The 63,524-nt window shown below is 41.8% G+C and overlaps 1 protein-coding gene across 1 annotated transcript; it reads left to right on the top strand.

Moving 5' to 3' along the window:
- Positions 1 to 4,307: 4,307 nt before the first annotated feature.
- On the top strand, positions 4,308 to 31,520 carry TFCP2L1 (transcription factor CP2-like 1; the record flags this gene model as incomplete). Its single annotated transcript, XM_009076215.1, has 14 exons — positions 4,308 to 4,459; positions 18,066 to 18,142; positions 19,749 to 19,854; positions 20,118 to 20,224; positions 20,888 to 21,040; positions 21,926 to 22,036; positions 23,736 to 23,827; positions 25,217 to 25,265; positions 25,362 to 25,455; positions 26,302 to 26,392; positions 27,065 to 27,165; positions 28,132 to 28,274; positions 30,674 to 30,725; positions 31,173 to 31,520. Coding segments are annotated over 14 exons (1,366 nt in total), but the record flags the coding sequence as incomplete, so codon positions are not given.
- Between the last annotated feature and the right edge of the window lie 32,004 nt (positions 31,521 to 63,524).

Here is a 63,524-nt window from a genome sequence, read left to right as displayed (position 1 = left end):
CGGGGCTGTGGGTCGGTACCCGCGTCCCGCTCGCTGGGTTGTCCCACAGCATCCCGCGGTGCCGCCCGGGGTTAACGCCGGAGCTCTGCGCTGCGCCACCGGCGGGGGCCTTTCTCCTCCGCGCTCGCTCTGATCTTTTTGTTATTTTTGTTAATTAGTGCCTCGTTAGGCACCTCTCTTTTGTCTTTGCTTTGTTGCTCGCGCCGGGTTCCCTCCTGTCCAGGCTGAGGTGGCTGTGCGCGCAGGGAGGAGGTGCGGCGGTCCGGAGCGCTGTCAGAAGTCTGCGGAAAACGTCTGTTGGCAAACTAAGAAGACACTCGGTTTTCTGGGGATGGGATTTCTTTCTCTGCTCTTTGGGACGATGTGTGAAAAGCTCAGAATTTCACTTTATGAACTTGTCTAAACCAGCTTTTTCCTGCCTCTGCACAGTTGCGTTTAATTAAATGTGCCTAATTTAAGTACAAGGGCAGCTAAACAATAGTCTCTAACATGTGTAGCACAAACCCGCGTTTCCTCCCTCGAAACGCTGTCAAAGCAGGCAACGTTGGGAGTTTGTTTTTTGTTCTGGGTGCTTCTGAAGTATTTGTTTTCTGAAGGTGTAAAGCTGAGATCTCAGCTGGTGTCGGTTGCTGCTGCTTCTTGGTGATTTTGCTGAATTGTGGCAGTGCAGAACCTCTCTGTGGCTCAAGAGCTTGGCTTTCAAAGGTACCCCCAAATAACCACTCTAGAGAGAGCATTGAGTTCATCTGGGGAAGTATTTCAAACACAGAAATACTTCCTTTTCAAGGACACAATCTGGTCTATTCCTGCTTCCTAAAGGTGAAATTGTAAAGGAACTTTTTTTTTTTTTGACTAAATAATAATCTCCCATTATCAAATGATACAATAATGTGAGATTTTTGCTTTCTGGTAGCTTCTCCAATTCTTCATACAAGATTTTTCATCTCCTCCCCCATCTCAGTCTATTTCACAACATGTGTGTAGCAAAAGTCTTGTTCTCTCTTGCTTTGTGCTTGCAAATCTGATTAGTTTAGAATGGGGAATGTTAGTAGCAGAGAAGCATCAGCGTTGGTAGTTGTGTGCATTAGAGTGTTTATGGTGCTCAGGCTGCTTCAATAACTCCATGTATTTGTAACATGAGTGCTACAAGATCAAGTCTGGGTCAGGCTTGAGTTCACAATTTAAATTCTGTTTAATTGGCCAGGAAACACATTAGGTTATTTTTGCTGGCTTGATGCTAGCTGGGGGATAAAGGATACCTATTCAGTCAGGAAGGCTGCTCATGTGAAGGTGACCTGTTGGTGTTTTTAGGAACAAACTTCAGCTTCAGTGTCTGCCATTGTGACCATGGTGTTTTTGATCAGGGACTAAAAGTCCTAAAACAAGTTTTATGGCAATAATGTCCTTGGGTGTTTCAGGGAAGGTTGGTTGAACAAAAAACTGTGTAGCTTTTTTTTTTTTTTGGCTTATTTTTTTGGTTTTAAGAGATCTCTAATTCTGAGTACTTCACTTTCCATGGGAATGTGTCAAGACATGCATTTTTTAGAGGGGCATTTTTATGGTGAGCTATGCCTTTCTGAAGGCTTTCCTTGTTCCTTGTAGTTACTCTGCACATGAAATAGAAATAGTACAGTCTTGAAGTTGCTGTGAGAAAAGTTTGTATCAATTATATGTTGCAGAGATCAAAGGCTTTCTGTGTATCTGAGGCATCCGTCTAAGTTCTGTTATATCTCGATGCCACTTGTAGTTAGAGCAAGATGATACTACATAAAAATCCTCATAAATCTTCATTTCTATGAAAACCTGGGGTGTGTTTTACTCTCTGTTCTGCCACCTGACTGAACTCTCAGATAACTTTCTCTCTTCCCAGGTAAGCGAACTAACTGTTGGTTAAGACCAGAACCTGTACATCATTAGCATAAAGGAGAAACTTGGGAGAGTTTTAAGGAGTTCACTTTCTATGTTTTGTTTTGGGTTTTTTTTTTAAATGGGATGGGAACTGTTGCAAAAGCCTGTTTTTCCCCAACTAGATTTTCAACTCTTGAATGAAGAAAGTTGAACAAATATTGTGATGACTTATACACTTAAAAATTCTTTTAACCCTTGACCTCCTTGTAAGTGCCAAACACTTTTAATAAGGGGAAATGTTTTAGAAGGTCTTAACCCAAAGCCACAGATACCATGGACCATTAGTTCAAATGCTCTAGGAATAAAAATGGGACTAAATTGTGTGGATTCATTGGGGCTTCAATATGGTGAAACCAAATCATGGACTCCTCCATGCTTACAGTATTCAGTGTTCTGGCAGGTGTAGGGGTGCTAAGAGCATCACATGAATTTTTCTCAACTATTTCAGGTGAGTAGGTGTACAAATTCCTCACCTCTAACATTAGTTCAAATGCTCTAGGAATAAAAATGGGACTAAATTGTGTGGATTCATTGGGGCTTCAATATGGTGAAACCAAATCATGGACTCCTCCATGCTTACAGTATTCAGTGTTCTGGCAGGTGTAGGGGTGCTAAGAGCATCACATGAATTTTTCTCAACTATTTCAGGTGAGTAGGTGTACAAATTCCTCACCTCTAACTGTTAAACCTGGATTTTGCATATTTTCTGAACCACAGAAGTTTTTATGCTTCAGAGGTTTTGACCTGTTCTTGTCTGTGAAGCTGCACACATTCCGATAGCATTGTGCACATGAGGCTGTTAAGATCAAATGTTGGCATCCAGGGTGAGCCAGACGACTTTGGAGCAGTATCAGACCCTGCATGTGTGTGGAGCAATGCTATCTATTTCAGAAATCTACTGCAGGCATTTCTGTCACTTCATTACTGTAGTAAATCATCATCACTAAGGAAAAAAACCCTCTCTATGGCAGCAGTTAGGCAAGAGCTGTGATTATGTCGGTAATGCCAGTAAGCAAATGGGGCTGGATGCCTTTGAGTGGGTGATAATATGGAGGGCGTGGGGTTGGAAGAGAGAATGGAAACAGAGATGGGTGTTTATTTTCTCCTGTCTGTCTGAAACAGCACAATTTGCTCTCTGGCTTTATTTTGCCATAAATAAGAGTACCTGTGTTTGAATCAGGCACTTCAGCAGTTTGCTCTAAACTGCTGCACTCATGACCTGGGTAACCTTCAAGGTTGTGGGTACTACAAGTGGATCATTAACTGAACAGGCAAGGAAAATATTCTTAATGCCCTTTCCATAGTGTGCATGCCTGTACATGTTGACATGTTCCTGGGTGGTTTTTCTTAAAGCTTTTTGCATATGGGATTCTGAAAAGGAGCAGAACCACAGCATCTGTAATGGGGCTCTTGAGTCTTCACACATCTGGAGGAAATGGAGAAGAAAAAGAATCACTTCTTATTCTGAATTGTCTTTGTGTTCAACATAATCCTCCTAATTTGGAAGGATTTTAATGTCTTAAGTAGGTGGACACAATGATCAGAAGTGTTAGTGACATAGGAAAGGCTAATGTGGTTCTTCAGTATCAGACTGAGATAAGGATGCTTATTCCTGACATCTCATTTTGTACTAATCAACTAATCATTTGTTGAGCTCTCAGCCTTGCTAATACCAGTTCTGCTTGGGGATTAGTGTGGGTTGGGATCAGCCTGACACTAAATCAGCAGGTAGATCAGCATCAACATCTTGTAAAGAAGTGAGAACAAGGACTATGTGCAGATCCTAGCAAAGCTGCTCCTGAGCACCTGTGTGTCTATGAAGGTAGCCTAGTGCTGACTTAAGAGCTATGTGATTCCTTGGGCCCATGTTTATTAGGGTGCAAGATGTTATGAGTCAATTAATACAGAAGTTCATCCTGGATTCATCATATATCTGAATGTCTCCTTTTTGCACCAGCGTTGTCTGCTCCTCACCTTTGGCTGCTACTTGTAGACATCTTACTATTCTGACATTGAGCAGTCAAGGTGCCCTTTCGCCCTTTTCTTTTCTTCCTGAGAGACTTCCATCCAACAACCCAAGAACTCTTAAATGCACTTCTGCTAGGATGAAGTATCTAGTTTTGCTATTTTTTTCTTTGTCAAGCAGACTGCTTAACTGAAAAGTAAATCTAATTTATGTTTTAAAACCATAAATTAATTCTGTGTTCTTATGTGTGCAGTGCTGTTATCCTAGAGCACTGGTTACATTATATAGGCCAAATTCTTTCTATTTTACCCATTTTAACTCTGTTTCTCCAGAGACCATCTCCAGTATCTCAGATGGTAAAACTCAAGTGCAGATTGATGCTATGATATTCTGTAAACTCTCTAACTAAATGAGTGTGAACTGTATGTTGCAGAGATGTCCTTGCGCTGCCAATTTTCAAGCAGGAAGAGCCACAGCTGTCTCCTGAGAATGATGCCAAGCTGCCACCCTTTCAGTATGTCCTCTGCACAGCCACGTCACCTGCCGTGAAATTGCACGAAGAAACCCTGACCTATCTCAACCAAGGTAGGGCTTGCACTACACTGGAGAGCATATTTCCTGGGAACAATTCATGAGAGATTAAATCCTATACTTATGCCTTACTGGGAGGGCAGCAGGATGGGAAGAGAGGCATAGAGATGGGGAGGGAAGTGGAGGAAAGGAGGAATATTTAATTTTTTACATTTAGATACCTGATCATCAACGGTTATAAAATAATGGAGTACTACTGACGTAACTATTGACTTATTGCAATGTTAGAGCATGCATAGTTCCCTGTGGCCAAGTACTGGCTTGATCTCAGACAACTTAAACTACAATCTCCTGCCTTCATCTCAAGAGGCCAAATTGATTAAGCAAGTGGGCAAACTTTGAGTAGGGGAGGATTCTTAATACTCCAAGTCCCCTGGCACTGTAAGAGGGCATTGCCAGAGGATGAGCTAGCAAGTATCCAAGGGCTGCTCTGTGGTCTGGGCAGTGTGTGACATTGTTCCCACTGGCTGGGTGATGTCTTTGCTACGTGCTTAACTTGGCAAGTTGCCAGGGTTCAGTGCAGCAAAGTCCTCTACAGCTGACCTTACAGGGTAATTCTCACTCCTGGATAAACAAACACTGTTACTCTATGCTTTTTTTTTCTTTTTTTCCTTTGGCAGAATTTGTGCAGGCACATCTGTGGTTGGCATTTGGTTATCGCCTTGCAGCACCTCCTGCACGTGGTCCTGGGGGGGATCAGACCCTTCCAGGCACAGATGATGCTAAAACATAGTACGCTTATTTTCTGCCACACTGTAAACAAGGATATTAGCCTAACATCAAGCTGAAGGTTGTCTGCACTGTTACTGTGGTCCTCTCCTGCTTCAGGACACTGCCCAGCTCTTTAAGCTTTGTGCACTGAGCAGGATGCTCACTTGGTGCCTCCCTGGATAGGTTTCTCTCAATGCTGGTAGAAATCAGAGCCCTGACCTCCCTTGGACTCTGACCTCAGGTGCAGCTGGCTGCTGGGTCTGTGTTGTTAGCTGGTAGACCCATGAAGCCCCCACAGAAATCACCCAAGTGCTGCAGGCTCTACCCAAGGAGCCAGGTGTTTTCTATCACATAAGCTGGCACTGTTTTGTCTCCCACAATCAAAAGATGCTTGGGATGTGTGTCTGCCCGGTTTATCCATCTAAACACAGCAAACCCCAGGAGGTGATATGGGCCATATCAAGGGTGAGATTGAGATTAATCTTCTTGTGAAACACAGTCCTTTGCTGTTTTGGTATAAATGACTTTTTTGTTGTGAAAAGCAGCCAATGGCCAAATATTATAGCATACATGAGGCAGTGCCTGCTTTCTTACTTTGGAAGGGAAAAAGTTAGACAACTCTTTACACAATACCATGAGTTTTAAAAAACTGCGACTGGAGCAGTTGATGTTTTCCTATGCAAAGTGAGACTGTTACTGCCTTTCAGACAGACCATGTGTTAGGCTTTAACCTGCTTACTATTGCAGGGAGTTGTCTCCTGCTCCATCTTGACATTGTACTGATCTGTTTCATTGGCATTTCTTGAATGTCATCTGTCTTTCATCCCTCAAGGGATGTGTCCTTGCAGGATATGTTCTGGAGAGCATGAGGCTGGACAGGCCTGGAGGAGCAAAGCAGGGATGAGGCTGGAAGGAGCTGTGCCGTGGAGCAGAGTTGGGAAGCTGGTGGGGGAACAAGTGGGCACTCCATAATTCTAAATTTGTCTGACATGTAGTCTATCTTGATACTAAATCCATTAGACCAAAATCACTTGCTTGTGCTAGTTAGTAAAAAGAGGCTGGAGTCTGGTCCCATGTGGATATGAGGTTTCAGGAGCCAATACACATGGCATGACAGAAGAACTGACACACTCCAAGACACTGTGACTCAGCTGCAATACCACAGCCATCTATTCTAAATTTGTCTGACATGTAGTCTATCTTGATACTAAATCCATTAGACCAAAATCACTTGCTTGTGCTAGTTAGTAAAAAGAGGCTGGAGTCTGGTCCCATGTGGATATGAGGTTTCAGGAGCCAATACACATGGCATGACAGAAGAACTGACACACTCCAAGACACTGTGACTCAGCTGCAATACCACAGCCATCTCATGAAGCAATTTGTTCCCTACATCACCTTATTGCCTTATGCTGACTGTAAGCAAGGGGACACCTCTTGCACCTTACCCTCTCTCTGTGTTTATCATGGTTTGGCCAAACACTGTTACATAAAACTTCCCTTCTTCCCTGTACACTTGAGTTTTGTGATGGATTACTTTAGCAAATGGGTAACTTCGTTAATGAATGTCCCTCCACCCTGCCTGTGCATCAGTCATAGCTGGCTCCTAGTAAGGCAGATACACAGTGGCTGTCTCAGCACTGATAAAGCAATTCACATCCAGTGTGGTTACTTTCCCAAACTCTCAGTAAAAGCTTTGGGGTTTTCTGCTTGCTGGGTGACTCGCCACTTGTTCAAATGTTGCTTCCCAGCTTGAGCTCTTTACTGCCCTGTAACTGACCTTTTTGCCATGAAACAGCTCTGCTCCCTGCCTTGAAACACTTTCTTCACATGTGACTGGTTCAATGGTGGTTGGCAAGTGGACCAACTCAGGAGGTAGTTCCATGTGCAGAACTGGGTGGAGAAAGGTCAGGTCTGATGAAGCTATGGAGTGGGGAAAGCTGGAAGAACTGGGTAGTGAGTTGAAGGCCAAGTTGCATAGCAGAGATAGAAGAGGAACCAGTGGAGAGTTTCAGGTGAGATCTGAAAGGGATTCATATGGGCTAGGAAGAAGGGCTGTCCAGTGGCTGTGTTTGTGTACCAACAGGAGATAAGAGAGGGCTCCAGGCTTGTGGAACATAATGACTTCTCATAAGCCTTGCTTCTTGCTGGGTAGACCCAGAGAGATGATCAGTAGTGCAGAGGAGGAAGAGGTCTTTGGCCTGGGCTCTCTGCAGGGCTGGAGGTTGAGAGGTCTCCTGCACTGGAAGACCAGTGCTGTCAGCAAAAGGGCAGAGGAAGCATTTGTGAGGGAGCACAAGGGAATGAGCTTAGCTGTAGTGTTAAGTTGACTTGGGGACATTCAGCAGTGGCACAGTCCCAAGCTTGTCTACTCCAGTTTGAAACCATGAGTGCTTGCTGGCCACAACTCTAGAACCAGCCTATAAACGAGTAAGTAGAGTCAAATCCTTAGCTTGGTTTCCAAACACTGACTCATTACACTTGTCTTTCCCGGTCTCTTTCCCCTCTGCCTTCCCACATTCCTTGGGAAACTGGAGCCAAATTGAACACAATCTTAGTTTGCTAATCCTTAGGGCTGTTCCTTCATTAAGAGGTCTTTACTAGATCTCAGGAGGATTTCTCATCTGATGGGACAAAGTATGGGTTTAGTATGGTGTCTCAACACCACTCTACCTTCTGTCCATGAAACTGGTAAAGATGCTGTCCTTGCATTAGAAGCTGCTGCTGGCATTGCTCCTTTGGTCAGGGATCACATCTGTCAACAGAGCTACACTGTCCAGAAGTTTGCAGCACAAACATCGCCTAACATTTCTGGAACTAGCCTGCCTTTTAGCACTATTTCAGTGTCTCTTGTGGATAGGGATTTTCAGACAAACAATCAACCAGCAACCATATTACAAACCACTGCTTTAGCAAGATGGCTTGATGCAGTGCATATTCCATGGTCTGCAGTCATATGGGGTGTGGTTTGACCATGGCTGGTTGAAACCAGTTTCAGACATGGACAGACATGGGAGCAATGAAAGGTGGTTCCAGAAATTGCAGCAGGAGGAATGTGGAAGAAACAAGCACTGTGTACAGTAGATCTGAATGCCAATAAATGTGAGGAAATAAAATCATTCCTGTAAAAAACAAAATGCCAAAAGTCACAAAAACCTGAAAGTCATTGCCCAAGGGAATCAGTTTGTAGTGCCAGAACCACATGTGGACTGTGAGCTATTCAAGTTAAGACTTTCTTTCAGGACCAGCATTGGGCTGGCTCAGAGCCTCAGGTCTGAATTACTTCAAATAGTGGGTGGTTAAGGTTGATGGCAAGGGTCACTGAGAGCAGGCTGTTTGACAAATCCAGCCAGTACTCCAGTGGTACTTCAGAGTAACTGGCTGTCACCTGCCTGTAAGGCTTTCCTGGGCTGTGTTCAGTTCTGCAGATCTGCTGTGTGTGACTTGTGGTTCTTGGCCATGTGAGGATTTTAGTATACAGCTGGTTAGGGTTTGGAAGGCTGATCATCTTTGCTTTACAGTGTCTTCCTGGAGTCAGCCTTATTGCCAGTCCTAGACTGTTCAGAAAACAAACAAGTCAAAAAGCTAAACCATGAGAGAAACCCACTAACATCTGAGAAAACCTGTGATGTTGGGAGCATTGCTATAGAGGTGCATAAGTAACAGATGCCTCATGAAGATGGACTTAGTTTGAATCTGGGTCACACATAAACAAAACCCCCAAATTTCAACCCCAGGCATCTATCCAGGTTCAAGCACATGTGCATAAACTGGTACACTTTAAATGATGCTGCATTTAAAATAATGAGTGTTGTCCTGCCTCAGGTCACTGCAGATGTGTTCTGATTTCTTCTCCAAAGAAAGGTGTAGAAAGCACTGGGCAAGCAGCAGCTGAAGAGGAAGCTTTGGAGTTGATTGCTAATTGTTTGGGTTTGAGATGAAATTGCTTACAACTGAAGGCAGAAGAGAACCTTTGCCTCCCTTAAAAAGTCTAAAGTTCAAATTTGGTTGTCTAATCTTCTACAGCCAGAGAACCCAGTTTTAAACACTAAGATTTACAGTAAATGAAAAAAGCTGTTTTGTATTGACGTTCCCTCCTACGTAATTGAGTTTTTATGGGGTCACAACTGCCTGGATGTTTGTAGTTTTCCTGGAACAATTCTTTATTTGCCTAAATGAAGTGTAGAGAAGGCTGAGTGACCAGCTCTGGCTGGGTGTGCTTTTGGTTTAATTATAGCTCTGTTTGTGGGGTTATTTTTGCCTTGTCCTGTGCTAGGAGCTGCCCCTTCTCCTAACAGTCACTGCCATCATTGACTAGGCCCTGGGCATTTCAAGGAGATCTGCTGCTCGTAGCTTCTTCCATCCACCCTTGCCTGAGATCACAGGCACAACAATGGCTTTGTGTCATGAGACTGGGACTACCAGGTGCACTCTGGTGGCTGCCCACTGATGCATCCTTGTTCCCTGATTGTTCTGGAGTGCCATACTGCTCCTTGACCCCTCTCCACTTTCTTCCTGGGTTTGGATGGCTTAAGAAAAGGCTAACAAAGCTGGTTTGTCTTTACCATTTCTGAGACTGGCTACTTAGTGGTTTTGGTTCTTGTGGTGCACCTCTTCATCTTTGGAGAAGGAATTTGTATTCTGCTTGACTTTGAAGACAGCTCTGAGTAGGTTCTGGTGTCTCAGCTGAAGCCATTAACTGTGCTAGCAGCAATTTCCCCATATGTTTGGCAGCTCTGTCTTCACTTGGCAGCCCAGGATAAACAACCCTGTCTCCAAACCACACCACCCCTAAGCTCACTATGAATCTTGCTTCAGTTGACAGGGCACCTCTGCACAAGTAGAGCATCTGACTTCTGTTGTCCCTAGGAAGCTAGAATCTCAGTTGCCTTTTAACCAAGGGGCTGTTTTCTATTCTTTCTATAATCCTTTCTTCTGTTGCTAACATCTGGATGAAATTCAAATGGGTTTGTGGACTTGCTGGATTGCAGCCTGTGCACAACTCCTACTGGAAGCCCCTAGACTGCATTTAATTCTCCCACTTCCATAAATCTTCAGGATCTGTGAAGGAAGGGAGTGCTCAGAAGTTCCTCTGGGTGGAGTAAGAAGTATGAGAATATTGGGAAGTTTTTTTCTTATATTCTATGTCACTTTTTTATTTTAGCCCATTATCCATATCTACTTTGAGATTCCTTTAATTATGATAGTGAAATTTTTGCCTGTGATTTTACAGGATTTGATGTTTGTATCAATGTACCTATCAATCTGAGAAGATATGGAAATTTTTTATTTACTTTTCTTTAATTTGCAGTGTCCTAAGAGATCACATTTTACGTAGCAGTAAGAAGCTCGACAAATACTGTAGGTTTGGTGTGACTTGCTGGTTTTATAGGAGTAATATACTTTTTTATTAGAGAATATACTTTGTTTTTTTCCTAAAGAGGTAGGAAAAATAAACAGTTTTTCTCCCCTTTCCTTTCTCCAAGCATTTATTATGTATTCCTGAAACTAAACAGCAAAGACTGGAGCAGTGAGATTCTTCTTGTCCTAGCTCAGTGCCTCGTTTGTGACCAGAGTGGAAGGTACAGTCTGATTTTATAGGATGGTTGCCAATCACATCTCCTTTCCTGTCATGTGGTAGGCACTGAGTGAGCAGCCACATGTGGGAGTGAGACTTGCTTTTTCCCAGTTTCCTACTGCAGAAGAAGGAAGAGTGGTGAAGGAAGCAATTTACCTGAGGGCATCTGAGGGAGCTGCCAGGTAGGGTCAGGAGTTGCACGCAGATCTTCTGCATCTCTCTTCAGCACCCTCACCTGGGACCATTCTTTTTAGTTATCTGAAACTCAAGTAAATATTACACACACAGCTACTCTTACAGAGCTATAAAACCTGCTGTCCAAATTGACTTAGAACAGGTTGAAACCAGAAAAAGCCTGTATTTTTTACTTGCACAGAGGGGGCTGAGGTTTTCTGAGCTGGACAGATGTGACTAAGATAATCCTGAGTGTTTCACATACATGCAAAAGAAGTGGAATTACAGGAAGATATTATTTGCACAGCATAGATATTTTTTCAGCTTTCCTTTGGAAGTCCATAGTTTCTTCATTGATTAATTTCTATTAAAGATCAAAGTTTATAACATGGCTTAGATTAGGCAGGATCCAACAAAGTGGATGAGGTCTTTGCAAGAGAAGCCCAAGTGGATGCAGTGAACGTAGCAACTAGGAGTGTTTCTGTGTCAGCTGGGTAGTGTTGTGTCCTTTGATTCAATGTTAGACTGTAGTCTTTGGGGATTTATATGTATCTTTCTCTCTTTTGAGTGGAAACCACTATAAATGAAGAGTATTTCTGTTAGTGCCTGTTAGCTATGAAGTGTCATAACTGTAGAATAGACCATCTTCAAAAGTCTAGAGAGAGTAGGGCTCAACTGAATGTTCATATAGTAAGTGAGCAGTGAAATTTTCCTGCAGCAATCTCAGCTCCAAGGCATGTGTTTGGCTTTCCCACATGGGAAAGAGAAAGAAGGGGACAAAGAAACCCCCTCAAGTTGGGAGCAGATTGTAAAAGGAGGGAAAACACAGACATGATGACCATGAAAGTCTATGGTGTGGTAGTAGAATTAGTAGCTGAATTGGTCTGCTGTGTTCTTGTAGTCTTGATGCCCTGGTGATAGTGACAAGTAGGGCAGGTATCCTTGGTGTTGAACTCGGATGGGTATCAAAACGTGATAGAGCTAAGGTAGCTTTGCTGCAAGGGGAAACAGGCTGGGGGCAGGTGAAGGGCAAATCTGTGAACAGTAAAGCAAGGCATGTGTAAATTGTGGTTCCGATTGCCACAATATAAGGAAAGAAACCACACAAAAGAATTAATGAGCATTGGGCAGCTTGATATGGATGCAATGTGGACAATGAATACCAGAAACTGGGCAGATATGTTAAGGAAAGGGGTGGCTGTATTCACCCTGCTCCATCTCTGGGTGCTGTGTTGAAGATGGGATGTGGCCTCAGATGCGCCTGCGGTGTTAGGGTGACTTTCGTGTTCCTTTTGGATTTCCTGGCCCACAGTTTGTCCTCCTTTGCAGGATTTCCATGTTACTAGCATAGTGGGAACTTTCAGGGTGGCCTATTGTGTAGCTGGTGAATTCATAATATCCTCTGGATAAACATCCACAGCATCTTTGTGGAATGAGGCTGCAGTAAGCAACTGCAGAATATCCACTGCCAATTGTGGCCTAGAGATGGAGGGTTCTGCCTTTACTTCTTGTCCTGCAGACACTTGAGCAAGCCTTATGCTAATTTTAAATTTTGCTTGTGACTGGCTAAAGAGGTATGGGTAATCAAGCATGCAAGTTCAGATGCCAGCTTTGTTGCTCTTGCCTGTTTACCCTGGGGGTTCATTAATCTTTCTCATCAGAAAAATATTCGAGTGTGCCTGATGCCCAGAATAGTTGTGTTTGGCTGTTTCAAAGGTGATCCTCCTGCCTGCTGCATGTGCTTCGGTTTGGGATGATAAATGCTAGCTGGTTTTTTTTCCCTCCCCCTCCTTCTGCGTGGTGCATTTGACTGTCAGCATTCCTTTGCCTTTATCTGTGTGCTCTTTAGGATGTCCATATAAAGTTGCTAAATGGAATTTTTATTGGCCAGCTTGGCTTAATAATCAAACAGTTTCCAGGCTGGTTCTGTCTAGTGCTGTGTGGATCCATTCTGAGAAAGAAGATTCTCTGTTGGTGTTTTTTTTTTTCCCCTTTCCACAGACTTTTGTTGGGGATATTGCTTGGTTGAAGGTTAGGGCTCAGTTAATTGCTGGAAAGGCAAGCAGACTGCTTGGCTAGGTGAAGTAAGTCCTGAGTCATATCGGCCTGGAACATCAGCATCCTAATTGGAAATTAGCGTATCGTGTCGGTGTATTGTGCAGAAAACCACAAAAGGCATAGTGCAAGTGGCCCTTGAAATGTAACACTGAAACAAAGAAAAGCAAGCAGGATATTGTGGTGGTGTAGCAAACAGTTTTTGAAGTAAATGTAACTATGAGCTGAGAATGATAACCTTTTGTAATCAGAAATTACCAAAAATTCGTGATGACTGACTAAATTCCATGGAAATCAGGAAGCTGTTAAGGCTTGTGCCTTTAGAGCAGGTCAAAGCATTCCTGTGTTGAACTAAATTATTTTTCATCTGTAATAAATCGCTGTCTTTTAGTTCTTTCGTCCCAAATTAAGTGGTCGTGTCTGCATTTAATGTGTTAATTACCAAAGACTATAAAAGACAAAAAAAGTAAGCAGCCTATATAAATTCTCTTTCAGATAGATGCAATTGCTTTATGAATTACCAGGCAGAAATTCTCTGGACCTGGGTGATTACTACTTTGCTGGATACTACTCTCGTTTGTAAAGCAAGTTGCTTAATCTCTAGCCTTGGAGGTGACTGATTACATTTGCCGTTGCTCAGGGAATGTCTGTTCAAAATACAAATTACAGTATATCATCACCCACCCAGGTTTTTATAGGTGCCTCTGAAGCTTTCAGTGAAGACGGGAGACAAATTGCATCTCAGGAATTTACTGTGGTTTTCTAAATATTTATTACAGTTCTGTTTTTTGCCTGAGGTAGGGAAGAAGGGTTATGGTGAGTGAGGGGAGCACCAGATCACACAGGCATGCAGGAGGCTGCTTCAGCATCAGCTGTGCTGGGGATTTGCTTGCAAAATGTCCTCTTCATTTCAGATAGTGACAGACATGCTTTAGGTGCCCCTGTATGCATGTGTCCAGAATTACACCATGACCAGAGATCAGGCTGGTCACCAGCTTCAAAGTGATCTCAAACCTGTGCTGCCTATGGTGGTGCAGCTATGGCCAATATTGAGAGCATGGTAGGAAATGGGTTTTAGCAACTTGCTGACCTTTAGCACTGGGTTATGTCTATCATCCTGCTAAAGGGGGACTGCTCTAAAGTGGCCACCACTGCTCTCCATTGCCACAATTATTTTTTCAGGCTCTTCCTTCCATCTGAGCCCAGTGGATGTTGAGCCCTTGTCAGCTGAGGACCAGATACTGCTTTGGTCAATGTCAGACCATTCATAGAATCATAGAATCAACCAGGTTGGAAGAGACCTCAAAGATCATCGAGTCCAACCCTACCGTCGTTAATAGACCATGGCACTAAGAGCCACATCCAGTCTCATCTTGAAAATCTCCAGAGATGGTGAATCCGCCACCTCCCTGGGCAGCCCATTCCAATGCCTGATCACTCTTTCGTAAAAAATCTCTTCCTAATGTCCAACCTAAACCTCCCCTGGCAGAGCTTTAGTCTGTGCCCTCTTATCCTACTGCTGGTTGCCTGGGAGAATCAGTCAAATCACTGTAGAGTCTCAGCATTGGTACCTTCTTACTCTGTCTCAAACTTCACCACCAAGTATTGACTTGGAAAGTTGTAGTCTTGCCTGTATTAATCTGTATTTCCATCCGAGACAGATGGGGAAACTCAGTATAGCAGAGTTCTGTATTTCAGCTGTATGTTTTGCACTTAGCTAGTTGCAATCTGTCTTGGGAACTGGAAATACAGATTGCTTTAGTCACACCTGCAGGCATATTTCTTTGCAGATGTAGATACCTGACTAAGAATGATCTGTTACTGGTTTAGTTTTAGCAGAAAATTGGCAGTCTGTGCCTGCTAGTGCAGTCAGTGATGTAGCATTCATAGACGATCTGTGTATCAGGGTCTTGTGTGACTTCTTTGCCCTCTGACGCCAGGGGGAGTTCAGCTTTCTTCAGGTTAGGTTGCTATTGTTCACTTTACTTTACAAAGGGATTTTTGTTTTCCAACATCCAAGTCATCATTCTTTAGGGCTGTTTTTCCTTGCAGTTGTTATAATTGCCGGGGTGGGATTGTAATTCACCATTTCAGGAGTTTTGCTGGTAGGGATGATGGAAAACAGAGAGAGTGAACAAGGTTTGGAAGGTATTTTTCAAGGAAAAAGTATAATCCAGGCAGTTTGGTGCTATAAAAGTACAAGTATCTGAATGCTGTCCATGCTAATGAATTATGGGTACCAGGAGCCACAAAGCAATGAATTTGCTGGAAAGTTGTAAGGAGAATAGATTTGAAGTCAATACCAAAAGATTAACATATAAAGGAACTTTGAGAAATTAGGACCAAATTCTCACTGACAGAGTTCCACAGAGGGGGAAATGAACCACGTTTTCTGAAGCTTGGCTGGGAGCAGTCTTGGTTGGTAATAGTTCTGTGTAACAGCTCTAGTTAAACATTTAGAGTTCAAGGGGAAAGCAGTTAGCATAAAATACCATTTTGATTGAGGCTTTTCATGGCATAAACTGCGTTCCAGGGCTTCCATCAGATGACCCACATATCTTTCATCGAAGCATTTTATTTCCTCCTTGGCTTGCTGTTTAATATTAACTCTGTTTGCACTGCAGTTTCTCTTTTACTAGTCGGCATAATCTGTTTCTAGCTCCATCCAAGGTGAATCACTCCTGTCAGGAGGAGATGAGTGGTGCCTGCTCACTGCCAGGTTGCAGTACTGTTCCTATCCCATGTAAGGGGTGGAAGATCCATGCTGCGAAGTTTTTGAGTGCTTGCTGTTAGTTTGAAAGGAAAATTGCTGATGTTTTTATGCCCATTATTTTCTTTTGTCTTGTTGCAACTACAAATAAGCAAATCAGGCTGACCAAAGAGTAGAAATGTATCAGTGCACAGAGGTGTCCCAAACCCCTGCTCATTCCTGAGATATTTGCTGGATACCTGTCAGTGCTTCTGGTTTGACACTTGCCTTCCTTTATAGCACAGCTCATGCCATAAATTTTGCTCTCTGTTACCCCATCTGAATAGATTCAATAGATGTATTTTACTGTCTCTTGGATGCTCGTGGTCTCAAAATCTAAATTAATTTTCTGTGATGATTAGTTAGCCTCATGCATGCATGGAAATGAGCTGTAAGTGCAAGAGATGCTTGGCTGTGTAAATTGGTTTGAGATGATGAACTGTATCACTCTATAGGTGGTAAAATCTCTCCCCAAGCTGAGCCATTGAGCAGCCAAGTACTTCATACAACATAGATAAACAGGTACATAGTACAACAAGTGTAGTGCTTGGGGACATGATGTAGTGGTGGACTTGGCAGTCCTAGCCTAATGGTTAGACTCAATGATCTAAAGGATCTTTTCCATGATTCTGTGAGAGAAAACGCATTTTGTTAACCTGACTCTGATATTTCTATGCTTATACAATGATATTATGTAGGAAGCCGTGTGCACCTCTCTAAAATTTGCCAAGTGAGAAACATGTATCAGTGGGAACATTAGAAAGTCTCGAGTTAGTGTGGAAGACCTCAGTTTCAGGACTGTTGTTTACAAAATCCACATTTGTTGTCCAGCAGTCTTCAAAGGCAGGTCACTGTTGTAATTTCATTTTACTTATATGCAAAGAGATGGGTAAAGAAGATCTACGCATGTTTCCAGTGCTTATTTTGGTACTTCATATGGTTTATTCTCCCCTCTCCCAATGCCCTAAGCCACTTGCTGGATTCAAGGGCCATTTCCTGGTTGCAGAATTCCTATCAACATCAGTAGGAGTGTTGTGAAAACACTTGGGACTTGAGTATGGCCTCTCTTGTGCTCCCTTTTTTTTTTTTTTCCTTACCTGCCAGCCGGGTTAAAAAGCACATTTATCCCTGTGCTCTATTGATATGGTCTGTACTCAGACGTGTGGGATTTTCAAAAAGGAATCTGCCTGAAACACGGTGCCCTTCTGACACATCTGCCTTTATAAGTCTTCTATTTCTAGATCCAGATCCAGAAATGTAGCATTTTTGTCTCTGCTGGTAGTAGCTGCTTAGAGGGAGATATATTTGCTTTGCAGTTTTCTGCAGGGCCAGTTCTGCGGAGATACTGGTTGAGCCGGAAAACCCAAACTGATCTCCTTGGTGCCTGCCTTGTCATACCCTGTACTTTTTTCAGGAAAAGGGAGGATAGCAAGATGAACAAAAACTAGCTATAAGGTATACATGTGCTCCATTAATCCTAATGATCCTGTCCTGCCTTGGTACTGGCTGCAGGTTGATTGTAAAGTCTTAGTCTAATACAATGAGCTTTTGTACCATCTTAGCCATTTCTGCATAAGGTTTTGAGACATCAGTCTCCTTTGTCTGCTGTCAGCCTTGGAGAGAGATGTTATTTCATAAACCAGTTAGCTAAATTCTATTGAACTAGCTGAGTTCCTTATGCTGGGGGTGGTGGTGGGGTATTGGAATATGAATTCCCTTCCTGGAACTGGTCTTAATATGTTGTAATATCCATTGCTATCTTCACACAAATGTCTGAAGGAGTATTTATGCCATGGGCAGCCACTTTCCAGGCCTTGTGGAACAGATTCCGTATTTCTGGTTCATCAAAACACCTTACAGGCTTGACTGCTCTCTGAAGAAGGCAAGATTTTGCCCAAGTCGCTGTCCTCTGCAGAATAGTCTAGACCTGTTGTGGCAGTATCCCTGCACACAACCAGTGCTTTAGCAGAATTGCTTTAGCAGAAGGGACAGACAAAGGCAGTGCTGTTATAACCATGTAACATGGGTGGGGGGACAACTGCCTTGAACACCTTGGTGACTTTCTAGAGGGTGACCAGAAACCTGCAGCAATCCCGGGAGATGACTATAACTGATGCCCTAATGAAGAGCTTTTGGCTGCCAATAGGAAAACCTTCCCCTCAGATTTCTGCTGTGCTTTACTGCATACTTGATTACTGGGGCAAATGCATTATGTTAGCAAAAATAAGCTTTCCCTGATCAAACGTATGCTTTATCAGCCACATAAATGCCAGCATGACTCTCTCATTGCTACAACATATTAAACACCTTGGAAATGTTTCCTTAAACTCTAGGTCAGTCTTATGAAATCCGTCTACTTGAGAATAGGAAATTGGGAGAGTTTCAAGATTTAAACACAAAATATGTAAAGGTAAGGAGAAATATAGATTTCTTTTCTTCCTGCTACTACATACAGCCTCTAATGAAGGGCCTGACCTTGCTCACACTGAGACAATGGAAAACACTGCCATTGTTTTTAATGGGAGCAGGGCTGATGGAGTTGTTGAGTGGTAGTTTCATGGGACTATGCAGCTTGGCTTTGCAGGGCTTCAGGGGAACCTTTGTTCTGTTTGTGATCATGACCCCAAAGTTTCACTGTGAATATTGGGTTCAGGGGAATCCCAAAGTTCAGTGGTGAACATGGTCAAAGCTGCTGAGAGGCAGACTTGTCTCCCTACTTAACCCCAGCAACAGGCCTGGGTTGTTATATGTCAAATGGAGGACCCAGTTGTTTACATTGTTCTGCCATGCAGATTCTGCATAGCTCTGGTTTACATTGGTAATGAGAATAATTATGAACATATAGAATTTGATTGTTTGGTTTGGGGGAATTTTTTTGTTGCTTTCCCTCCTCCCAAAACAGTTCAAATTGAAAAACTTTGGTCCAGACCTTCGTTCTGGATCCAACCTTCAAGCCTTCCTCTCCCCAATTCTTGGCTGTTCTGCCTCAGGATTTCTTTTGAGAAGTGGGGACCAGTTGCAAAATTTGGATTCCAATCTGGATTTCAAATGTTGTCCAGGTTTAGGCAGTTCACTCTTTGTCTTTTGGCCCATTTCAGGTAGCATGTGGATTGGGGTCCAATTTTGCAGGTGTTCCCTGTGGGATTCCAATTTTGCAGGTGTTCCTCTGTGGCTTGCTTGCTTCTAAAAGTTTGTTTTGGGTGTTCCTCAGGTTCATTGGGAAAAGTTGCTCACTCATTTGATATGGAAGTCCCAGCAGGAGTATGGGCTTGAGAAACTGGGCTGTTAGGGGTCATTAACTCATGTAAGTGTAGCGCTCTGAATATACAAAAGGATATATTAGTTAGGAGTACTTAAGACTTGTCTGCCCTGGGGATTGCCCTTATTCCAGCCTTTTTTCTCCAGTTATTGACATGGCTGCACCATTGCAGACCAGCTTGCGGTTACAAAAGCTTTCCTATTCTACACTTGTTTAACTACACTGGGGCAAATCCAATGACTGGCTGTTAATGGCTGGAATCAAGTTTAATTCCCACTGACAAGGTGTCTGGACATGTCAGCTCCACCAGTGCAGGGGCCAGTGAGCTGGCTTCCACATTTGCTAATCAGAATGGGATATACTGGGGTTGGGACATGGTAGACACGTTAAGTATTACCCCCATGTGAGTCTTTTTGGGTGTGGAGGCAGTATAGTGATGTTTACATAGCATGACACCTGAGATTAGGTGGGCATTGCTATAGTGCTTCCAGAGCAAATCCCAGAAAGCTGTACAGGGCTGTGTTATGCAGTATAGATGTGCCCTGTGAAGGGGGAAGTGTGTTTCTCTCTCTCAGGGGTCCCTTAGGAATTTGATAAACATGGTGATGGGTCTCTTAGGTGGACCCTCTACTCTCCTCTTGAATGGGGGTGAGAAACATTAACAGATCAGCTTTTGCTTCTACTCTGGAAAACCAAAGTCATCTTGAGAGAAGGGCTTCTGGAGCACATAGTTTATATTGCTGTCTTTTCTTAACAGAGCATAATTCGTGTAGTTTTCCATGATCGACGCCTGCAGTACACAGAGCATCAGCAGCTTGAGGGCTGGAGGTGGAGTCGGCCTGGGGACCGCATCCTTGATATAGGTGAGACTATTTCATGTGGTACCTATGCAGTGTTTGGAAGCTGAATAATGTATGGAGTGCTTGCATGTGTGTTTAGGTTTTTTTATATCCTACTGTCTTAGGAATCTTGTATGTCTTTGGGTGGGAAGGAGATCTAGCACTATAGGTCCCAAATAGGTATCTCATTGGTGGCTTCACTTTTCACATGCATCTTGTGATTGTATGGAAATGTTTTCTCTTCTTCAATTTAATATTTTTAAAATTTTAGGGGTTTTCTTCTACAGATATTCCGCTGTCAGTCGGTATCTTGGATCCCAGGGCTAGCCCAACCCAGTTGAACACTGTTGAATTTCTCTGGGATCCATCAAAGAGAGCCTCAGCATTCATTCAGGTAAGAAAAAAGTGATAAAGTGATATTTCTGTGGTAAATACAGTGGTCAGATATCTTGTAAAGACCTGGAGAGTTAAAATAGCCAGGACATGAAGGAGAGAGAAAGATGTTAATGATGATATACAAATTCAAGTGGCAATCACATATAACTAATTTGTGGGATACTCACTAAATCGACTTGCTGTCTACTTGATAACTTTGGAGTACTACCTGCTACAGCTAGGATGTTCTTTAAAAGAACAAACCACAAAACCCCACAAAAAAAACCCACTGATGTTGCTTTCTAAGTGTGGGTTTTGTCTGGAGGAAGCTGTTCACAACCTCTTAGTTTTGCTTGCTTTCCTCTTTCATGAGTATTTCTCATTCCAAATGCCAACTATCTGTTTTTCAATCTGTATGTGGGATTTACTTAAATCTAAATGTTATTAATGCAATTAAATTTACTTAAATACTTAAAGGATCCTTTTCCTGATGCCATGCTTCTCTCTGAGCTACTTGTTCTTCTAATTGTTTTGTCCTGAACAGAAATGAAAATATATGAACTCTTCTGCCTATCTTAGCTTTTCAGGAGGAGCCAAAACCTCCTGTTCAGGCAATATCTGAAATTCAGATTTCACAGGTTCCAACTGTCTCCAGAGATGAGCACAGCTTCTGTTTTGCCAGGTACATTGCATCAGCACAGAATTTACTCCACGAAAACATGGAGGAGAGAAAGGGGTGCCCTTCCGGGTGCAAATCGACACCTTTAAGCAGAATGAAAATGGTGAATACACAGAACACTTGCATTCTGCAAGCTGCCAGATCAAAGTGTTCAAGGTATGAGGTAGTTTTGGCTTTGTCATCAACTAGATTAAGGCACAGGAACATGCAAAGATTTTAAATTGCATAGAAGTGAAGCAAATAGTGGAGTAAAAGAACAGACTTAACCGGATATGCTTAAGAACTTCAACAGGACTCTTGTGCACAGGGTGGCATAAGCACTGAACTACACAGCAATTCTAATTGAATTCCAGTGACCCAAGACTTAATGCCAGTCCACTGTGCTTTGAACACCATACAAATACTGAGGTATTTAGAGTATTCACTGTATTTTGATGCTCCTAGGCAATCAAGACATTATGGCATTTCAAGTTTTTGTGATTTAATCCTCCATGAACAATAAGAGTATATCTTGGAGATCTTAAATGCCCTTTTTTTTTGTTGTTGCAACAGAGTTCCTCTCTGTGCTACCTGGAGGAGAGAAAGATTCAGGGACAAAGCATCTCTGAAACTTCTGATCTGAGCTTGACAGTCCTGTAGCTACTTAACAACAAACTTCCCATAGACCTGTTTTCTCAAAGGATCTGATGCTTCAGGTTTGCTCCTGTGAGCAGTGTCTTTCCTGTTTCTGGAAAGATGGTACAAATGCCAGTTGAGATGCATAACTGGTGGGGCTTATGGTCTGAAATAGCTGGAATCTCATCTCAGGACTGTGGTCAGCCTATCTTAGAACTGCAGTAGGCATTAATGGAGGATGTATAGAAACAGTAGAAATGCTTGACTAATTTTGTTGCCTAGAAAATGCAGATCAGATCTTGTTTCATATGTAGAGTTCCCATAAATCTTAAGGAGACTTTTGTGAACAGATTAGATAAATCTGTTGGCCTCTGTCTCCAAACTTGTAATACTTGGCATAAGGAAAGCCTTTGCTTGTGCTTATAGCCTAAAGGAGCAGACAGAAAGCAGAAGACTGACAGGGAAAAAATGGAAAAGAAGACCACCCAAGAGAAGGAGAAGTATCAGCCTTCCTATGAGACAACTATTCTCACAGAGGTAAAGCATTTTAGACATGTCATGCTACATCCTGTCGGGAGATAGAGTTGAGAGAAAATGCAGTCTAACTGAGCCCTGGAGATTGTCTTGTGGAGACATGTATGCTCAGATATGATTGAAATTGAGAGCAGAGTGAAATTATAAAATATCTCTTGCTGTTGAAATTTATGAAAGATACCAAAGTTTCTTAAGTTTTGGGGTATAAACCAACCCTTTACAGTCTAGCTTTAAAACCAATATTTTGTCAATACTTCACTGTGCTCCTGGGCACTTGTCATGGCCCTCAGATGCCAGATGTAGAGGTATTTTCAGAACTGTCTCACAAAAGCTCATGGTGGAGATTGGACACTTGATCAGATGAATAGACTGATTTCTATTTTTAATCTGTTTTTCTGTGAAAGTGCCTATGAAGCTACTGCTACATACAAGATTTGTGAAGATTCTGGGTTGTACTCTAGGAATATCTTGAATGTCTTATATCCTGATGCATCTGGTGTAGGATTGTATGTGTTTCTATTCTTCACTATCATTACCTAGATGTATATATAAACTTACCCTACACTGCAGAATGACTAAGCAACAGGACTAAAGAAAGGGATTTAAAAGTGCTGTTCGGTCTCCCTATGGGAATGTCTTATAGTTTGATTTAGTTTTTTTAGAAGTGGCTTTCTGGACTTCTAAAAATGATTTTTTTTTTTTTAATTTAAAACAACTTCCTGTTTGTGAGATCCAGGCCCTCCTGCTCAATATTCCTCATGTTGCTAGGTGCAACCAGCATGTTTTGTAATTGACAGACTTAATTCTACTGAGTTGGCAGATCCCAAACTCTTCCTAGGAGATCTGATGCACTTTGACATATTGCATGGGGAAATGTGGCTTGCCAAAGAGTTAAATATTTGCCAGTGCTGTGGAGATGATAAAATATTTGCCAGTGTTTGTGGAGATAGTAAAGCTGCAAAGCTACACTTGTCTTTTTATCACTGCAAACAAGGATACTACAGAGCATTTTCTTGAGCTCTTGATGGTAGTGGGTTCCACAGGGCTAGATTTCTCCTGCTGATTACAGTGGCTTAAATTCAGAACAGAGTCACCAATTCTAGCTGGGTTAGTCTGGTTTTACACTACTGTAATGGAATGTGGAGGCTGACCTATATTTTTGAATGCTTTTAGTAGCTTTGTGTCTATCTATCTGAAATTTTCTCCATGTAGTACCCATTTATGACTTGAGCTCTTTGACTAATTGCCAGAGGTTTTAGCAGGCTGGTTCAAATTCTGCTCTTTCACTGGCATAAACCTGAAGCAATGCCACTGGAGTGTATTTGTCACTCTTGCCTGAATTTAATTAGGGATTCATAATTGAGACCAGGGGTATTTTCTGTATCATTGCTGCCTTCAGTCTGAGTTGACTTACTGGCATTGCTCTGACTTACAGCTGTGCACTCTTTGGCCCAGTGTTATTTGGGGACAGGCTTTGTGAAATGGGAGAAAGAAACGTGGAATGCACAACTGGAATCAATCTGGCCCCCTGACAGCCCTCTTGGAGAGCAGTGTAGAAAATCCATGGCCCATCTCCTCCTCCCAGCAGGAGTGATGAGCTGAAGTTAGTGGCGTGGCAACAGCATGAATGTGGTATTAGAGGAGAATCAAATCCTTTATTTCCATCCTTATGAAAGTATCCCCACTGCCTCTCTTCCAACAGTGTTCTCCCTGGCCAGATGTGCCTTATCAAATGAACAATGCTCCATCTCCAAGCTACAACAGTTCTCCCAACAGCTTCAACCTTGGAGATGGGTATGTAACAAATAAATGCTTTATCTTTCCTGTTGATGTAGTAGCTTTTGTGTGCATAAGCTTTATATGTCCATGCATGTCATACCCTGGAAGAAGAGGTCAAGGACCGCCCTTTCTAGGAAAGGGGAAGTATTTCCCAAGAGCCTTTTAGACCCTTCATGCAAGAGTTCCCTGTAAGGCAGAGAACTGTTGTATGTCTGCTGTTTATGTGGTGACTGGAAGATGAACCTCAGAACACCACCAGGGCAATTCTTGGTGAGAACACACCATACCCTGTACCAGGAATTCCCAGTATCTCCTCACAAGTGTGTTAGAGGCTTTCAGCACCTCTTTAGAGCTGATATTTCTTCCATACTTTCTGTCTTGAGGTAGTTTGGGGTGCTGAATTCCCAATTGAATGGGATGTAAAGAAGTCCTGTCTGGGGCAAAACAGCCTGGGTTTTGAGAAGTTGTTGCAGGACAAAAGACTAATGAAGGCATATTTAATCCTTAATATAGCCATCATAAAGAAACAGTTCTAGTGATCCTGAAATGCCCAATATGATAACTGATGTCAGAAATGTACAGGGTCCCTCAGTACTTCCAAGTCCTCCCTGCAACATACTTTCCCCTAGGAATTTGGCATAGGCCTTTCTTTTTCTTTTGGACTCTGCCGACTTATTGGCTTCCCACACAGTTTCTTAATCAATATTGTATTGCAAATTTTCATTGAGTCACCTCAACCTGTGAATAACTGAAACTTATGAATAACCTCAACCTATGAAACACTGGAATGCCAAAATTTTGTGTTAGTAGAAGAATCTGTCGAGCATTTTCTTCCAGTGGTAGATGATCTTTGGGAAAATCCTTAATGTGTTAAAGTCCTGTCCATGTTTTAGGAGGGTTTAGTAGAATTGTGGGTTTGTGTAATACAGTGAAATTGCAATTTAATATGTTTAAGATAACACCAGCATTGAATTATAAGATCTTTCATTCAATTTTTGTAAAGAATCATTATTAGACAGTGGATTTACTTAGAGGATTTCTAGATCATAGAAATTTTGAGTTCAGCCCTCCTGTGGGTTACAATTTTCTTGTCTAGATGATGTCACATTAGTGAGTCGTCCATATGGAAAAGCTTGAATGAGGTCAGTAAACTGAGTTTTTCTCTCAGTGTTAAGTAGGACCTCAACTGACTGACAAAAGGCTCAAGTAGAGAGGTTTTTTTATTCTTTTCTTGGTCCAGATTTTGGACACATTTTAAAAAAATCTGATAGAGAAAAAGCCAAGCTGGTATGTAACTTGTGAAAGTTGAGTCAAATGGAGGAGGGGGAAGAGGATGGACACTGCAATGTAAAATTTAAAATAATGTGTTTTTTTTCTCTTCCAACTTTATATAATTTCTTTTAGCAACAGTTCTCCAACCCACCAAATGGAGCTCCTGCCTCCCAGCAATGATGTAAGTACTTGAGATCATGTTAATGTGGTGCTTTTCTCTTTTAGGACACTGGTGAACAGTTCATTTCAAGACCTTCTTATTCTTTTTGCAATGTAGCATCTCCTTCCTTCTGCTTCTATTCAAGATGCCCAGCAGTGGCTTCATCGTAATAGGTTCTCTCCATTCTGTAGACTCTTCTCAAGTTTTTCGGGTGAGTTTAAACAGTCCAGTTATTTGGTTTTTGTTCTGTTGTATAAGTGCAGCTCATGCTTCATATCAGTAGCATCTGCTGCTGGCCACTGTTGATGGGATCACTGGTTGTTCTTAGATTAGTTAGCATTTGTCAAATTAGTTTGTAGACATACAGGATAAGTAAAGATGGAAGAGAATAAATTAAGGTGGGACTTCTTGAGTTCATCAGATGCAACCCCTGCTCGAAGCAAGTCCAGAGCCTTGTTCAGTTACTTTTGAGTATCTCCAAGGCTGCAAATTCTAGTCCCTCTAAAAAAAGTACTTAATTCCTCTCACAGTGAACATGTGTTTCTCTTGTATCTAATCAGGATTTCCCATCTTCCATCTTCTGTCTGCTGCCTCTCATCCTGTCCCTGTGCACCTTTAAGAAGCTTCTGGCTCCATCTTCACTGTACCATCCCTCTAGGTAGTTGTACACATGAGTAAGATGGTGGAAGGAGAAATTGCTAGAGATGTTGAAACCACAAGGAGCCTCTCTGACTTGCAACATGATTAAATAACCCAGTGAACATAACAATTACAGAATATTGGGTCATTTAATGGCCAGTGTTAAATATCTAGATTTTTTTCTGAGTTGGCTAGAATATTTTCCAGTGCAGCACTGCTCTTTTGGCAGCTTCTAGCTTTCTGTTTCACAACAATTGATTTGCAGTGTACACCTCTCTGAATTGGCAACTTCTCTGCGCAGATCTGTCTGGTTTAGCTTTGTGGATTCTCTCCTCCTGCCCTTTCCTGCTGCCCATACACACAATCTGGAAGCTAGGATTTTTTTAACTTCTGAAAAAAATCAATTTGAAATATATAGGTGCCGACTTACTGAAGATGTCCAAAGATGATTTTGTTCAAATCTGTGGGCCTGCTGATGGAATTCGGCTCTTCAATGCAATCAAAGGAAGGTTTGTACTACTTCCTTCCTATGTTTTTTTGAGTTATGACAGCATCCCTAGGTAATTTCAGTGTTAACTAGAAGTTAATCCTGGAGCTGTAGCATTTCGGCTTCCTTTTAACACTTCAGAGAGGTAATCTCAGAGACTGGAGGTAATGACAATGGTATCCAAATCCAAGCACAGCTCAGAAATGTTGCCAGAATGAAGCAGCATAATGTGGATCTCCAGTGGTTTATTTGCTACCAGCTGATAGTTTCCATCCATCTCATGAGAGACACAGCTTACAATATCCTGTGTCGCGTCTCTGTCACAGGTAACGAACAACAAAACAGTGAATTCATGGAGCCTCAAATGACTCTTAAACTTACTTTCATTCCAATAACCTCATAGATTTTACAGCTGGGCAGAATTTCAATCAGTAGAGGCAGGTATGGTGAACTGCTTGGCAAGTGCTATAAACTGTTTATACCTATCTGATCCTGAAAGATTAAGGTGCTCTGCACCATCTTCCAGGGGACTCTTACTAGATGTCCTAAGACATCTAGTCCCCAGCATCAAGACTATCCCTTAGTTTGTTATTTATGCACAGGCTGAATGATTCCATCTCTCATTGTTTGGTAGCTGACTGGAACAATTTTAGATCTTCTAAATAACTTACTACTGTTTTTTAATAATCCATAGAAATGTAAGGCCCAAGATGACAATTTATGTCTGTCAAGAACCAGAGCAAAACAGGTCCCATCTCCACCAAAAACGAGAAAATGGAGATGGCAGTCTTTGTGGTAAGTTTTTACTTATGGATTTTGTTAAACACTTAACTGGTGAGAATGCTGCTTTCAGCCTGAGCTCCTGTGTGGGACAGCTATTGGTGCACTGACTGTTTGAAGAGGTCCTGTTTATCCCAGTTCTGCCACTTTGGTTAGTTTCAGGGCTACAGATTCCAACTGGTACTGTCTGCCTGGGAAACAGTCCCAACTTTGAAACTAACTACAGAATGCCACAGCAAAATCTCTATTCAGTTCTTAGTAGGGACAATAGCATTAAAAACTACCCTTCCATCCACAATTTGCTTTAGATTATGACTTGTTTGAAAAAAAATCTGGTAAGTGGAAGGTCAGGAGGTCTTAAAGTGAGGTTCTCCTTCTTGAAAGTTCAAACCTTTTGGGGAGTTGTCATCTCTCATGACATGGTGTACAATCAAATGAAAACAGATTATCCTTAGCTCTTGCAGTTAATAATAGCCAGGCACAGTTTTTCTACCTAGTTTCTATAATTTGGATTGAATTTAAAAACCAGTACTGTCAGCTGGAGTTACCTGATATGTTGTATGCTCTAGTTGGTGCCTATGGGATCAGTGGATGGCATCTAATAAAATTCTGCTTTTGTGTAACATAATAGCATGTGTTTTACTATTAATTGGTTCTTTTTATAAAATGTCAGAATCAGTAAAAGTAGATTATCCAAACGTGTTAGCATCTTTATGAGAGGGGTTTTTGGTGCCCTGTCATACATGTTGTCATTAGTCCCCATGTTTTCCTCTGGGAAAAAGTTGTGTGTGCTTTAATTGGCCACTACATCTAGATACTGGGTATTTTTCTGCAGATCATCAAGCTGGATATTTGGGGGCTGCTGTAAAAGTACTAAGCTCATTTATCTACTTTCAAAATTTGAACCTTCATCTTGCACCCATTTGGTTGTTGATGCTAAGCAACTTGGTGCAATCTGTAATTACTTTCAACTTGTTGCAGTATATCATGCAATCTTCTTAGAAGAATTGACCACGCTGGAATTAATTGAGAAGATTGCAAACTTGTACAGCATTTCTCCACAGCAGATAAATCGGATCTATCGGCAGGGACCCACAGGGATCCATGTATTGGTGAGCAATGAGGTAAGAAGATAATGCAAACTTTGTTAGAGCTGTAAGAGTTGTCTGACTTCTTGAAGTTAGAATGAACTTTCAAATTATGGAATGAAGCTTTAAGGGAGCATTTCAAAATTACTAATCCCAGCAAGCTAAATACTTAGAGTGAATCAGTCATGCACAGCATTGATTTTGGTGTTGCTTCAAGACCTTTACTTTGTAAAAGAGGTTGGATTTTTTCTTTGTTTGATTTGAGCAAAACAAAACAGGACAAAATTGGTCATTTTCACTCGCTACAACTACCTGAATGGTGATTGTAGCAAGGAGTTTGTCTCTTCTCCCAAGTAACAGGACAAGAGGAAATGGCCTCAGGTTGCACCAGGGAAGTTTAGACTGGGTATTATCAAAAACTCGTTCATCAAAAAGGCTTGTCAGGCATTGGAACAGGCTGCCCAGGGAAAGTGTTTGAGTCACCGTCCCTGGAGGTATTTAAAAGATGTGTAGATATGGCACTTAGGACATCATTTTGTGGTGGACTTGCTGGCACTAGGTTAGTGTTTGGGCTTGATGATCTTGGAGGTTTTTTCCTAACCTAAATGATTCTATGAATTTATTTCCGTCTTGGCTACTTACACAATTTTTGAAGTAAGGATGTAAAGCAAAAACCTTTAAAAGTAAATAGGTAAGTTTCCTAAAGTTTGAAAATCTGTACGTCAATTTGTCTTACATCTTGGCCAGTGATTACAGCCACTGAGTCAGTCAGTGCCCTATAAGTGTACGCTATAGTTTAATGGACCTCTGGTAGCTGTTTGTGTCCCATTATATGATGGCTTAATTTAGTCCATTCCATTAACTTGCAGGTTAATAGTGAGTTGCCCTTCTTCCTCTTTTCCCCCTACTAAATTACTTACTCATTCATGCACCAGAATCACTTAAGGAGCTTCATTTATAAGAAACATTGTTAAAACAAATGAAGCAGAGCATAGGTCTCAACTAGAGCCTAAATTGAAGGCTGTAATGCTTATTCCTGAAGTCTCCTTGCTATTCCAGCCTGATTAAATCTGAAACTTTGATGCTTTATGGATGCAAAATGCTTGGAGGCAACTCTTGGTAGGGGAATTTCATGAACCAGCTTGGGCATAAGGCTTTAAGTATTTGTTTAAGTCAATTATTAACAATGTCTATTGCTTTTTAAAATATTTTTTTCTTGTTCTAGTACTATAGTGTCAAGAGTGAGGCACTCTGTGAATGTACTTCATGCATCATTAGGCAGAGACACACAAACTGGGCCGTGAAGTTTGATTTGCAGGAGCAGGAGCTGGATGCTAAACCCAAAAGAGAATAGGGAGATTAGACTAAGTTGAAAAGGGTATTTTGGTGTAACAATTTACAGCTGGAAGGTGCACTACTTGAATGATATTCAGTAGTTAGAGAAGGCTTTTTCTTAAAGCTGGATTTTATGACCTGATCAGAGAAGTTCTGGTCACATGTCCTTCCTCTGAAATCGTGTCCAGTATCTGCTTCAGCTGTGTGAGACACCTCCTGAGGGTAATTAACCTCCTCTGTCCCACAGAGATACTATAAGATGGGAGGAAGCATTGACTAAGGATGAAGCTTAAATGGGCTTTTCATATTGGATCTGAAGTCATCTGAATCTTTTAACTCACCTCTTTAGTTAGGGGCGTCACTAGAACCTGCACCTGTTCTGAAAATCTAGTTGTTTCTCATGAATAACTAACTTAAATAGCTTTAGATTCTAATCTTGATTCCCATGATTTGCCTTGCCTTGCATAGCAGTTTCGTTAAGATTCCTGTTCCTTGACAAAATACAAACAGGTAAATGATTCCTGGAAGCACAGTATCTATACTATGTTTGGTCAAAATAACCAGATGGACACTGCCAAGGTGGCTTTGCAGTAGTAATTCCTTTATTCAAGCAAGGAATCAATTTCTTGGGACTTATCACCTCTAGATATTATTTAAATGCTAATGTAAGCTCAACTGAGCTCTGTCATTCATCTGAATATGTAATTACCACCCTTAGATATTAGGAAAGGGACTGTCTTTATCCAGTCCAAACTAGTGTAGCTTCACTGAAGGCAAGTGAGAGCATGATCATTAATAGAATAACTGGAGTGGTATAAGAACCTGCAGGATCAAGAGCTGCAAAGAGAATGGTGAAATGTTGAATAAGCTATGTCAGTTCCAGGCAAGCACTTCTCTTAAACACATTAGGAACTGCAAGGACCTTAATTAATCAGTCATGTACTTTAATAATCTTATGAGCAGAGTTACTGAGGATTGTGTAGGACTAGACAACAAATGGTGTTGGATAACCCTCCTCTAAGTCTACACTGACATGGAAAGAAACTTGAATATAATTACTAAAAATATGTTATGTTGGCTTTTTTCCTTCTGCCCTTCAGATGGTGCAAAACTTCCAAGATGAGTCTTGTTTTGTTATCAGCACATTAAAAGGTATGTATTGCTGCTGTTATTACCTGTGGCTCTAAAGATAATTCTTCCTTTCGATTGCACTAAATGTTATCACAAACTCAGTGCTGTTATCCTGAAAAGATAAGTAATGTGATTTAGCGTAAGTCAAGGTATTGACTACACTCGGATAGGCTGATTGATCTATGCTTTTCTCTCAGTTGCATTGTTATAAAAATTTTCATAAATCCATTGATACCACTGATGTAAATGAGCAGAAAGTCTTCTAATGAAATGATAAAAGATGACAATTCATATGTGCGTTTTTTATGTAAATGATTTGACCTAGATTTTCAACATTTGATTTTCGTGAGTGGGTTGTGGAGCAAGAGAACAAATTATTGCAAACTACCTAAGAAGAAAATCTGAAGTTCTGTATCTCTGGTGTTTTCTAAAAGCAATGAAAATATGCTTTGCATTTCTTTGTTACAGCTGAAAGCAATGATGGCTACCACATCATTTTAAAATGACCGTGCTGCACAGAAAGACTTTAACAGCCTAAAATTTAGTGCCTCACTGAGATTGCTACAACCTAGATGGAAACATGAAGAACCTTCTGGATAAACGCTCCTGTGAACTAAGAATTACCAAACAGCTTAAGGAAAAACTTGCTTTTACAGATACACATTTTTGGTGGTGTGTGATTTTGGTTTTGGTTTTTTTCCTTTGTTTTTGAAACTGGAGCTGAGAACATCCTCAAAGCTTGTACATGTTTCTTCCTCCCTCCCCTCCTCTTCAGTCTTAAAAAATTGTTGAGGTTTCTGCTTATTATGTAGAAACATCTGCCTTGTACTAAAGGGAAATGAAAGATAAACAAATCCCAATCCTTTAGACCCCTTATGGTTGGGCAAATTGATTTACTTACTGTTCTGAGTGCTCTCTTGCTTTCAACACACACCCTGTTGCTGATGGACGTAGACTCCCTGGGGCTCCTCTTTTGCTCTTTGAGGTGGAAGGCTTGGGCCTACATCCAAAAACAGATTGGGCAATGCAGAGGATGGATTTGATGCCCAGTCCTTACCCAAAGTGTCAACTCTGGAAGCTCACACTTAGCTGTTTTCCACCTGCAGATGTGCTCAAAGTCCAGAGATTTTGGTCCCTCATGACAGAGCTTCTGTAATACCAATCCAACAGAAAAATTCTGGGGCGTTCAAGGGAGAAATGACAACCTGAAACACACAGTTCAGTATCATATTATCTTTAGCCTTAGTCTCCTTGACTGGAGTATATGAAGGTTTTCTGAGGAGATGTTTTGAACATAGAAAGTTATAGAGCTCATGACAAATTCTTACCGTGGATTTATTCTACTCTACAACATAGTGATTAACTGCTATCTTTACTGTAACTGGGAATTAGGTTTTGTAATCTTAATGAATTTTCTTCCTGTTACTAAAGTAAAACTGAGTTTTGATCGAGTCCCGGTAACAGATCATCTTAGTTGCTGCTTGTTATATTCTTCTTCTTTCATTCTTGACTCCTGTTTCCAATATCAGCAACTATGGTCAGCTCCACCCTCCCCTGGTCTTTTGGAATGCCATCCAGGCTCCATTAAGCTGAACATTGATGTCAAAGGCAAACTGGATCACACCTTTCTTGCATGGATGAATCCGTTTCACTTTTGGCACCTAAATAAGGCTATTTCCCAAACTGTGTGTCTACATAGCATCAAAATCTGATTCTTGAATGTTTAATTTCATCCTGAATTGACATGGAAAGCTGAAATACCAAACATTTTCCTGGAATGGAAATTTTTCAAAAAATGAGAAATTGTCAGCTGGAAAACACTGAATAAAATGTTCCAGCCTTTGGAAATGGAAACATTTAATTAAATCCATTTGGCCCTTAAAGCAGCATCAGTTTGAGCTACTGTTGCAGCCCTCAGAAATTATCGTTCAAGTGCCTTGCGCGCCGTGTCTCCCTGGGGGCCAAGCTCTTTGGCTGAATTGCAGATCCCATGATGCTCTTACCATGGGTTAGTCAAGCAGGGAATGCGTCACGAAGGCTGGAGGGGTGCCCAGAGAAAGAGGAGGCCATGGAGCCCTTGAGTTACAGCTCCCAACTGACACTAGAGGAATTCGGACAGACACGGACTGATATTTTTCTGACAAAAATTATGTGTTTCAAGTTTTCCCAACAGAAATAAACAGCAAAAATATTGAGAAAAGCAACCTTTTTTTCATTAAAAGCGTCAAGTTTTGCGCAAAAACCCCCACCCATCCCCACTGATTTTTTAATTTTTTTTCACACTGAAAGTAATACTAGAATAGAAAAATCATGTTACAATGGGAAAACCTTCAGCCAACTCAGCTAATTGAGTAACAGTGCCTACTTAGGCATGATCTTGCTCAACTGGCTGTCCTGGATGCTCCATGAGTTGTAGTGTTTCTCCAAAAAGGATGCCTAGGCTTTGGGACATTGTGATTCCTCCCCTTGAAGTGAAGGAATTGAGGCTTCTTGGTTGAAAAACAGGTTGTGTAGGTGAGGAGGAGCTTCTGGCCATGGACACTGGGGCATCCAGCTTGTGGCCATACAGTTACAGCTGCTTTCCAAAACAGTGAATAATTTCCAGATGTTTTTGTGAGTAGGTGGGACCAGTGTGTTCCTGTGTACCAAGAGTTGTTTGGTTTATTTTGTATAAAGTGCTTTGGAAGATGCATTTAACACTGTCTCCTACAGCATACTTCTAGAAAAACTGTCTGCTCGTGGCTTGGATGGGTGGACTCTTCAATGGCTAAAAAACTGGCTGGATGGCTGCGCCCAGAGAGTTGTGGTTAATGGAGCTAAATCCAATTGGTGGCCAGTCACTAGTGGTGTTCCCCAGGGCTCGGCACCGGGGCCAGTCCTGTTGAACATCCTTTAGTCATGATCTGGACATGGGGATTGAGTGTCCCCTAGCAAATTTGCAGTTGACACTAAGTTGGGTGGGAGTGTTGCTCTGCCTGAGGGTAGGAAAGCTCTACAGAGAAACCTGGACCAATTTGATCAGTGAGTTGAGGACAACTGCAATAAGGTGACATTGAGGGGCTGGAGTGAGTTCAGCGTAGGGCAACAAGGCTCAGAAAAGGTCTGGAAAAATTGTTGTGTGAGGAACAGCTGAGGGAGTTGGGTTCGTTTAGCCTTGAGAAGAGGCAGCCCAGAGGTGAGCTCATGACTCTCTACAACTACATGAAAGGGGGTGGTAGAGGGAGAGGGGATGGTCTCTCTTGCCATGCCTGCAGGGGAAGAGGAGAGGGAAAGGTCATAAGCTGAGACAGGGGAGGTTTAGATTAGATGTTGGGAGAAAGTTTTTCATGGTTAGAGTGGTCAGGCACTGGAACAGGTTGCCCAGGGAGGTGGTGGAATCACCCTCCCTGGAATTGTGTAAAGGGCATCTGGATCTGATGCTGGTGGATATGGTTTAGGGGTTCCAGCAGAGTGTCAGGCTAATGGCTGGACTCAATGATCTTAGGGGTCTCCCCCCAGCCTTGATGATTCTGTGATTCTATGTATGTTGGCTGTGCTTTTTCATCTTGTTCTGTAATATTGGCCCAATATATGGTGTGGCTGTCACTGGCACATGACTCAAATGAATTTGACTTCATGAGAAGGGTTTAAGAAAGACCTTGAAGTTGCCAAGGGTGTAACCTGTACTGTATCAACTTAGATGTGATAGCCTTGTAACTGAGGGGACACAGCAATACTGAAACACTGCAAAGTGAAGAAAGGATAGAGGTAGCTTTGCTCCCAGAGTTAGGGACTGAGAACTGTTTGCTTATTTTAAAAAGTCTAACTTCTTGGTTATCTAAAAAACAACCCTTGCTTGTAAGGAATTATATGCAGAAGTCCTCATAATGTTTCAATAACACTTGCTTGATAAATTTTGATCAAAAATAAATCTATTAGGGCATTGCTATATTTACATTTTTTTAGATAAAATAATTTTATTCTGATATGAGGGTGAACGTGACAGTATATCTTGCTCTCCTTTCCATGTTCTCAGAAGGTATACCAGAGTAAATAATTCCATAGATTATAAATACTGTCCTACTGAGTGAGCTCTACTGTTTTATCTAAGTTAACCTGTTGTAAAGCTGTATAGCTTTAATGTGTCTGTAGTACCTATGCTTACTTAACAGACTAGTTGAACCTCTGTAGTCACAGCAGAAATTTGGAGGTTTGTGGTCAAGTAAAATACACACTCATGAAGAGACAGCACAGCTGATTTGGTGTCTAGGAGACTGCTGAGTTACTTCAACTCAGAATCATAGATTATCTCAAGTTGGAAGGGACCCATAAATGTTATCAAGTCTAAAGCCCTGCTCCTTACAGAAGCACCTAAAACCAAACCATGTGACGAAGAGCATCATCCAGAGCATCCAAGATGCAGCTTGAACTCTGGCAGGCTTGGTGCCATGACCAAGGGCAATCCCTAGGGAGCCTGTTCCAGTGAACAACCACCCTCTCTCAGCAAAGAATCGTTCTCCAATGTCCAATCTCAACCTGCCCTGGTTCAGTTTCATTGCATTTCTCACATCCTGTCACTGATGACCAGAGAGACTAGGTCAGCACCTCCCTGTCTGCTGCTCCTCTTGAGGAAGGCACAGACTGTGATGCATCTCTGGGTGTCAGGAAAACATGTTGCACCCTTTGCACTTGATGCTGCTTGACCAGCTGGTTGTTTTATGGGCACAAACTGGCCACAAACCATTTTGGCTGAGCAGCTAGTGCATGTGGTTAGAGCAATGTCGATGTGAGATTGGACTGCTGAGGAACCTTCCCCTCTGCATCCTGGAATCATAAATGCAAACCCTTGCCCTGTTGAAGCTGTTGAGTTTGTCCATGCAGAAACTAAGCAAAGCCTTTGGGGTTTATTTTAATGGCTTATGTGAGGAGTGAGAAAGAGAGAGACTTGTCTCACCTATGTAAGTGTCAGGTAATTCTAGACTTTCAGTATGGCTGCAGAGTGTCTGCCATCCCTGGAGGGACTTGCTTGACCTGTTTGTGGATGTAACAGCCTCCAGAAGGAAGCTTTTGTTTCCCCAAGACTGGAGGAAGTACAAATTAATAGTCTGGACTAGATGTTTAAATTTTAGATAGACTAAAGCCAAGGGAGGTAAGTAGCTCCCCCTCATCTAAATATCCAAAAGAGTTTCGCATTTACTTTGCTGGTAAGTGCCTGTTACACTTATTTTTGCCTTTTTTTTTTTTTTGGTGTTGTTGCTCCTATTTCTTTTCGAAAAAGTAACAAATGAAACCTCCTGCTCAAAGTGATTTAAATGAGACTTTTTTCAAATATATGTGAAAGTTGTACAGCAGACCTTTATAAGTTTTAGGATAACAATGAATAATATGTTTTCCCAAACTGTCCAGCTCTTCAGCTGTGTGTATGATGACAGCCACTATGAGTAGAAGTGGGCTTGCTGGGGATGAAAAGGCAGAATCCTTACGTGATTAAACCCGATGTGATTCCGGCCAGTACTGCAAAGTATAAACCGATGTTCTTGTCAGATCTGTACTGTCTCTTTGAAATGATTTTACAAATTGTGGTATTTTCTCTGTCAACTGAGTAAATTGATACAGATCAGTTAGTATGACTCTGGTAATGTTCTGAGAACTCACAGAAATGCCCATGATACACAGCTGCAGGGCAGGGAAGGGGCAAATAATCTGGTGATAAAAATTTGGCCATCTGACTGAGGTGGCAAGACTGGTACTATTAAAATTAAAGCTCCTGTTCTTTCAGCTGGCCCTGCATGGTTAATTGGCTAAAATAGAAATAATCATTCAATCTGGAAAATATTGGAGTTCTCATTGTCTTGATCTGAAATTTAATGGGCTAAAGTTTGAAGACTTGGAGGTGGTGAAAGGATTTTTGCAGTTGAGAAGCCCTGAATGGCACTCTCTTTATAATGTAACATATACATATATATGCATCTCTATATATCCACATACATACTGTACTGTATCAACACATATATGTGCTGAGTACTTGTGTTCTTTGGCTTTAACTGGTACTCTGCTTTGTTTAATTGCAGTTAAATGTAAAAGACTCTGGTTGATCAAGCTTCAAAACCCAGCCATTCATTGGGTAGAAATGTAAAAGTCCATGGTGGTGACTCTAGGTGATTTGGACATGGTACACTTCAAGTGATGTAAATTTGATTAATTTCTGAAATATAATTCCCAGGCCTTGGTGAAGATGAGCATATTCTGCACTAACACTGCAGTTCTACATTGCAGCTTCTGAAAATCAGTTAGAATAACAGAGAAATAGATTACCCAACGCTTTGTGAACTAGTAAAGCTACTCCCTAAGCAGAACAATCATATGATGACTTTTCCTAGCTTGATGTTGTATTGCTTAAGCATTGGCTGTAATTCTAACAATCATCTGGTGGATGACTGGGACAGGGTTTTTTTGCCTGTATCTGTTGGGTTTTTTTTGACTTCTCAAAGAAATGCTTATATTCAGACTGTAGCTTCTCTTTCTCCTCCAGTTATGAAATGGTTTAACTTTATGCTATTAATAGAAATATTTTCATAAGGTTACAGTCTGTTTGACAGCACAGGGTACTCAGAGTGGGGAGTGTTTGGCTCTGATCATCAATACTGTGGGTGAATATGAGAAGGCAGACTGGGGGTGTGCCTAACATCCTTGCCTCTCTCTAACAAATGGGTTAAGCTAGTGCCTATTTTTTCGTGCATTTCTGATTTGTAACTTTTTTCCCACCATTTTCTCAAAATTCTGCTCCCTGGTCGGGGATGCATTGGTGAGCAAATGGTGTGTCCAGCTTTTTTAAGTAGCCTGCTGTTGTCCCAGTTTGCTTGGGGTGAGTGTTTATCTTTCAAAGGGCTGGGGAGTTACCTCTCTTCACTGACAATGCAGCCGTTCGAGGTGGGCGATGCTGACCACAAAGTCAGCATATGACAGGCAAGGGTGAGTGGAGGTGGGTTGATGGGAGGCTGAGGCATACCAGTTGTGAGTAAATACTGCCATACTCTTTGTCTTTTCATTTGTTGGTTTTTGGGGTTTTTTGTACATGAAACAAAAAAGCATATTTTGCACTGGCTCTTGTACTGTTGTGCAGAAGAAATCTGTATCTATAATCTGTGCTCCAGTCAAAATGCAAATAAATCTGTTTGTAAGAAGCATGGGTTTGGTCTCTGCTTTACTTGGTGTGGATGGGTACAGGAGAGCCTCAGCATTGGCTCCTTCTCAGCATGAGGCTGTAAGGTGCTGGGCACCTTCTCAAAATCAGTGGGAACAGAGTTTGCAAAGTGCTGGCAAGAGAATGTCAGCTGTAGCCAAATGTCCTGCAGTGTTCTCTTTGAGTTGGGACTGACTTGATTTCTCTGCAGCACAATGCAGTGACCAGTTCATGTTTAATCCAGGTCAAGGCATGAGGAGAAATGCCTCATTCTTGCAGAAGCCATGACAATGGGCATATGCTTTAGTGAGAGCACAAGCTGTGTTAGATGACAGCTGGCTTTGGTCTTGCTGTGCTCAGCAGACATAGGCCTTTCAGAGCCTGGTCCAGAGTGACATCAGAAATGAACAAAGTGTCCCTTCTCATAGCAATGCTCTGTCCCATTTAGCAGCTGTGAGACACATGCTGGAGTGAAGGCAGTGAGATTTGGATATGAAGCAGTCACAGTGGTTTGGCTGGAAGAACTTCAGTATTCTCTGAGGGTTAAGGTGTAGATCTAGTAGCATACATGATTAGGAAGTTAGTAGATGTTCAGTGTCATTTTCCAATTGGAGAAGATGGAGCCCAGTTTGCAAATAGTATCTCCCACCAGTCAAAATTCACCTTAAGGCAAAGGAGAAGGAGTGGATGTACTACCAATATAAGGGTGCTCCCTAATCTAAATTGACCTGAAGAGCAATTTCAGCTCCTTTCTCTCGTGTGCTGAAGAAGTCTTTGAATCACAAAATCAGAAAATACAGCATATCAGTTCATCTGCAAAGTACAGGGGCACAGACAATGTTCCTAGAGGAAGGTAGATGAGAATTTAGTATTATTCCCTATTGGTGACTTGGGCATCACTGAGAAGAGGAAAGGTACTGTCTACCCCAATTTCTACTAGCTTCAATTTTCTCTGGAGGCAGAAGTGCAGCTATCTGAGGCCTGATAGTGTTCAACTGGTCCATGCACAGTTGGGCAACATCACATCTCACAGGGCTGCTGGGGTCAATACAGCTTCAGCAAGGGTTCAAATCCACTTGTAGGCAGCAGCAGGGGATCTGGGTGTTTCATGCCATGATGGCAGGATGGCGGTAGACATAGGAGGGCCCAAAGCTGGGAAATGGGCTCTCCAGGGCTGGCTGGAGGGTGCTGACTGTGTGAGGCCACTGGCAGCAAGTGCTTGGTAGTTGTATGAGCCCGGCCTTGGGGCTTTCAGGAGGAGCAGGAGAACCTGTCCTGAGCTGCACAGCGTGTGGGGTGCCATGTCAGTAATATGCATGGGTAGTTCCCACCAAGCTCCATGCAGAATTATCTCTCTTCTCCTGTAAGCCTGACCCATGCGCTGGCAGGGTTGGTAAATGCAAAAAGAAACACTAGGAAGGTTTTTATCTAATAAAAAGAGTTGAAGGACAGGGAAACTGGTAGTCCTGCACAATTTAATTTCTATGGGAAATGCACCAATAGAGAAACTTATAATGTAAAGACCTCCAAGGGAACATACATAGCCAGAAGTTGGTGGTAGCTGTAAGACTGGACAGGAGCTGTCAAGGGCTTTTTATGAGTGAGTGGAAACAAGACCTAAGACTGGAGATACTTAGTCAAAGCACTGGCCTAATCTCATCTAAATCCTCAACAGCAAGCAAACATTTTAAAATTAATTTTCCAATTCACAAACCAGTGCAGTCTTGCAGTTAAATAGATTAGTCACAACTAATAACATCTGTCATACCCTTTCTGTAAAGAAGCTAAATGCTGCCAGGCTTACCTGGATAGGAAAGCTTTGATGCTGCAATAAATTAATTTTTTTTTAATTTTAGCATATTACAATAAGTGATGGTTGTTCTGACCAAACTGGAGTTTCAGACAAGCATAGACTTCCCTGCTTCCCAAAGATACGTGGCTCAGGGAGGCAGGGCTGTCCTGTCCTGTCCTATCAAAAATCTTCTATTTTTGACAATTGCAAACACTGCCACTATCCATTTTGCAGTCTAGAAAAGCCCCAGTTCTGATTTAACTGATATCAAGTAAGAAGCAAGTATGATATAGCTGGAAAAATGTTTGTTTAGCAGGAATCCAGAATTAGCTGAAGACATTGGTGCACTGAGAAATAATTTTTCTAAGGGTGAAAATTTAAATGTTGAAGTTAAGACTATGATTTAGAGAGGAGACATGGTAAAATTTTTACATTGGATAGACTAAAAATAAAACATACTACTCTGGGAGGAATTTCTCTTGAAAATATTTTTAAAGCTTAGTATCTCCCAGAAGAAAAAGTTCCTGGATGGGTTGGCACCACTTTGGGAATTATGATCTCCATTACCTTACTGGAATAGTTTAACCTGTTGTAGTAAAATAAGGGAAAAGTTGAGTAAAAAGATGAACACATTGACTTTATTCAAGGAGATAAACCTGGCTGAGGCTGCAAGGCCAGAACAGCCTGAGAAAGGAAAGCTCAGTGCAAAAGCATGGAGGCCACATACGTTAAGCCAAGTGCGTGCTTCAGCACAGCTGTCCTGAGGACAAAAACATTGTCCCAGACAAAGTTATTCCAGAACCACCCACAGTTTTCCATCAGATTTACCTCATTTCATGGCAGTGCCTATGAGGCCATGACTCTTGTCTCTTGAGAAGCCATAGTTGTTTACTGTCACATGCGTGGCCTGAAAGAAACAAAGTCCAAGTGAGAACATGGGGATAAATTTGGTGATTGCTGACGTGATTACTGGGGGGAAGAAAAAAAAGAGAGACATTCTTATTTGCTTTTCCAAAGCTTTGGCTTCCTTTTGGCTCTTCCAGTCCCAGCTGATGGCTTTGCAACATTCCCTATGTGTCTGCAGAAGAGGAGTGCCTGTTCCCAAACAAATATTCATGCAGTCATGCTGCTGGTTTAAATACATGTTCACATGTTCTGAACACATTGCTCAGAAACAAAACCTACTCAGCCTGCTCAGGAGGACACTGCTCCCCATAGCTGTTTAATCAAAGTGAGTCTGCAAAGTTTGTCACCCACATTATACAGCAGGAGGAACAGGGTTGAGGTCTTTTAGTATTGTTTTGTGTGTCCCTGCTTGGAATGGAGCTGAAACAGCTAAGGAAATGGTCTCCAATGCATTTGCCAAGGGGAATTCAAACAAACCCACCGCAATTAGTTGATGGTCACTAAGGCAAGGAAGCAACTTAGCTTTCACTTCAAATCTAGCATGAATCACTCATAACACTGTGAGGACAAAGTGGCAACACACACTATTGACTCACTTTGAAACTCAGTGGGCTGGTAGCAAATGGCTCACTGAGTAACCTGTGAGAAAAGGAGCATTTGCCCTCCTATGTTATTTCTGAGGTAGTGCCATGTTTGTGGAGCTCAGAAACCAGAGACAGCTGTTTGGCATGAGTGGCCACAGCTGGATGTGATGTGCAGTGGCCTCTTCAGCTCACTGTGAAGGGAGGGGGGACCACCATACACAGCTGAGTGTGTCTGTATGGTGAAGAGAATCCTGCTGTTTCACAAGTAATACAATTCTGTACTCAGTTTTGGGTTGGTTTTATTTTGCACTTTCCAATTCTCAAGTGCTTGAATTTTCCATCTGATTGTGATGATGATTATGGTCACCTGCTGGCCAGCTACACAAGCAAAGCAATGGAGAAAATGTGCCTTCAGCTTCTTGGAGACTCCCACTTTAAAAACAACTTATCATCTCTCATGAATGTCACCAAGTGGTGTTAATCTGTTGCCTTTCGGGCTTTCATGCCCACAGGTGATGTCCCTCTCAGTCTCTCTCAGTGAAAAAGTCCTTGAAAATTATATTTGAGTGCAAAGCATCTGAGCCCCAGTAGTGCAAAGAGCAGGACCAGGAGCCTGAGCTGAGAACCTGGGCCAAAGAGACGTGCATATTTGTCAGGGCTTGGGGGCTGTGGAGAAGAACTAGCCCAATACTTGCTTATGAAATGAAACCCTCATGACATTACAGCATTGTGGAATTCAGCAAACTCCAAACCATCAGACTCCTGGTACGTTCCCAACCAATTGCCACCGATCTCAGTTGAACAAATACAGGAGTATGTGGGGAGGTGATTTCAGGTTGAAAAAGGAAATAAATATGACACATACATTCAAAGGAGAAGTGAAATATTATGCACCCGCTGAGCACTGGAAGAATGGTAAGAACTTAAGCATCATGACATCATTCTGACAGTATTTGTGTTGTGTGCAGTATTTGTTTAGGGTCTATCACTAAATGTAAGATCATTTTTAACTTGTATCTTTCTGTAGAGATTTTATAGTTGACATCTGGATAAGGCATTATGTAAAAATTTAACAGGCTGTTTCGATAGTCAGGAGTACAAGACACTAAGCCTCATCCCAGCAGAATGTCAAATGCCTCTAGGCTCCAACTCACACCACCAGGGTCCTTTCTCAGGTGTTTTGCATGTCACTTCCAGCAGGGTGGAGGGCAAAGTAGCCTCTTATTAATAAGTGTTGGGGAAAAATATGATAGCCTTTAACTAAAAATGACATTTTTTTACTTACACATTTGACTTTTTGGGAGGTCTTGGAAGGAAGACAGAGCTGGAAATCCCCTTTCTGCCAGAGCTGGGAGAATATCCCAGAAGGTGCAAATGAGCCAGCAGCTGTTCTTGGGAGTTTAAGTTTTCTAGATTGGTCCATGATGGGGTCAGCCTTACTAGCACAGAGACAAGTTGCCCTCCCTGCCCCTGGTCAGGAGACCTGGCTTTGTAAATTCAGTGACTTCCCTTCCTAGGTGGCTGCAGTAGAGGCAGTGCTGGGGTAGGAAGAAGGGACTTGTCCAAGGTGAGTGGCTGAACTTTTGTGTTGTTAACTGCTAGTATGTACTGTGCTTCTTGCTAGGCTTTATTATAGAGTCATAGAATTGTTTTGTTAGAAGGGACCTTTAAATGTCCTCTAGTCCAACCCCTCTGCAGTGAGCAGGGACATTTTCACATAGATCAGGTTTCTCAGAGTCCCACCCAACCCGAACTTGAATGTTTCCAGGGATGGGGCATCTACCACCTCTCTGGCCAACCTCCTTGTAAAGAACATCTTCCTTATATCTAATTTAAATTGACTCTCTTTTAGTTTAAAACCGTTATCTCTTGTCTTACTGTAACAGGCCCTGCTAAAATGTTTGTCCTCATCTTTCTTATAGGCACCCTTTAAGCACTGAAAGCTACAGTAAGGCTCCTTAAACGTCTGTACCAGGTCTCACAGCATGAAAATCTCTATTGCTTTACCTTTTCCCTACCCCTACAGTATTTTCTCCACCTCTCTGTCCTTCTCTCTCATTTCATCAGGGGCTGTTAGTGCCTCTTCTATGCCAGCTCTGATATAAGGCTTGGCTGTTATAGCAATGGGTGCTACTTCCTTAGAAATGAAGCTAATGGCAGAGTCAAGAGAAGTTTTGTGATGGGAACATCTAGTGCTCCATCTGCTCTTTCTGCTTTGTTCTTTTAAGGGTCTGTGTGACTTGAGTTTTTTGCCTAGCCAATCATGTAAACGTGATAACTCCTGAGGGATTCAGAGCAAAAGTCATCTCACCTAAGCTGTCTAGTGGATGCAAAGGGGCACACAGGCAAGCAGTTTTCAGATCTCAGATCATAAAGCCAAAGTCTTGGGATAGCCAGCAGTATCACCTGCAGCTGTAAACTGTGCTGATCCTTCCCAACGTGGTTCACCTGTGGGTGTTTAAGCAATTACCAGCACAGTGCTGGTGGTGTAGTGCTTGGCATTGGTGGGAGCTGCAGAAGGATGCAATTAAACTAATTACAGGCTGGTGATTTTGCATTCAGTGAGATAATTACTCTTGAAAACTGGCAGTATAGATGAAACTTGCTCTCAGCCTTAATATCAGGTATCACCATCTTTCCAGAATGTGTGATTGACGTCAACCTGTGATTGTGACAAAGGCTATAAACTCTTAGGCTTGTAAAATAATTCAGTGTGGAAGAAGTCTTCAAAAGTCATCTGACCCAGATGTTGCTCAAAGTAGGGCCAGTCCAAAGGCCTCTTGGTGTTGTGCAGGGTCAGCAAAGGAAAGCCCATGGCCAGCACTAGCAGGAAATACAACCAGAGAACATAATACCCCATTCTTGCCTCAGAAAATCTATGAATACCCTCACTAAGAAAAGCTTTTTGTCTTTTCAGTGTTGGGTGGGAGAAAATTAAAATAACACAGGTGTGCCAAGTCATAATTATCTTTCAGTTCATCCCTTAAGAATGTCTATTTAAAAATCTAACTGGCATATATTTGTTTACTTAATCTTTCCCAGCAAATAGAAAGAATATAACTTGGCAACCACTTTCTACTAAGTTGGGCAGTTCTTGTGGTGGTGTGTTTGCCAGCTAACATATAACTTGTCACAATAGAGCTGAACACCAAACATTTAAGGTTTTACTTGTTAACAGTACTGCTTCACAGTGACAGGTGGGATTGGCAGTGTGAGGGGTCTAGTGGGCTTTAAGCTGGGACCTTCTTCATACTGTGTGGATGTCATCTTGATCCACACATGCTGTGGCACAAGGCAGTGTAGTCTGAGCATTTCGAGCAGCTTGGGGAACCTGTGCTGTGAATGCATTCAATCTCCAAACTAGGTTCTAGTGCAGTTGGCTGTGTGCGCTGCAAATTCCCAGCTTTGTTTGCTTGCTCTAGTGTCCTGTGCAACCTGCATGCCAGAGGTTGTATTAACTTGGCATTTTTTTGGTTTGGTTTTTTTCAACATGGTGAAAGAACACACAATCAAGAGGAGAAATAGCTGTGGAGTTGGTGGATAAGAGATGCTTATCCTTAAGTTAGAGGCTTGAAGTAAATGAAGATGCAAGCTGTTACCCTTCAGTGCTTTTTAATTTGGGTGGAGAAGCTGCAACTGGCAGGAATTTCTACCCTGAAACCAAGAAGGTTTACAAGCTGAGCATGGTTCATAGGCTATAAGCATGAGAAGCATTAAATGGTGCCTTCATGCCTTTCCTTTGAAGGAAGGCACGATTGCTTTCAAATCCCTTCAAAAAGGGAAATTCTAGAGGGTGCTTTGGCAATTTCCTTAATCAGCTGAGTTGTGACCGTAAGAGCCCAGTTCTAAGTGCAACACTCTCATGATGGATGTGAGACACACCCTAGAAAGGCTTTGACTTTAGAAAGACCTAAAATGTGGAAAATGGCATAGTCTGATGATGATAATAAAACCAGTTATATATTTCAGGTTTTTCTTCATTTAAAAAATCTTACCTCACACATTTTCTACCATGAGTATTCTATCACCGTTACTGAGGATCTGTGGATACTATGGTCTGTTCAGTAGTAAGTGCTCCTGTGGAACTGAATTTTAAACTCCACTCAAACAGTCCACCTTTGTCTGATACAGCTTTTGCGAAAGAAAAGATTTTTTTTTTAGACTTCATAGCTAGTAATTTTTTTTGAGTAATCTGGTTTTAGAGTGAAAATACCTCTTCAAAGCTCTGACGGTAAATTTAGGTTTTGCCATTGAAAAATATTCCTGCCTCATTTCCAAAATGTGATGTTCTGACACAGACTTTTTTTTTTTTTTTAACTTGGCAAAACTTTATTTAATTCATTTTTCACCTCAGTAAATTAAGGGCAGCAGAGCAGGGTAGAACACCAATTGCCTAAGGTACATTTCTGTTTATTAAGTTATTTAGCCTGTACTCTTTGTTCTCACTGTTTCAAGTACACAAATTGCCTTCTGAACAGGTACCTGACCTAATGACTTGGCCAAAACACCTCCTTCCATGTTTGCAGTGGTGCATGCTGCAAGTTCTGGCCTAGGAAGGATGCGGGTTTGGGCAGCATGAGTGTGACATCCCTTGTGCCTTCAGCTAAGAAAGAGTACAAACACTCCAGAAAGTATCACTCATTTAACTCCTTGAACTTTAGGCAAACCAGTGTGTCCAGCTGCTCTTGTCCCTTCGATCCCCACGTGTCTCTCATAGCTAAATAATTATTATTTGCTCCACTGGAATTGCTGTGAGATACCTCTCTGTGTTCCAGATTCTTCTGAAGAGCCTGGGGAGGCCAGGAGGAGCTCTTCTCCTTGTTCAGTGAGGGGAAACTAAACACAGGAGATTTAGACTTAAAGCCTCTAAATTACTTGGGCACCTGGCTCACCTCCACACCATTTGGTGCCTGGATGCTATTGTGGACTTGGGCTCAAGACTGTGTGTAGAATACCTGTGGCAGAACAGAGATTTGGTCCATAGTCCCTTGAGTCCCAGTGACTGCCTGTGTTTCAGGGGAGGTCTGTCTACCAGGGTCAGCAATTCCTGATTTCCATGGCAATAGTCATAAGTCTGGACTCTTCTTGCTTTAAATACATGGCTGAAGTCAGTGGCCTGAGATGTAGGTATTATACATAAGTAGCAAGGACTTTATAAACCCCAGTCTTGGATCATATTTTAAAGCATTTTTCTTTCAAGAGGAATGAGCCCAGTATGCCTGGCATTGGGCAGGGGTATTGACAAGACCCATGGAAGAAGGCATTACGTTGGATCTGGATGTCTCCTGACTGGTTGCAGCATTTTGAGGAGCAGCTCAGTTGAGATCTGTAGTGTTAATAGGAACTTACTTAGCATTAAGTTTGAGCCTTTACTAACTAGTCTGTAACATATTTTATTTCTTGATATATTTTTAATGTACTGTCTTTGAGAGAGTTTAGGGAGAGATGGGGCTTTTCTGGGGGGATTTGATGTTGTTAAGGATGGGTTTTCTCAGTGTGTGAGAGGCAGCTATGCTTGGGGAAGATGCCCCAGTTCTTGCAAAAGTTGCTGAGGAAAGGGCAGAAATTTTTCTTACACTTTAGTAATATTCAGATGGACTTTGAGGGGATTGATGGTCTTTTTTTTATTCCGGATAATCTTTCTGGAAAAGGAGATTCTGTAGTGCAAAAATAGTTCTGCTCTGCCAGAATCCTGTGACAGTAACTGCAGTAATGAAGCATGGCTAAGCTCTCTTCACCACAGGGAGAAGTCAGGCAGTGTATATGTCACTCAGTGTTTGAGGTTTGTGCATGCTGGAATCAAGAGCATCAGTTCAATGGTGGTCAGTGAAATAACCCTATGGATTACAGAACTGGTCAGGGAGTGCCCACCACACTGAATGACATATTCACTATATATTCTTGAGCAAGAACTTTTCTGTAGCATCATGTAGCGCTTTATACCCAGTATACATTGATATATTTCTCTGTGAAGGACTGACTGAGCACTCTGATATTCCTAAACAGATACAAAGAGTTCATGGGTTGATAAAATATCTTCCCTAACTACGACTGAGCTATTGAATTGGTTTTGCTGAAAAGTGCAAAATTGAGTGAGGTGTATGTTGACCTGCAGCTGAAAAGCTTAGATGTTTATATGAGCTTCCTTGAGAGTCTCTGGAAGAACACTTGGAGATGCTACTGAAGAGAAACTCCTGCAGCAGCAAATAGTGGGTGAAATTATTCAGGACTACTCATGCTCTTAGCAATTCTGCCTTTAGATCTATTGATCTTTCTTTGTGTGTGCTCCTTTTCCACCTAATTTGGCACAGCTCAGTTGCCACTTGGTTACTGACATTACAATGCAGAGGTTGATAAGCACTTGCCAGCATTCAGAAACTTTCCATTCCCACACTTTGCAAGCCCTGTCCGTTTTTCAAACCTGCCATTTGAAGCTGTTTGATTTGTGGAAGAACAATGACAAGTGAGGGAGAAAGTGTTACTACTGATATTTATCCAAGAGCCTCCTTTGGTGCAATTACCAGCTGGGGATATAGAATGTGTGCTGCAAAGAGTCTGTTAGGATGACGGTCAAGCATAGAGGTTAGTGCCCTCTGAGAGAAGCTATAAGAGTGCTGGATCAGCACCAGGCAGTTATAGCATAACACACTGTACAGACTGGGCACTCCACATGGGAAAACGTAGCCAGGGACGTCCCCAGGACAAGGGAGCCCCAGCTTCACCAGTTCCCACTGTCACTGGAGATTTAGAGCTCAGAGGTGGGACTCTTTGCCCTGTGCAGGCAGGAGCACTATTTCATCTTACTGTACACGTAGAGTAGGAGCCATGAGTGATAACCAGCAGGTGCTCTGACAATTCCAGCCTGTGCCTCAAATGTCTTCAGAGACTTTGATCTTGTGAACTACCAAGAGGTAAAATCCTCATGTAGACATTACAGTGAGACTACTCTTCACTGCTTAGCTAATCAAAGATAATCTTCCCCCCTCTCTGGTCTTGCACATTGCCTGCATTAGGGTCTTGTCTGGCCAGGCAGTCCGAGGGATTGATGTGTTTTAATGACCACTGATTACCAGAAAAATCCTGCCACATTGCTTCCTCTTCCACAGTATTCCACACCCCCCCATTTTCTTTTTATTTCAGCTTTCCTACATGTGATTTGCTCTACTCCTATTGTTGGTCCTGCACTGCTTTGCTTGGGATGAGCTGTCTGTGGGTTGCCTGAGGATGGGTTCTTGCACCAGGAGGTGTCTGGCTGCAGCACTGACCTGTGATATGTTCCTGCATCCCAAAACCCATCTGCCTGGGCTGTTTTGTGCTGCCTGTGCAGTGTGCCAGTGCCTGCACAGTGACTTCTTCAGGTTAGAAATAAATAACTGGTTTTAACTTGAGAGAATACCTGATTAATCTCATAGCTACAGTAATGGGTATAGTGGCCCAAGACATTGTGTTTGAGGTGGCTGGGGAAAGAAAATACATATTCAGGCATGACAGTAGCAGCCTCAAATGCAAAGAGTGTGTCTTGTCCTCCTTCAGACTATACCAGAGAAATCAACAAAATTGAGCTACATCCTGGGGGTCTGATTTTGTTTCTCATTGGAGTTTGAATGAAGGGCCACATCTCCATGTATTAGCATCTCCTTCAGCCTCTGGGAGTAATACCTGTGATGGTTTAACTTCACCCACTTCCTACCACGTGGCAACCACAAGGCTGTGGCTGCCCACTTAGTCCCCTCATCTCTTACCTCCCAAGGTGTCTCTGGCACAGGTACTGGTGAACCTGCACTGTGAGGGAGGTGGTGAACTGAGCACTGAATGAAGTGTTTTAAGCAGAGTCAGTTGCCCTATCAGATTCTTAATACCTCCATCCCAGGCTGCTGAAACTCATCAGCAGAAACATCTGGGATATATGGCTTGGCTGTGCCCTGCAAAGGTCAAGACTAACCCTAACTTTTGCTGCTCTGCAGGGAAGTTGAGCATGGGCTTGTCAAGTGGTTTGTGTATTTGACTGAGGTCTTCAGCTAGGGAAGAGGCATTTAACTAGTAATTGTAGTTTAAAAAACACAAGCCCATAGAGAAACAGACCAAAAGTCTATAGAGGAAGCAGGCAGAAGTGTGGATCCAGAGCTGCTTGCAGCTTCCTGCTGCAAGTACTGTGCAGCACACAGTGTAAGGAACTGCAGCCTCACCTCCTTACACTTCCACTCACTTTAAAAATCAATGTAAGCAGCATTATTACTTGATATGGACTATTATTTAATCACCCAGTGGGGCTCTCCCTGTTTTCATGCTTCCCCTAAATACAGCTCCTTAAAAAACCAAACAAATCCATGCTCTCTTTTTATTTTCCCTTGAGAGAAAGCTAGAAAACAGCCAAAGCTCTCAGTGTCTCTCAATGACTTTGTTAGCACTCTCAAAATGTCACACTATGTAAAGATTTAGGATTGCTCAACCAGGAAACCTCACGCAAAGAGCTCTCATTTTTATCTGCAGCAACAGACATTGTGTCATGGATTTTTAGGAATAAAGCTGCAAAACAGCTTGATGTGGGTTTTTCTTTTAACCAAAAACAATGTGTTAAGGAATTCAATATGTGTCATTTTACAAAAGTTCATAGAGTGCATAGAAGTCTTAAGATCTTCTACCTGCAATGACATGTAAATTGCAGTACCACTAATTTTGCTTAACTTCCTATGTGCAACTTCTTCCATAAGGTTTGAATCAGAACTGCTCTTTCAAGAGTTATGAGTTATGGCTACATGAAGTTCTAGCAAGACAGCATGACCACAGCAGAGACTTGGTGCATGTGCTGGTTAATCATCACAGGTAGCCCTGCTGTGGCAAAACTACTTTCACATGGGATTTGGCAGTGCACAAATACAAACTGGCAGATGTGGTGACTTGGCAAAAGTGAAAAAAAAATGATGCACAGACCAAATCCTTGCATTGCAGTATTTTGTTTGAGGTATTAACTGGAAAAAAACCAAACCTAGAGTGCCTGTCATTCTTCAGGGCAGCATGGATTGCCATTTTATTTAATTCCAACTTCTGCATTCCTACTCGCTGGCTGGTTGTTTTTGCAGCAAAATGAGAAGCCACCAGCCTGTTGCTTCCTTCAGGAGAGGTGGCTGATGTGTGGGAAGATAGAGTCACTTAATTACTTTGAACTTAGAGCAGTCCAAGTTTTCCTTAGTGTGCTGACCATTTCCAAGGAATGAACGAACTAGTTTGCTTTATGCTGCTAACAGATCTTTTTAAACCCAAATGCTGATTGCAGGAGGAAAAATTCATCTTTGTAAATTCTGAATATGGGCAGTGGTACAGAAACTGAGGATTTTCAGAAGTGAAGAAGAAAGCTGCTAATCACACTCGATTTGGGACACTGTCTTTCAGAACTGAAAAATTTACCCTAATCTTATTTTTAGCATGAGTATTGCTTGGTGAATGCAATGAATATTCTTCTGGAGGACTAATGAATGACAATTGATTAGGTATCAGTTTTTTTCGAGAATAATGTACTATAGCATCAAGCTATCCGTTAAAGAAAAGAGTGGTTTGAGTTGTGCTATGATGGCAAACTCAAAGTTGAAAACAAGATCAGTCAATCCAATGATTTCTGGCTACAGAAGGAATGCAGGCACATGCTATGATTTGTGATGTTCTTTACCATCACATATTTAAGGGTATTTATAAATGCCATGACTGTTGTTACTGTTATGAATCCTAATTCACAATAGGTCAGTACTCAAATTTCACTCATATCCCACATCACCTAAAGTGACTGGATACCCCGAAGGGATGAGAAGGTTTGTAGGTAGAGGGTAGGGTACAGGTAATCATGGCAAAGTTTGTTGATAAACAAATCATCTTTTGTTAAACTATTGTATTTGGAAAAACTTGTTAAGTTTTCAGGCACAAAAGAACATGTCCAACAATACTGTCTTCTCCTTATAGATATTGCCTTGCTTCTGCTCTTAGACCATCACAACCACAGCTGTTTTCTCAAGACATTCACTCTTTTAGGTGTCTTCTAGAGTTACCTAAAACACTTCTTGTGTTTCCTGTAATCTGCAACTCAAAATACAAACAATATCAACTTTGGCTTGTGTTCAGAAATAATCCTGATAAGATTTCTCAGGAACCTCAACTGAACAAGTTAAAAGTAATTTCATTGACGTAGTTCAGTGGTATACCAAAATACATCAAGATGTTGTTTAGGGCAAGTTTTCTTACTTTCTCAATCCAAATACATAAATAATCATAATGGATCATTCATGGTGTTTCAAGAAAAAAATGTTATAATCTTATGTTTTAGGCTTCTTTCAGCATTCCACTTTTTGCTGTGAGGTCTGGAAATAATTAAACCTACTAAACTCAAAAGAAATGCGTATGGAAAGAAAAAAATGAGGTAGAACTGCAAATACTTTATATTAAAGAGAGTGAGGAGTGAGAAAAATAACATATTGAGATGAACTAGCCTGGGGATCACTGGCTTTGGGCCCTGGTTTTCTGTAGCTGTAGGATATTTGCAAGCTTCTGATGAGCACTGAGTAACTGAATATGGCTTCTGTTGTGAACAGTTTCTGGGAGAAATACCTTTGGAGAGATGTAAATCCTTCTTGGCTGGTCAACAGGACTGTGCTTTTGGCCATGCTAATCTGTTCCTCTTTCCACATCTCTGTCCTATCCACTGAGAAGGGCTTCTTTACAGCTGCAGGCATCCTTTTCATCACATGGTTTACTTGTGGTAACTGTGCCACGCTCAATGGCATGGAAAAATGATGCTCAGGCCTGAACCAAACTTGTGTGCATAAACAGCCCCTGAATGAAAGGTTCCTCTAACCTTAACATCAATTCTATAGGTCTTACTCATTGGAAGAGATAGATTTCTGATGTCCCAGCTTTGGGGACCTTGGGTCTATTTTGAAATCATCTCTAATGAAGATACAGAACAACTGAAGAGATGGTATTAAAATACCCATATGGTTAGTACTGATGATGCTAAGTGTGAACTTAATCTCCTTGAAGTGCCACAAATTAGGAATGTGGACAATGCTGGATGGAAAAGTAATTGTGTATGAATTAGTCTACTGATGTCAGGGGAACAGAACTATGGTGTGTACACACTATTGCTAGCTCTTGAATGGCTTCCAAATAATATTGGAAGACAATTTGCCGTACAACTGGGTCTTCTCTATCTGCTTGTGAAAGCTTTCTGGAACCATGTGGAGAAGATTTTATTTTATTTTAAATCTGAGTATCTCCAGGATATTCCAATGCCTCCTGAGCTTGGAAAAAAAAAACTCTAACTATTGCATAGTTCCAAAAACTCTGGACTTGAAACATTTGGACATCTCCATGGAACGAATATAATTCCTGTAATGAACCACGTCCTTAAGAAACCAGAGAGTTTCCACTTGATATCTTAAGGCCCTCTAAGAAAGCTCAAGAGAAGGTGTTTTTCACTTTTTTTGCTTTGCATTCACAGCTGCACACTTAGCAATATGCCTATATTATTTGAGAGCTATTGAAATGAATTTTTAGAATTGGGTTGGTATTTTGCTGGTGAATGAAACAATAATATAACTGTCATGAGACTATTAAGTATTTTTGGATAAGTTATAGAATAAACAAGGTAGTGGCTTACATGCTTTGAGCATTGACTGTTTTGGTGGGGTTTATTAGTAACTCTTGGTCATTTCTAATATATTTTTCCATACACAGATTCCTTCCACTGGAAGTCTTGGCCTGATACAAATATGGCTTTAATATAAATTGATCTTTTTATTTGACAATATCAAGTTCTTAGGAAGAAGAAGACATCGTACTGATGTGTAGAATGTACCATTTCTTCTTGGCAGGGGTGATCATTTCATGTCCCCAAAATCAAATCAAGATTTATAACAAAACAAACATGTCTTATTGAAATGAATGGGAGGCAGGAGCTGGTCAACACGAGTAACAGTCTTGTAACGACTCTCAAGCTTCTCTGTTTGACTTGATCTATACAGAGAAAGTTCCTTCATCTCTATCAATGCACATAAGAACTTTTGTACCTGCAGCAGCACCTCTCATGCCAAGCATGAAAAGGCAAAAAGATGAGTGGAAGTGGGTGTTGGTGAAAGCAAGGCAACCTGGAATTTTGGCTAGTCTCAAATTTTGGAGAAGCTGCCTTGATTTTTTTTGGTGGGAAAAGGATTTGCAGAAGATGCCATGCTAATGTGTTATCTAGAGTTGCTCTGATTGGGAGCCCAGGGCAAGCACCTTTTATTTCTCTGTATCCACATCTCCTCTAGCAGAACTGGCCCCTTTCCTTTGTGCTACTGCAGAGAAAGCAGTGACAGCAAAGCTTAGCTGGAGGCTGATAGCTGCTTTGGGACCTTGTTGTAGGCTTTGGTTACTACATTTTTTCTTTCTTATTCAGTGTTTTTTTTTTTTCTATCTTTCTTTTTTTTTTAATATCCCTCCAACCTATGTCAAACTTTCTTAGATTGCAAATGCTGAGGGCTAGTTTGACATACACCGTCCCGGTACATTTTCAACTCCTAAGCATTACTGCCCAGCAGCAATCCACTTCAGGTCAAGTCTGAGGCTCAGCCTTGATATGGTTTGGCCCTTTATGGAAAGGGTTTTTGTGGACTGCAGTTCAAGGGAGGCAGGCATGCAGGCAACCAGCCTGGCTGTGGGATGTGAGCAAGACAAGTAGCTCCATCATGTGTGGGACAGGTGGTTGGATGGAAGATGTAGGGGTGCTATCTGCATGCAGGCTGGGGAGGAAGCTGTCTGGGATGGGTTGTGGGCAGCGAGGACTGTGTGAGGGATCAATACAGGATAACCTCTAAGCCCAAATTGAAAAATACCTTATCCCACCCTGCAGTCTTAAGAGAACTGCTTGGTGCCACTTGCTGCTTGGATGCAGCACTGTGGCTTATTGCCAGCATTATCAAGAGCCATGCACGTTGTTAGGATGGTTTGTCATCTTGGTTACACTGTCCTAGTACACCCCAGTCTTTGCAGAATTATGCAGGGAAGCAGACTTGAGCCCTGCCTTTGTTCACAGTCTTGTGCTCCTGTACCTTTGATGACTGACTGTGATGTCTGTCAATCCCTGTGTCTGAGTAAACCTGTGCTTTGAATTCTCACCTGGGCTCCCATCTGCACCTATTCTATGTGAAGGGGCCTCTCCACTCTGCAGCAACCTATAGGGGTTTTGTGGTCTGAGAAGAGGTGCAAAAGGAGCCAACCAACCCATTGCAGTGCTACCCGTGTACCCTTTCCTCTTTTGAGTGCCCAGTGCCTGCTGTGCAGCTTCCATCAGCAAGGTCTATCAGGACTGATCCTTTGTGTCTGTCTGTGGTCTGAGGTCTTTGATGCTCATGTGGTTGGCTGGTGGGATATTGGGAACAGCATCTTCCTCCTTGTAGAAATGTTATGTTTCTGAAATGAAGTGTGTTGTTTGCATGTCAAATGGCACAGGGCATTTTCACAGCTCTCCTGGCAGCCCACAGGCTTGGCATATTGCAAGCTGAAGAGCTGCCAAGGGCAAGCATTTAGAAAAAAAATAAAAATAAAAAAATCCCTTGCAGGCAATTGCCAGAATTTGGTGCCAGATTAATCAGAACTCCCCATTGTCTCTCTGAGACAAATGTTCTGATTAAATCTATTGTTGTTGGGCTTGATGGGACAAAGTGTTACTGAGTTACATCATAGCTATAATGTGGAAACTGGAACACAGCACAATTTATGGTGGAATGTTCCCTGGTATTGTTCAGAAATATCACCCCAGAAGAAGTTTGTGGGAATGATTATTTGAAAGCTGCTGGTCTAACAGTGGCATTAGCCCAGCTCCAGGATGCCTAACTAGGCTCTGCTCCATAGCTTAAGTAAACTACTTAACCTCCCTGCCTCTGGTTTGCTCTTTATGAGCAGTGGTGTTAAAGTGCTTGTCTGCCTTCCTCCAAGCATTTGCTTGTGTTTCCAGCTGGCTCTGGTTCATGCACCCGTGCTGGTGTTGCAGACTTTTGCCATGTGCATTGCGCTGGTGTTTTGCTCTTCTTTCTGTCCAACCTGGTCATCATGTTCTCATCACTGCAGCATCTTGCAGATGAATTTGAGTGACTGTGGGTTGCTGCCTGCTGGGCTAACATGGCAGGCAGAGCCCAGGACCCACTGCTCCATAGTCTCCTGCAGGTCGGCAGATCAGTGCCACGTGAAGAGGACTGTTGGTCCTACACATGGAAAAGAAGCAAGCAAAGTGTGGGTTATGCAAGAGGTAACGCTGACAAGACCTCAAAAAAGCTATTGCAGAACATGAAAAAGGTGGGAATCAGACTGTCTCGTCTAGCCACCTTATGTGACTCTTAATAAAAGACATATATATCCATGTGACGTGCTGCATGGGATTGAATCCAGATTTCATGGCTCCCATCCATCTTCATGCATACTGAATGCTGCCTGGTTCCTGGTCGCTCTTAGCTAACCAGGCTTACAGATGTGACAAAGCACACCAGATAACTTGACCAACCTTATGGTCATCAATATTAAGCTGAATGCTGAAACTTGGGGAGAAGTTGGAGAAACTATCTCTTTCTCACTGACAGTTTTATGTAGCAAAGCAACAAGGTTTACATGAGTGTCTTCTGACATTTGGTAAAGTCATCTCTGCAAAATGTCATTGTGTCGGGGACAAGTGGCTTAGGAAAGCAATCCACAAAGCATACAGGGGTCTTAAATTGGGTGGAATTTACCTGCTCAGGTTTATCACATCAGTGGATCATAATGTGTCATCTTATGTCTGTAGTTTTTTGAGATGCTCTGGGCACCCCAACTCTGCGGAAAATTTTTGCATGATGTAAAAAATGCTCAGCCTTTGATGGCCCTCCCCATCCTGGCTGAGTCACCTGCTCAGATGCCTTTCTCCCTCTTTGTGCAGTTTGAGGTGGAGAAAAAAGGCATGCATCTCAAAGGTGCACTGGTTGCTGTATGTGCTCAAACCATGTCTCATTCTTTTGAATTTGACTTTGAATTTGACTAAGGGCATTCATGGTGATGCTCAACTCTTACGCATGAAGTTCTGCTTTGGCAAGCACACATGTGAGAAGTACTTTAGTGTATTATAAGTCGTTATCTTGAAGGCTTCCAAACAATTTCTTTATTTACAGCTCCTTATAGCCACAAAGAGAGTTACAGTCAACCGTGACTTATTCTGGGATAGGGAGCTACAATTCAAAGTTGTACAAATTAATCATACAAAAAAATCCCATTTTGTAGGTATATGAAAGCCCTAATGTTGTTGAGGAAAGACTTTTTTTTTTTTGAGGCTTTTCTACCATAAGTAGCCAATGTAAATGTGCAGGACTCCAGAGATTAGAAGAAATTGGAGAAGGTTTTCTTTCAGATGCCATGTGTTTTCTCATATTGCTCTGTTGGGGTCGGATGAGGCCAGACCAGGGATCTGGGTGTGACCTGGGTTTTAACCATATGTCTAAGCCACCTTAGGTGTGGTTATCACTGGCATGTCTGAGACTTACTGTTGGGAAGGAGATCCTTGACCCTCAATTTCATTATATTTCTAAACAAGGGCGGAGAATGGACAGGACCAGTGGCTTTAGTTGTGCTGGGTTGTAGCAGAACACCTTTCTTTCCTTCATCTACTCATGTCTTTGCCTTTGTTTTTCTTGTTTTATTGCTTTGCTTTGCCTGGGTTTGAGGAGAGGCATGAATTAAAAGCTAAAAAAATTGCAGCCTGTGGCATCAGCAAGCAGCTTTCATGTTGCAATCACCTGGGTTATTGTCATAACGTTTTTTGCATTTTGGTCATAAACACACCACTCACTTAAGGCACAAAGACCGTGATGTATGTTGATTTTGTCTGACAGTATGTGCTTAGAAAATAAAAGGTTTCTTTTTGTCATGTGTGTTTAAAAGAGAAGCTAATTAGGAAGGAATGTTAACATATGGCATTAACCACCAGTTGCAACATAACAGCAAAGATAAATTTAGTAATAGTGAAGGGGCATAAGCCAAGTACCTAGACCAGCAAACAAAAATCATTAATGTTACCAAAAATGGTTTGCTAATGATATTGAAACAAGTAAGAACAGTTCAACTGGCAGCTTGAAGACTGACATTAGGACCAGAAACGTAGACAGAAATTAATAAAATAAAGTGATAGAACTGTTTCAAAAAGATGACTGCATGGATTAGTTGCCTCATCATCTGATGAAGTTAGCTTGAATGCCAGCTGGTGAAGCTATACCACTGATTTCCACAAGCCATGGCAACTTATGTCCTCTGACAACTTCATTTTGAGCAGCTCAGGTCTTTGTTTAGATCTGAGAATGTGCTGCAAACCCAGTGCACCAGGCACAGCAGAAGACGTAAAGCTTCTGCTGCAGAATGTAAAATCCATTAAGGTAATAAATTGTCTCTCTGGATGATAAGAAAGAGTTACTGTGCCACTTCTGGGTTTGTGGAGGGACTGCAGACACTGACAAAGTAGGGACAATGCATAGTGTTATGGGATGTATCCTTGGACAATGCAAATAAGCTACAATGGAGGAAAGTGCTGAAAATGTGTGCAGTGCTGTGAAGAATGGATTCAAGATGATGTGAACTAGGAGTGTATATTCTCATCCCAGGAGAGGAAGAATGAAACAAGTCTAAATCTGTTTTAGGAATGGCATCTTAACACAGTCTCACGAGCACCACAAGAAATAACAAAATATTAGTTGGAGAGCTTCCAAAGATAGAAAATCTTTGACCCAGAAACCCCACTTCTTCCAGTGAGCAATGAAATTAGAGGAGGTCATATCTGCAGAGCTGCAGATATCTCTACCTGTTTGTTTTCATGCTCAGATGGGTCAGTGAGATGTTATTTTTTTTGCAGCCTCATTACAGGCAGGCTTGTTGTTTAGCTTGACGTTACCTATTTCTTAATATGCTTACAAATCCTGACTTCCTTTGTTCATAGACTCTGCCATTCCAGACATTTTTATTTAAAGTTTTCTGTTACACAAAATGTCTGCAGGTTTTAATGGGACTAATGTGTACTTTAGCAGGGCTAAACATGCATTACACAAGCTTGAAATCCTTTTAGGAGTTACTTTATTATTTTTAAAACGTTTTAAGTGGCTTGTTGGATTGCTAGCAGTGAGAACAAGCAGTTCTTTGCCTACACAACACCTTAATGTCTTTAAAACCCAACAGAGCTATAACCTATGTGACTTCCATCCCCATGTCAGATGAACTGTGTCCAGCAAACATACACCTGAGATGAAATTGCTGCTTTGGTTGTGTTATCTCCAGCTCAAGGAAGTGAGAATAAAAAAACAGATTATTTTCTCACTCAATTTAAAGAACTGCATGTGCATTGCTCTAGGAAGGACACCTTTTCTTATTCCACCAGCATGAAGCTTTTGCCCATGCTGCAAACTTGACCAGTGCTGCCCATGTCACTGCTCGTTTGAGGCCAATAAAAAGGTTTAGAACTTTTTGTTGAATTTTTAATTCTCAGATAACCCTTTTAGATTCACCAATACTCTTCTGTGTTATTGAGCCCCTTGGTGGTCCTTTTCAACTAAACCCTGTCTGTTACTGCAACCTCCACCTTGAACTGATGGGAAAACGCCATCCTGACCCAATTGTGCTTTAATTAGCGTCTAGTTCTCAGCAGTAACTCTGGCAAGTGTGGTTGCCATTTGTCCTGGGATCAGACAGGTTTCTTGTGACAGAACTGTTACATACACAGTCGCTGTGGACCCTGCTCCTCTCTGCCTTTGTTGAACCTGTTCTTCAGTCCCTCACTCTATCCCACATTTGTCCCACAATTTGTAGAGTGCTTAATCTCTATAGAACTGGGGCAACGTTTAGCAACATAGATCAATAGAGCATTTGATGGTAACAAGGCAATATTTAGCAATATACATCAATAGGAAATTTTATGGTACATGAGGCTGCAATAGTTTTTACCCCTAAGCAAAAGCTGCTTTCCCTGTTTGAGCACGTTGGCACTACTGTTAGTGTATACACAGAAGCCACTTGTCTCCACTTTTGCTGCTGCTCCAAGGGGACTGAACCAACGGGTCTCATTTTTGTGTGTCTGGAAAAATCTGAGTTTCATGTTCCTGTGAGCTACTGCATAGCTGGTGCTTTGTGAAGTGTCTTCAGCTCTTTCTCAGCATTTGCCTACTCAGGCTGCTGGACATTTTTGCAGACTAGATTTCAGTTCTCTTTCTGGACACACAATTTCCCTGCATCGCTTAACACCTCAGGGCTCCTCATATTCTTTTCACCTGTTGCAGTGAGTGTGTTATGCAAATGATGTCATGCAGATTATCCTGGTTGCAATCAAATTATGTCCCATCCCATACAAATTTCCCTGTGAACCACAAGCTACGTTGATGGCTTGTTATGGTCCATTCTCTGTATTTTGTTACAGCACTGTAGGACCCTTTGTTGCTGAAAATGTCTGGTGGCATCATCATTAGCTCCACAGGGGTGCTGGCATCAGCCTCTGGACAAATGCAGCAGCTATCTGCAGAAGGCAGGAGATCTTCATGGCCCGACCCAGGGAACACACCATCTTTGAGGAACACTTATTCCTGTGCTTCATAACTATGGTAGAGTTAGGTTTTCCTCTTTTTGTCTGGGACATAAATGCTAAATCTACACACTCCTGGCTGTTGTTATGCTCAGCTGGTGTGGAGCAACATCTCTGGTGGCTTCCAATCAAAGCAAATTAGCTAAAATCAGAAGAGAGGCAAACACACCCGGGTCAATCAGAATAGCAAAAGGTCTGGAATACACAAAGAAGGTGAAGGAAGATAGCTTGTTTGTACACTGCGTGCAAAGGATGGGAGTGGACATGACTGTCTGTCCCCTCAGTTTCATCTCTGAAAAATACTTTCCTACAGTTGATAGAAATAGTGGAGGTCTGGTCTGAATGACCCAGTGGGTCTCTAATTCCTAACTTCAGTTAGTGATGTTCTTGTAAACATGTATGCAGATAAGATTCTCCCTTGGAAAAAGTCCTGGTAGCTTCTGCCAGGCTTTGGACTAGTCTATGGAGATCAGAGTTTGGTAGAAATGTCTAGCATGACATTTCAGTTGATTCATCACCCCTGGAGGTATTTAAAAGCCATGTAGATGTGGCGATTAAGAATGTGGTTTAGTGGTGGACTTGGCAGTGCTGGGTTAACATTTGGACTTGTTGATCTTAGAGGTCTTTTCCAACCTAAATCATTATGATTCTGTGATTCAGCATGTCACTGCAGCTTGCTGTACTCTCTGCCTGCTGCATGGTGCAGCCATCCCTGCTGTGTGACTATGAGAGGGCACTGCTGTGGCCATGTAAATCAGCATCATGTCACTCCTGCAGCTTCCTTATTTTCTCTGGTGTGTGCCTACTAGTCTGAAACTGTCTAAAGTGACAAGTGACTGAGGATTTTCCATGCCCATCTTGAGATAAACCATCGAGCACACTCATTTTTATCTTATGGGCATTTTAAAGTAGCAACATATGAATCCACATGACACCTGTAGAAAAGTCCCTGTGATTTAGCAGTAGGAGAGACCACACACACATAAGTGCAACATGAGGGAAAGCTGCATCACTGTGGTGTCTGAACCCCTTGACTGGCATTTGCCTCCACCTCAGGCTTTGTGGGAGGTAGTTAATGCTGAGGTGAACTGAGGACATATTGCAACTGCTCACACTTTTATATATGGGTTTTCTGAGATGCAGTTTATATGTGTGAAATCATAGCAGTCCCAGACTGATGGCAATCAGTGTTACTGGCAAATAGTATCTACTTATTGTCACTGTTGGGAGTAGTGTACGAGTAGAAGGATTTTCATAGCCACCCAGGGTAGTGTGTCAAGGATCATTTCCCCTTGGCTTTCCTTGCAAGAGACTGATTGCTGATAGAAAGGACATAAATTTCAACCTGTTTGAGCTGGTTGTAGCCAGTTTTCCATAAAGCACATTACAGTTTTGAAACCAAGGAATGCTCTTTAGAATGGATGGTGAGAAGGGAATGGCATCTGTTCAGGCCAACATGGCTGAAGAAATTCTGAGTATGCTTTTGTGCAATGAACATGATGCATGTGTATGTGTGTGTGCATACATATAGGTAGGACTTTCATTTACACAGCTGTAAATAATCTTGACTTATTTTCTAACAGTCAAATACCTACAGAAATACCATTTGTATTTTAGTGCTGTTTTGCTCATTCGTTCAGTATTATATCAATTTTTGCACTGCTAGTGACAAGATGGAAATTATTCACACAGAGATATGATAACTGGAAACTTATTGCTGTAATTCTTCTGGTTTACTTTTTAAAGGTAGGACATGCAGTGTGCAGGTGCTGACACTGTCTGAAAAACATAGTCTTCTTTCCTTTATCACAGTGGGCTGCCAATAATGTTTGAAAAAGTTCTGACTGTCTATATTGAAAATCAGTATATTCAACAATATACAATCCCTACCAGAGTATTGACTTGCTCTGTAAAACACAGATTTCGTCTGCCCTAGTTTTAAGTTTTCAAACACCCATGAACAGAATTTCCTATGTGCCACATTTGAAGAGACTCTAAGTTGTTCTGAGAAAACATGAATAATAATTGGCTATAGAGCTGGTCAGTTGTGTTTTCAGACAAGTCTGTGAGTTGCACACATGTGCTTACACTCACACAGGCTCCTCCTTACATGGGCTGTATAAGGTAACTTAAGTTTCCCCAGCAAAGGTGGTCTGCAGTTTGAGTTCTCAACTTTGCTCTATCACTTATGCCTGCTGACAGCAATTTTTACATTGAGGGACAATTACAAACCTAGCCAAAGGCTGGTATTTCTGCAGAGTGTCTGAAATAGCAATCAACTCCCTTGTTCCTGCAGGAGCTTCCAGAAAAACCTTCCCTGTAATATGATCAGATCATCTTGTTTGGATTAGCAAGTTGTCAGTCTGGTTGTTGCTCCTGCTCATCTTTAATCTAGCTACAAGCTGTCAGATACTTGATTTGATTCTTATGTTGGACCTGTGGAAAAACTGCAATGCCTTTAGGATCATATACTGCATGGCTGAGAGTGAAAAAGCATGTCCAGTTTGGAAGTCTGCTTTTTATGAAGTCCTCAGTGATGATATGAAGCACAAACTTGAAATCCCTGCCAGGGCAGTCTGAGAAATACAGATTTTATGAGATACTTAAGGAATTTGCAAACATTTTTGAGGGTAGAACCAACAGTTGTTTCAAATATATTTATCTGTGACCTAGAAAAATTGTTCTTGTGGTTTTGTGATCTAATGTCTCTTGTGCTATAGACATCCACAGTGACTTTAATAACCGATTCATCACCAGTAGTCCATTTCTACTGGCCAAGGACACCATATGCCTGTTGCATATGAGCTTTCAGAGGGCACTTGGATTACATTACACAAACGAGGTACTACCATGTATGAAAGGGCTGCATGACTTGTATTTTTACTTCAGTTAAAATATAACCAAAACATAATCTCTTGTACATGACTGTATGAGAGACCAAATCACGTGCAGCAGCACAGACATAGTGGCACTGTGATAAAATTAATTGTTAAAGGATTTAAGATATGGCCCTCAAAGATTGAAAAAGGCACTTCTTCTATATGTGAGGACATTAATCTCTGCAGTTCTAGTAATTATCTTTTATTATGCTATGTTATATTTTATTTTATTTTACTATGCTCTTTATAGTGCTTTTTGTCATGGCTAAAGCAACTGGTGTGTATTTGAAGTGTACTTTTAAAGCACCAATAGTGCTTTTGGAAGTTGGCTGCATTTCAGTGAGGGTGAAGTGTCAAGTATGCTACTAAAATTTCAGTAGATTTGTAGCTATTAATTCTCTCATTCATTTGTCTGTCCAGCTGAATTATGCCACTTTCATTTGGTACAGGTGAGATTGACACTGGCATAGTACTTTCACCTCTAGAGCTTTTTAAAGAAATAAAAAACAATAAAATGAATGGGGTACAGAAAAAACACCCCAAAAGGGGCATTGGGAGAAGCCTCTTTTCACAGTAAGAGATGTAAGATACTCCCTTTGTCCTTTTAACTCATGTAGAGCAGGCCGATTTTATTACCCCGAGTAGCAGCAGAAGAGAGAGCAGCATGCCATTTCTTCTGGAAAGAGCAGTGACATGAAGGGTTTTCAGTCAGCTGAAGAGAGCTGCTGGAACTTAAAAATAAAGTATAACTTTTAATGGGAAGGTGATTAACCAAACTACTATGGGATGGCATTGATTACCTGCCTCTTTGTAGTTACTGAATGTGGTCCTTACTTAAAGGTATGTTTTAGTCCTACCCAGGTACTATTGTTGCAGAAGAAGCCATTTCAATAAATAGA

The sequence above is a fragment of the Acanthisitta chloris genome, unplaced genomic scaffold, assembly GCF_000695815.1.
Source record: "Acanthisitta chloris isolate BGI_N310 unplaced genomic scaffold, ASM69581v1 scaffold16656, whole genome shotgun sequence".
NCBI lineage: Eukaryota > Metazoa > Chordata > Aves > Passeriformes > Acanthisittidae > Acanthisitta > Acanthisitta chloris.
The sequence above is the reverse complement of the archived record's forward strand: the minus strand, read 5'-3'. Positions and strand labels throughout refer to the sequence as shown.